General features: G+C 43.4%; 1 protein-coding gene and 1 long non-coding RNA gene across 3 annotated transcripts; one reads left to right on the top strand and one right to left on the bottom strand.

Moving 5' to 3' along the window:
• Window positions 1-23,989: 23,989 nt before the first annotated feature.
• On the bottom strand, window positions 23,990-27,311 carry Gm17315 (predicted gene, 17315). Its single transcript, NR_165822.1, has 2 exons — window positions 27,006-27,311; window positions 23,990-26,185 (listed from the first exon to the last, which is right to left on the bottom strand). It is a non-coding gene; the product is annotated as a predicted gene, 17315 (long non-coding RNA).
• Window positions 26,919-48,287, top strand: Cdc42ep3 (CDC42 effector protein (Rho GTPase binding) 3). 2 transcript variants are annotated; one of them, XM_006524295.4, is made up of 3 exons: window positions 26,951-27,193; window positions 36,252-36,370; window positions 46,294-48,060. In XM_006524295.4, the coding sequence occupies exon 3, from the start codon at window positions 46,521-46,523 to the stop codon at window positions 47,283-47,285; it is 765 nt and encodes a 254-aa protein (XP_006524358.1). In that variant the 5' UTR covers window positions 26,951-27,193; window positions 36,252-36,370; window positions 46,294-46,520; the 3' UTR covers window positions 47,286-48,060. The 2 variants fall into 2 exon arrangements, with proteins under 2 accessions (NP_080790.1, XP_006524358.1); NM_026514.3 differs by lacking the exon at window positions 36,252-36,370 and having other exon boundaries at window positions 26,919-27,193; window positions 46,294-48,287.
• Window positions 48,288-72,089: the final 23,802 nt, after the last annotated feature.

Here is a 72,089-nt window from a genome sequence, read left to right as displayed (position 1 = left end):
AATGGATACAGAAAATGTGGTACATTTACACAATGGTGTACTACTCAGCTATTAAAAACAATGAATTTATGAAATTCTTGGACAAATGGAGGTACCTGGAGGATATCATCCTTAGTGAGGTAGCCCAATCACAGAAGAAGTCATTAGATATGCACTCACTGATAAGTGGATATTAGCCCAGAAACATAGAACACCCAAGATACAATTTGCAAAACACATGAAAATCAAAGTTGAGCCTGTTAACCTTCTGCCTGTTGTGGTTCAGGGACTGTCTCCAACCTGGCCGGGCTTCCTGTCAGAAAAAACCAACCCTCCATAGTCTATCTCCACCTACTTCTCCATTCTTAACCTCCCACACACTGCTGCCTCTCACTTTAACAATACCAAACAACAGACAGGCCCTTCGTGGTATTTCTCTTACTAGCCTACTCCTCCTGTGCCTTTGGCTCAGTCGCTCTGGCCCTTCCCAGTGCTATCCATTCTTCCCTTGCTAGCCTCCTAAATGATAAGCTTTTTGCTGGTGTTAATCTTCCAGGAATCTTTTCCTGCACTCTCACACCAAGCGCAGTGTCCCTCCTTGGCATCCCAATGTCCTCTTTTGTTATTTGCTTGCATTGACTCCGTGAGTAGAGTGTGTACTTTCCCCTTTGTCTGTTTCCTCTGAGGTCATCAGCTGAATACTTTGCCTTTCCTGCCATAGATCGAGCACAGCAACGTGAGCGTATTAGGTGCTTAATAAATATTTAATATCCTGAAATAACTTGCACTGGAAATGGATCAGGTGAGCCCTACTGGTCCGCATGTATACAGGCACTTGTTTACTCTCTCCTACTCAGCGGTAGAATATCTACTAAATATTTATATCCTACTTATCTAGCATTCTTGACCTCTCTGATATTTAGATATGCTTTAACTTCTTGAGAAGCCTCGATTTCATGTTCACTCAAATCACCTGCTCAAATGAACTATAGAATTTGGTCCATGAAAAAATAACTGATACAGGCAAAGTGAGACAGAACCAACCCAGGTGATGTGAGAAGATCCACAACAGAGAGAACCAAGGCCCTAATGGAATTCACAAGCCAGTCACTATCTGAATTGACTATACACATACATCATATACATATACAATCATATACAGAGATTGGCAAAACATGGTTTTTCTTAAACCTTTCAGCAAATGTAAATTACTAAAAGATGAAGTGATTTCGCAAGTATCTGAAGAACTTGGAATAAATGGTTAGAACTGGGTGAATTTAATCTGGACCAGCTGCAGAAGGTGAAAGTTATTTTTAATATGAAGGCTCGGTAGTTGAAAAAGAAATAAAATAGAATTTCAGTTTTAAAATGTCACTGGGGGTGGAGGGAAAGAAAATTAAAAACTCTGCTGGGAAAACGGAAGACTACTGGGCTGGACCTGTAGCATTTGTGCTAACAAAGATGTGGGTAGCCTGCACAGAGCTTGTCTATCAAATAGAAATTAGCCTTTAGGACCTGATGTGGCTGGCAATCTCCAAATCAAGTATTTCTTCCCTCTTTTCATGGAGGGATTGTTTGTTTGTTTGTTTGAAATCTCCTGAGACATAATTGTAGTTTGTTTTCTATTGCCGTAATAAAATATTCTGACCACAGACAATTGGAAAGGAAAGAGTGATTTTTCATCTTACAGCTGATGGAACCTCTGAGGAAAGCAGAGGAACCTGAAGGCCAGACTGGAGCAGAGGTCATGGAGGAGTGCGACTTATTGGCTTGCTTTTTATGGCTTGTTCATCTTGCATTTACAACCCAGGATCACCCATCCAGGGTGGCACTGCCCATAGTGGGCTGAGCCCTAAAGTGTTAGTCATTAATAAGTAAAATTCTAAAAGACATAGGCTAATTTGATGAAGAAATTTTTCTCAGTGGAGGTTTCTTTTTCCCAGAAAAATTCTAGCTTGTGTTAAATTGAGAAAACCAAACCAAAGTGAAACAAACAAAACAGCCCTAACCAACACAACTGATTCCTTATCAATAAAACACACAAACACACCACCAACCGTATCCTTCCATTGTTTATCCTTATTTATCCCCAAGTCTCATGTTAACATCATAATATAGAACACAGACCAGCTTTTAAATGTCTTCTAAATTTTCAACACATTAATATTCAGTGTTTCTTTTTAAAAAATCCAAGGTCTCTTAACTGTGAGCTACAACGGGACCCAAAATAAGACTTTCTAATTCCAAGAGTGAAGAATCAGGGCACATTTAAAATCACAACAAAACCAAACTTCAACAGTGTAAAAAGTTCCGTATCTGATGTCTGGTAGTGAACTCATGGTCTTCTGGGTCTATAAAGCTTGGGAGTCTTGCTCACCTCTCCTGTTCTGATATTTATAGTACAAGCAGCTCAGCTCGTGGGCTCTGGATGCACTCCACACCTCCCAGCTAGGTCTCTGAAACTGAGGCCTAATGACCTCACTAGTGACCTCTGGCTTCCCTGGAGGGACTCCATCCCAGCTTTATGGTTCTCTCCATGACACCTTTAGTCCTGGGGATTTTATGCCACCAAAACCGTACTACATAAAAGACTCTTACACATTACCAAGTTCGGCTGCTAGCTTGAGATGCAGCCTCGGCTTCCTTTGTACCACAGCTTCCGAGAGGACTTCCTCTCACTGATGCTAATCTCTTATTAATCATGCATGTGTTTTTGCTTTTGCTTTTGTTTTTAACTCCAGCTAACCAGCATCAATATCTCAAGTTCAAGTTTTACTCCACTGGCGCTGGTCTCTTGTTAATCACAGCTGATTCTTCAGCCACACTTCACTGGTGCTGGGGCGGCAGACACAGGGTCCCTGGGACTTTCTGGCCATGCAGCCTAATCAACTCAGCGACCCCTGGGTTCTGTTCGAAACCGTAAAAAAGTAAAGTATAATAATATAGTCAAGGGACAGCAAAATGGTTAGGCAGGTAAAGGTACTTGCCACGCTAGCCCAGAGTTTAATCCCCAGGATCCACATAAAGGTAGAACTTGAGACTCCACAGAGTTGTTCTCTATATCCACATATATATACTGTGGCATATAATAATAATAATAATAATAATAATAATAATAATAATAAACTGTTAATTATTATTACTATTATTATAATGTAAAAATGGAGCATAATTTTAAAAAATACTCCTGTTGATCTCTGTCCTTCAAATGTGAAAATACACACACATGCACACACACAAAATGGGATTAAAAAACTATAGGGTATAATGAAAAATAAAGAACAGCAAATACACAATACTGTTAAAATCAAATCCCCAGTCTTCTCTTCACAATAACTATATGATATGACTGATTTTGTGTCAAAAACATTGTTTCTGACCCTGCTTCTATTTTCTTTATTTCCTAATTTTTAAATGTGTGTGTGTGTGTGTGTGTGTGTGTGTGTGTGTGTGTGTGTGTGTGTGTGTGTGGTGTAAGTATGCCCCATGTGTGCCTGGCACCCAAGGAGGTCAGAAAAGGCTATCAGATCCCCTGGAACTGGAGTTATGTGTGATTGTGAGACACCACGTGGGTGCTGGAACAGGACTGGATTCTCTGCAAGAGCAGTAAGTGCTCTTAGCTTACTGAGCCATCTCTCCAACCTCCCCATTGACTGCTAACTCTCACTTTGTCAGCAACACTATCAAAAATGAAGGCTTTGAGGCCATCTCCATTGCTAAAATGTTCCTCATGTCAGTGTAACAGAAAACCCTCCTGTGCATTCTCTACATCATTAATTTCCCAGCGTGTTATTGCTTTAGATGGAGTATTCTCTCAGTGGCCTCAACTTTTCTAGCAATATCAGAAACTTTGAAAAGAAAGAAAGAGAAGAAAAGAAAAGACCAACTATGTTTCTTCTCCTGCCAATACTCTCATCACAAGACTATTTCAATAGAAGCTTAGTTAATAGGAAGTAGTTCAATAAACAGTACCAGCGAAGAAGCACAGAAACGATGATTCTAAGTCTCCCAAAACTCTGACAACTCCCTATGAGTACTTCCCCCACCTCACCTAGCAATCTTTGAGGCGGCCTGCCTGGCGTGGCTTCCCACTAACTTCTGTGAGGGATACTTTCTTGGCTCTTTCCTTCTCTGGGTACCTCCTCCTTCCTCCAATCCATCTTCAGCAGCTATTTACCATCTCTGAGAAAGCCCAGGCAACACTCAGATCAGATTATGTGGAACTGAGAAACCTTCCTTTCAAAGATCTTTGTAGAATGTCAGATAGAAAAGAACCCTCAATTCTTTGATATATTTTTTTGTTTGTTTGCAACCCCAGTGGAGCCTTCATCCATGGAAGTTTATTCCAATTGTTATCTGGTTAAGTTATCCAGTACCAGTTGGCCTCTATCAGCTCTACCTTAGGTTTCTGGCCCCTCACTTAGGATTCTTCTCTTAGAGATACCATCTCCTTCTTGGTCAGATACCACTGACCATCTCTCCTCTTCTGTTTCCAGATGTGCTGGCTGGTTTTGTGTCAACTTGACACAAACTAGAGTCATCCGAAAGGAAAGCAATTCAGTTGAGAAAATGCCTCCATGAGATCTAGTTGTAAGTGATCAATAGGGGAGGGCCCAGGCCACTGTAGATGGTGCCACCCCTGGGCTGGTGGTCCTAAGTTCTCTAAGAAAGCAGACAGAGCAAGTCAGAGGGAGCAGGCCAATAAGCAGCATTTCATGGCCTCTACCTCAGCTTCTAGCTCTAGGTTCCTGCCTTCTTGAGCTCCTGTCCTGATGTTTCTTGGTGATGAACAGCAATGTGTAAGTGTAAGCCAAATAAACCCTTTCCTCCACAGCTTGCTTTTATGGTTGTGCTATTTCATTGCAGCAGTAGAAACCCTAACTAAGACATCAACCATTGTCCAGATTTTCTCCCTTGTGTGGTGGTTTGAATGAGAATGGCTCTCATAGGATTGTTATGGTCATTTGAATATGCTTGGACTGGGGAGTGGCACTATTAGAAGGTGTGGCCTTGCTAGAGGAAGTGTGTCTCTGTGGGGGTGGGCTTTGAGACTCTCCTCCTAGCTGTTTGAAGACAGTCTGCTCTTAGCTTCCTTGGGGATGTAGAACTCTCAAATTCTCCAGCACTGTGCCTGCCCGGATGCTGCTATGCTTCCTGCTATGATGAAAATAGCCTGAACCTCTGAACCTGTAAGGCAGTCCCAATTATATGTCGTCCTTGTAAGAGTTGTCTTGGTCATGTGTCTGTTCCCAGCAGTAAAACCAAAACTAAGACACTCATATATTTTAAATCTTGGTCGCCAGTTTGGCGGATTGTTTAGGAAGGATTAGTCATTGTGGTATTGTTGGAGGAGGTATGGCCTTGCTGAAGGAGGTATGCCACTATGGAGTGGGAGGTTTCAGAATCCATGCTGTTATTCCTGCTTAGTTGTGAATCAGGATGTAAGCTCTCAGCTACAGCTTCAGTGCTATGCCTACCTGCTGCGGTGCTCCCTGCTGTGATAGTCACAGACTTTAATCCTCTGGAACTATAGGAAGCGCCCAGTAAATTCTTTCTTTCTAGGCTGTCTTGGTCATGGTGTCCTATCACAGCAATGGAAGGTAACTGAAACACCATGCAAGTCAACCAGTTAAGAAAGGAGTCACTTACATTGTGACATCCTTTAATTGCTACTCTATTTTTCCTTTACTTTAGACCCAATTCTATTCTAATCAAAATGTCCTCTATCATAGACCAGGTAGAAGGACAAAGACTAAAGCAAAGATGCTTGGAAGAAATCTGTTTCTTCTCTTCGGGTTCACTTTTCCTGCTCTGCATTATGTGTGAACATTGCTCAGTTACCCAAGCTACTTGCTCACCTATCTCTACTATATATAATAGATATATAATATACAGTAAATTCATAATATATAGTAAATATATGATATGTGATTGGTATCATATATGATGTATGATGTGATAATATATGAGACATATGATATATGAAGATATGATGATGTACAAAGTATGACTAATGACATATGTCATATGGCACATTGTACATTATACATTTTATATATTATATATTTTATATTATGTATTTTATATTATGTATTATGTATTATATTGCATATTACATATTACATACTATGTTATATATTATACATTATACATTAATATAGAGTATAGAGTATAGATTGTGCATTGTACATTGTGTATTGTATATTAGATATTAGATATATAAATATATGATTTGATTTATGGATTGTATTTTGTCCCCTCATGGTGAGGTAGCTAATTTGTCATCTCACTGACCACACCTTGTTAGAGTTAAGCTGCATAAACTTTTCTCTCTAAACTAGAACTTACTCTGGCCAAAGTGACTAAAGGCCAAATTCCCCAAGAATCATCTTGTTTTCCACAGTGCTGATCTCCTCTCTTCTAAGGCCACACTGCCTACAATCCTTTCTTAGCTCCCAATTAGCTCCTTGTCCTCACTCTAATCTGAGTACTCTGACACCAGAGAGCCTTTCCCTGATGTTTCTCTACCCCACATCTGCACATAGTTTCCTTTCATAGCATCTGACCTCTCTCTCTCTCTCTCTCTCTCTCTCTCTCTCTCTCTCTCTCTCTCTCCCCCAAGTCACCTCCTGCAGTTTGCTTAAAACCAGTTATTTCGTTACCAAAATTTAGGAAAAAATTTCAATGACTCCTCTCTACTTTGCATCATTAGCAACCAAGTCATTATGGTTAGCAGGAGACAATTCTACTAAGAACAACACTTAAACACTCCTTAATAGATTTGAACCCTCATTATTGCATTGCAAGAACATGACACAGGCATTACTTCAGCTACTCAATGAATTATAATATGTGCCCCAGAAGCATTTAGTCAGTTGGTATGGGATGTCCCAAGAGCCTAACCACAAATATAATAGTATAGGTTTGGAAAACAGAAGCCTCCATTCCACACAACTCCAAAGGGACTTTGGGACCTTACTTGTTCCTACATGCCATCCCATAGGTATTGTCACCTTTTTCCCACCCACATGGCAGCTTTGTCTGAGTCTGGAGGTGCTAGATATTCTGTTCCAACAATTTGGAAAGATCCAGAAGAAATAAATTATTAACCAGAAGAAGCCTATCAAGTGACAAAAATCATAATACAGCACTGATTTCCTAAATCGTGATATGCTTTTTTTTTTCTGGCCCTATCTAGTTTTCAAAACCTTAATGGTTGATATTCAGAACAAATAGTATGGATTTAGACAAACCACAAACTATTTAGAGAAAGGAATCTTTCATTGAGGCCTGCCTCTGATATTTGTTAAATATGCATTTAATAAAGTCACTAAATTCCTCTGAGCCTAAAACTATTCTTTCTTATCTAGTTGTTAGATGCTTTAGTAAAGGATGGCCTCCAGGCAAAATAGGGGTAGCTGTACTTCTGGGCCAGGTAAGGACAGAAGTGACAAGAGAACCTAGGATAAGCAAATAAGGCATATGGAAACCAAGGCAATAGAAGAGCATCTAGATAGAGCCACATGTGTTCCCTTAGAAGACAGAAGCAAAATGGCCTCACCCATCCTTACGGCCTTAACAAAATTAAGTGAGAATCTAATAGTTCATAGAAATCTATTTCAAGACCAGAATATTATCTCAGGGAAAGAAAAAGCAATAAAATTGCAGGGTTATTCAGGAGTTTCGGGGAAGCCATGTTTTAGGAAATGAAAGATACAGAAAACACTTGGAAACACGGGCATCAAACTATAAGGATGCTACAGATTGGCTGAACTGAATTTCAAGACAAGGAATTCTAGTGATCTGGGCTGCTGGGATCCCATGTCTTATCACCAACAAATCTCAGAACACTGACGCTCACACATGGTCAAGGTGAGACAGATCCTAGAGTCTATACGGAGTCAACAGAAGCTGGGGTGAGTGTATAGGGGTGAGAGAGAGATCCCAGCTTCTCACTCACATGGGTGGGTCTCACTGGGGATCATACACAGGTTGGTGGTATCAACTTTAACTTTTGAAAGAAGATTGAAGTTCTGTAAGTTAAATCAATTGACCGGGCTCTGTGTTTGGTTGGGTGCTCATTCCCAGAGCAGATGAGAGTCTCTTGATTTCTCCTGCTCGCAGGTTCTTCTTACTTCTTGCTGGTTGCTCTGTAACGCTAACACCAGAGTACCCGAGACATAGGATAAATAGCAACCTATCAAGGGCTCACTGAGACTGGAGGAATGCAAGAAGAAATGGCTATACAAATGTTTTTCTGTGTACAAAGAAAAGGACAGTGGCTTGATTCTTGTACATTAACTTAGCAGACATCCTTAGTCTTCCACTCTCTGCATGTTGGAAGGCAGAGCGATATCTTCCAGGTGCCACATAAGTACCACGATGAAAAGATAAACAAGCATAAATGAACAGATGAGCAGCTGTCAGCCAAAAAAAAATTCAGAGTCTTTATCGACAGGAGTCTAAACAGTAAACAATAAAAGTATTAGACAAGGAGAGTTCACAGTACTAATACGTTAATAGTTGATTGACTTATCAGTCCTGATATCTGCCGCATTGTGCACTGAAGAAAGTATTATAGGACGGAAGTCAAGGTATTCCATTCCCAGCTGCATCTCTTTCTCACCCTCTTACTGATTATGTGAGGAATGTGACTAGGCAGGCCCCATCTACCCTTGAACTTTGCCAGACTCCAACCTGTATGTGACTCTCAGTGAGACCCACCCACATCAGGGAGAAGCTGGGATCCCTCTCTTCCCTTTAATGCTCCTTCCCAGAAACGGGTGCTTTCACATTTCCTAATTAGGTTATACTCTGTGTCTACGGGATTGGTGATGAAGGAGATGCTGAAGTGTAATCACAACTGATATTATTCATGTCTGTGGAATGTGCAGCCGAAGCTGCCTGCTAGCTCTGGCAGAAAACAATGGTATTGCTGACAAGCTGCCCTTTTATACTGCAGGTTTGGATCCCAACTGTTTCCTTGTGCTTCGTCATAGATGCAAAAGAGGTATCGTGAGAGATGAAACACACATGCTTTAAATTCCCATCTCTTGGATGTGTGTGGTTCATTATGTCTGATACAGACTGGTGTGAACTGTTAGAATGTCCAGAAATGGGGCCAAGTGAGACACCCTCTACACCTCCCTTGGGATGTTTGGTTGCCTAGAGGCCCAACTAACCACACAAATAATGATCTTAATCGTAGGTGTTCCGCCTGGTATTGTGCTGAGATATGATGAAGAAGATAGATACGGGTGCCTTCTGAAATGGCTTGCACATAGGTGAAATGAAAGGAGGGGGAAGATGGCTGCAGGTGCATCAGATGTTCACAATCATCCCTGACTACACAGCAAGCTTGACACACTGTCAACAGCAAAATTTTCATAGACCACAGTAACGAATAACAAAAAGCCAAAACAGCTGGGGCTTTAATGGTGGAATAAACAAAGTTTAATGACTCATCAGAGGAAGAAATGATTACCTCTAAAGGGAGGAGGGCTACCAAAGGATGGTGTAAGGGTGAGTAAGGACTTATGAAGATGGGTGTACATTCCAGAAGCTAATAGATGGGACAGGGCCACGAGTTGCACAGAACTGTAGTAGCACAGGGGAGGGGTAATAGCCCAGTGGGTGGGCCCTAAGATAGATGATTCTCCTGCTGCGATGCAAAGAACACTGCTATGTCAGATGGAGCACAGGAGGAAAGGCAGGGAAGGGGTCCTGAGGAGAGTGAAGAGAGTGAAAGAACACAGCAGTGTGGAATACCTTCCACCACTCCCTATGTGGAATGCCTCTGGTACTCACTATTTGGAACGTGGCAGGTGGGCAGATGAGGCTTGTAGAAGTAGGTAGGTCCAGGCCCAGGCAGAAGATAATTTGTAGCCTGCTAAATGCTACATATTTTATCCCAGTGGCTGGGAGAAGCCAGCTAAGCTACTCCCATCTATTCTACCTGATGACTAACCAAACCTTGGAAGACTATAAATGAAGGACGCAGATAGAACATTGTGAGAACTTTAGCCAAAGATGTAATTAGGTGTGACTGAGTGATAAATAGCTTCATATGCTCCCATAAGTTTTATTAAGTAGCAGAGGAAAGTTGAATAATTATATCTTCTCAGTATTATTAATCCCCAGTGATCACTCTCTCTTGTTTCATTGTTTATGTGAGACTATTTTCGCATCAGTGATCAGTTCCTTGAGGAAAGATCAGTGAGGCCCACGTTTAATTCATCTTTCTTTCTTTTTTTTGGAACTATTCTTCAAGATTTATTCGTATACAGAATAAATGTCCACTTGGTCCTAACAAATTGTATCAGCTTCTAATGTTAAAAAAAAAAACTTATGAACTCAAAAGACAAGTGTGATAAATACAGGTTGAAATGTTTTATAGTCTTTCTGTATGAAGCATTCAATTTTCACATGAGCCTCGCTAATGTTTCCTGAAATCAGTGTATCATAAGAAATACCTGTTGCATACAGTAGTCCCTATTCTTTGTATCCCTTTAAAACTTTTCAGAAGTCATTTCTTTATGTAATAAGCTAAGGGGATCTGAGGATACATGGGTAGAAATAGATCTTGGGCTGGCTAGGTTAAAGATTAAGTCATCTAAAGAGCTTTCTTCCATGTTAATTCATCTTTCTGTTGTTCACAGTTCCCAGCATAGCCCTTGGACATATCAACTATTCTGTAAGTATGAGGGAATAAATGGAAGACATTGAAGCCCTGTGTTTGGGTTGTAAATGCCAGCATTATACCAAGAGAAAGCCTTTTCCACCCCCGACCCTCCACCATGGTGCAGACGTTTACTTTGTCTATTTGTTGATGAGCTACGTGGAATCCACAAGAGACTTTCAGGGACACCCTGTTTCCTATCTCCTTGGAGAGAGTAAAGATATGACTCTATAACTTCCAGAAGATTCCCAAGTAAACTGCTAAACATTCAAAACAATCTGAACTCATGAGCCTGTCACCCAAAGAGCCATATGTTGGTCAATACTAGGCCAGGTGGAACAGGAGCCTCTTGTCAGAGAATCAAAATCTAGTCACCTAATACTGACAGGTAAGAGTCCAGGTTCACCAGCATTCGCTAAAGCAGAGGTTCTTGACCTTCCGAATGCTGCATTCCTTAATAAGGTTTCACATGTGGTGAGCCCCAACCATTAAATTATTCTCCTTCCTACTTCCTAACTGTAACTTTGCAACTGTTATTAATTGCAATGTAATTATTAGTGTTTTCTGAATGTCTTAAGTGACCCTTATGAAAGGGTCATTGAACCTTCAAAGGGGTCATGACGCACAGGTTGAGAACTGCTGCTCTAAAGTCTTGTTGTCCAGTAGTTTCTCATTCAGTAGTATTCTGTATACTGAAACAATTTGCCAATACAGAGTTTATTTTTGTCATAGAGACTTCATGTTTTCATCCTAATAATGCAACCACATGGGAAAAAGAATATTGAGTCTTGGGATAGAGAAATGGCTCAGCAGTTAAAAGTGCTTCCTGCTCTTACAGAGTACTTGAATTTGGTGCCCAGTACCCCTAGCACATGGCGCATAACCTCCTTAAACTCCAGCTTCAAGACAATGATGCCTTCTTCTGGCCTCTGAAAGCACTAAATAAATAAGGCATACAATCACACAGATACATGAACATATATACATGAAAATAAGAAAAAAATCTGAAAAATTTGGAGCCTAATACTTTTATGTATATGCATACTTGGTGCTTTAAAATTTGGCTTACTTTGCTGGATTATTATTTCTATCATTTTATATTTTAAAGAAGTTAAAACCACAAGTCCTCAATTATAGAACAATGAGTAAAAGATGGAAATCATCTTTTTAAAATAATAGAGGACTTACTTACCCTCTTCTCAGCATTTCTCTCCTGCAGGTTAACTCTTTTCATTATATATCCATTGTGCATGGCATTGTGTTAGGTGAGGACATTTTTACTGTGTATATTCTACACTGAATATACATTCCCCACTCTGTCTTCCCCTTTCTCTCACCTCACCTCTGCCATTAGGCCCCCTTGCTCTCCCAGACAGCTGCATCTCTCCTTTGATGTCATGCCTATGTACACAAATTTTTTATTGTATCTACATAAAACCTAGTGCCATATAGAAGAGAAAGAAGGGCACTATTCGTCTTTCTGCAAATGGCTTAATTTATTCAACGTGATTAACATGTTTAGCCTGATTAGTTCTGTTGCAACCATTTTCCTGAAGGTCTAATTTCATTCTTCCTAGTGGCTGAAAGCAATCCCGTTGTGTATTTTTGCCACCTTTTCTTTATTCATCCTTCTGTAGTTGGACTCCTAGATTGGTCCCTTAACTTAGATATTGTGAGCTGATGTGCAAGTGTCTCTATGGCATGCTGATTCAGAGTGGTGTAGCTGGGTTTCTTGAGGAATCTCCATGGTTACTTCCATAGTGACTGCTTTATATCCCTCCTACCAGTGCATGACGGTTCGCTTATTGCCATCTCAACATTTATTTTTAAGAAAAAATTCTTAAATAGTTCTAAATTTGCACATAAACTATGAGATAACACACCATTCTCCCCTGTTAGCGACTAATGAGCAATATTAAAGTACAGTTTTAAAGAGTTTATTTTAAATTACATGCATGCATGGATGCGTGCGTGCATGTGTATGGTATGCCCTGGTGCCTTTGGAGGCCACTAAAACTATAGTTACAAGTGGTTGTGAGCAATTTGTCATGGTGGGAAGAACCAAATTCTTGATCCTGGGAACCAAACTCAGGTCCTTTGCAACAGCAGTCTGTGGTCTTAATGCCCAGCCACCTCTGCAACCCTGCAATGCTATTTTAATTAAGGTCCTAATTATTTGGGCTTCCTCTGTGTCCCCAGTATCTTTTCTGTGCCTGGATCCTGTACAACACACCTCATTACTTTTACTTACGATGTCTCCTTAGGCTTGTATTTGAAGTGCCACATTCTAAGAGTTGCTTGGGGGTTGATGATCTATATGGTGGGTTTAGAGACAGGGTAACCCATCTGACCTTGAATTCACAATCCTCCCAGCTCAGTCCCCAGTGTCCTGGGCTTGCAGGAACGTGCCTTGACATCTGGCATTCTTGAGAGTCTTCAGAGTCCTGGGGCATTGTAAAATGTCCTGCAATTAGACAGAATCTTTTTTTTTTTTTTTGATTGAATGGAGGCCATGGACTTGAAAGGCAAGGATCACAGAGATAAAGTGGGTTTTGATCACACCACATGAAGGCCGCTATTAACAACAGGAATTGTGACTATTGATGTTGATCTTAGCCACCTGTCCAGGCTCCCGTTTATTAGATTTCTCTTCTGCCCCCTCCCCTTCACAATGTGCTCTTTGAATGAAGTCATATAGTTTCATCCTGCCATGAAAGAGCAAGGATCTCTAACTTACTTCTTCAGTGACTGTCTATATAAACCATTTGACACTATTCTAATGGGATCCGACCCCTATTTCTTCGAATCAGTCATGCATATACACGGTCTTGTGGAAGTTGATTATATGCTCTGGAGTATAATTCAATTTTGCTTTGTGATACTGCTCAAATTGTTGTAGAGTTGGTCACTGGGAGTTTCCTGTCAACCTCTGTGTTCCTGTCACATAGTCATCACGGTGTTTTGCTGTAGTTGTTTTTTATTTCTAGAACTTCAAGATGCTCAAGACTCGTCCTACATATTTTGTCAGCCTCCCCAAGAGCCAGCCATTTCTTTAATGAGCCCTGGCCCTTTTATTGGAGAATGGTGTTAAGTACCAAGATCTGGGTGTGCTCCTTGCAGCTGTGATGATGCTATGGTCTCTAGGCTCACCCTCATGTTTGTATGTTCATGTGGAAATGTGTCTATGTCAACCTACATGCATAGTCATAGGTCATGAAAACTTCTATTTGTTTTATATATATATATATATATATATATATATATATATATATATATATATATATTGCTGACATTCTAAGTCCAACCCACCATAGATAAATCTTATAAGCCTATACCCTATACCTCTTACAATGAAGACTCTCGAGCTCCTACTTCCAGCTATTTATTTTCTTAACAAATCAACTCCAGTGTACTTTATAGAACTCTGTCATTATTAACCCATGCACTCATAGAAATTTGATAGACTGGAATGCCTTTAATCTTATGGACCTATTCATTTCCAGATGTACTCAGGTGGACACTTTCCCACACTTCATCTGTACATAGGTGGATTGCTTTGTCATACTTTATACTCCATTCTGAGATAATCCCTTAAACACTCTTCCAGTCTCCTAAATGATTTTTAAATTTTGCATAAAAGATCATCTTTTTCTGTAAAGTTCTATGCCAGTGGCTCTTAAACTTTCTAATGCTGCAACCCTTTAATATAGTTCCTTGCCCTTCCAATCTGCACCTCCACTGGGGTAGATCAGTGTGTCTGCCCCTCTTAACACTGCACAGTCTGCAGGTCCCCCAGGAGATCTGCTGCAACTTAGAGACACAGGAGGCAGGCTCCAGACACAGACCAGACACCCAGATCAGTTAACATCAGAGATAATCAGATGGTGAGAGACAAGCACAAGATCATAAGCAACAGAAGGAACATCAGAACCAAGTTCTCCCACCATAGCAAGCCAGTTTAACAGCACACCTGATAGCCCTAAAACAAAAAGAAGCAAACACACTTAAGAGGAGTAGACAGCAGGAAATAATCAAATTCAGGTCAGAAATCAACCAGTTAGAAACAAAGAGAACCATACAAAGAATAAACAAAACCAAAAGCTGGTTCTTTGAGAAGATCAACAAGATAGATAAACGCTTAGCTAAACTGACTAAAGGACACAGAGACAGTATCCAAATTAACAAAATCAGAAATGAAAAGAGAGACATAACAACAGAAACTGAGTAAATTTTAAAAAATCATCAGATCTTACTACAAAGCCTTTACTCAACAAAACTGAAAAATTTAGAGGAAATGGATAATTTTTTAGACAGATACCAGGTACCAAAATTAAATCAGGACCAGATAAACTATCTAAACAGTCCCACAACCCCTAAGGAAATAGAAGCAGTCATTAAAAAACCTCCCAACCAAAAAAAAAAAAAAAAAAAGCCCAGGGCCAGATGGCCTTAGTGCAGAATTCTACTAGATCTTCAAAGAAGAACTGATACCAACACTCCTCAATCTATTCCATACAGTAGAAACAAAGGAACACTACCTAGTTCACTCTATGAAGCCACAGTTACTCTGATACCTAAACCACACAAAGACCCAACTAAAAAAGAGAACTTCAGACCAATTTTGCTTATGAATATCAATGCAAAAACACTCGATAAAATTCTAGGAAACCGAATCCAAGAACACATCAAGACCATCATTCACCACGATCAAGTAGGCTTCATCCCAGGGATGCAGAGATGGTTCAATATACGAAAATCCATTAACATAATCCACTATATAAACAAACTCAAAGAGAAAAACCACATGATCATCTCATTAGATGCTGAAAAAAACATTTGACAAAATACAACACCCCTTCATGTTAAAAGTATTGGAGAGATCAGGAATTCAAGGCCCATGCCTAAACATAATAAAAGCAATATACAGCAAACCATCAGCTAATGTCAGATTAAGTGAAGAGAAACTTGAAGCAATCCCACTAAATTCAGGGACAAGACAAGGCTGCCCACTCTCCGTATCTTTTCTATATAGTAAGCAAAGTTCTAGTTATAGAGCAGTAAGACAACAAAAAGAGATCAAGACAATACAAATTGGAAAAGAAGTCAAGGTGTCACTATTTGCAGATGATATGATAGTATACATAAGCCACCCCAAAAATTCTACCAGAGAACTTCTATAGCTGATTAACAACTTCAGCAAAGTGGCTGAATATAAAGTTAACTTAAACAAATCAGTAGCCTTTCTTTATACAAATGATAAACAAGCTGAGAGTTAAAATAGGGAAACAACACCCTTCACAATAGCCACAAATAATATAAAATATATTGGGGTAACTCAGACCAGACATGTAAAAGATCTGTATGACAAGAACTTCAAGTCCCTTAAAGGCATCAGAAGATGGAAAGATCCCCCATGCTCATGGATCGGTAGGATTAGCATAGTAAAAATGGCCACCCTACCAAAAGCAATCTACAGATTCAACACAAACCCCATCAAGATTCCAACACAGTTCTTCACAGATATGGAAAGAGCAAATTCTCAATTTCATATGGAAAAACAAAAAAAAACCCACTATGTCCCATTGTTATTTGAACACTGTCTAAAATACCAAAACCTTAAGTGTAAAACTGAAACCTAAATAAATAAGAGACTTGAGTCACTGGCACAAACAATTAGGGATAGTTTGAAGTGGCTGAGGCTAAAGGAGAAAGGGTGTTTCTATAGGTTCCTCTCAGAAGTGAGGTGTGTTACGTAGAGACCTTCATCTTGAACCTTCCATTTGAAGTGCCCATGTTCACCATTCTCAAATAAAAGGACAATGAGGTAATGCTGAAGAGAGAGAGACAGAGACAGATAGAGAGACAGAGACAAAAAGAGTCAGAGAGACAAGGACAGAAAGACAGAGGAAGGAAAGAGTTTTACTGTGGTTTTCACTGGAAGGGTGAGGGAAGGTGTGTTTTTTAATTTGTTCTATTTGTTTGCTTGTTTGGTATATGTGAATAAAGTCAGGTCTCTCTGTCCACCAAGAGAAGAGGCTTATCAAAATGAGTCAAGGGGCTTATCTAGCCCTGGCCTGGGGTGATTAGGCCAGGAGATCCGGAGTCTACAAAAGGAGAGCCTGATAAAATGGGTGACTGGGTGTGGATTTAGATTAGTTGGTTTGAATATGAAAGACATCCCTCCAAGGCAAGCGGTTCCCTGCCTCTAGGAATTTGCTGAACTCTTGAGAGCCTGCTCCCTTTCCAAATCAGCAAGGCTCCCTGGGGTTAGAGCACAAGAAAAAAGATATTCCAGCCACTCTCTCCAAGGATGTGATTGTCTACTTGCACTCAACTGAAGCAGCTTCCCTTCCTTGTTCCTTAAGTCTACACTGCAGAACCTCCCCAGATGCTTGGGACCTCCTTCTTCAGGGCCTGCTAAGGTGTAGTTGCTTCTGGTATGGGTGGGCAGTGCTGCACCTGTTCTGTCTGTCATGCTTTGCAAAGCAGGCCTATGCACCTGTTGTGTGACCCTTTGTGACCCTTCTGGAGATGGGAGAGTCGCCTAGTACTTTAACTGCCATTTAACAACTCTCAAGTCTTCCCGCTTGCCCGACAATCTAAATGTTTGCAGATGCCCTGTTAAGCATTGAGTGATCTTTATTCTGTTTCTCTTTTCTCTCCTAGGTTGTAGGTGCTATCCTTTCTCTCCTAGGCTAACCCGGATGCTTATCCACACATCTACTCTACAGAGTCCAGAAGGAGAGGTGTTCCCAGAGACACAGTGGGGCTGTTCCTGTATGGTGGGGAAAACAGGTAGGAAGGTTGTTAAAGAATAAGGCTATCACATTCACAAGGACTGATCACTTAATCTTCACATCACTCTCAAAATGTGCTGTTATAACCTCCCCCCAATACACACACACACACACACACACACACACACACACACACACACACACACCAAGGCCACCCTTACAAATAAAAAGCAAAGCTTAGAGCGCTGAGGTATAGTGACTGAGTCTAACTGCTGACTCCAGAGCACATGTTTTTCTGGAAGCCACAACCTTCCCATAGTCACAAAAGTCAGGACACGTTCTCATCCCACTCTTTATAAAAGCTCCATTTCAAATAAAAGCATTTTGGAAAAAAATAAAAAGAATCTAAAACTTCTATACTAAGATCTTTATTACTAACTGAATGATCTGGGGGGAGGGGGAGCCACAATGTTGGAGGGTTTTTCAGTCCCATAGTGAAATACTTAAAGTTAAATTTTAAAAATTCACTCATTGGTATCATTGTGTGTGTGTGCACACATGAGCACATGAGTTCTGTAACACACGCATGGATGTCAGAAGATAATTTTCAGGAATTAGTTCTGTCCTCCCATTTTGGGTTTGAGATGGAATTGAGGTCATCATGCTTGCGTGGCCATTGCATTGACACACCAAGCCATCTTGGCAGCCCCTGAGATAACTATGTTAAAGAGAAATAGTTTATTACCTAGCAGTGAAGGTCCTGGACCAGTTGCTTTTGGACTGTGGTTAATGCAATCAATAGCAATGGCTGAGATGGAAAAATGATGTGACAGCATCTTGCACTTCCCTTCAAAGGCAATCTCTCAAAGAGAGGGCCAGGCTCTGATGGGCTACAGCATCTTCCAATACTGTAACCCTTCAGTACAAATCTTTCAACACATGGGCCTTTGGGGGACATTTAACATTCAAACAGCAAGCTGTACCTTTATTTGGGGCTTCGGGTTTCCCTGGCCTTGAAATGTGAGCCAAGAGTAGATGAACTCTAAGATCCCATGCAGCTTTGAGGATCATTAGATAATCAGATGCACGTGTGTTGCTTTCAGGATAAAAAACTTGGGAGGAACGCCAGGCAAGGCACTCATCTGGTGACCGTCACTGGTGTTTTTCTGGCAATATCTGTCTTGAGAGTTCTGTGAACTGGGAGTAAGCAGAAGACCAGCTTTTATTAACATGAATGCACATAGACTGGAAATGGCTACTATGACAAGCAACCAGCTATCAAGCTAGCTGGGCCCATAAGAGCAAGTCTAGGGGTCCACTCAGTACCCCAATGACTGTCTTACCTTGTTGGTTACCCATAAGCTGGGCCATACCTTGTAAATGTCCCTAGAGTGCCAACAAGCCCCAGGCCCACTTGTTTTTGAACACAGGTAATTTTTTACAGCCCTTGAATAGCCAGCCTGTCCTCACTAAGAGTGCTGTTAGTATATTTATAGGTCCACGATTTGCATCTCTGTTTTATTACGCCACCATTCCAAAATGCCACTGAATATTTTGTGTCAGACTAGAAGACTTAAAGTATGTAAAAGCAATTTATTTCCTCATAGTTCTAGAAACTTCAAGTCTAGGATTAGCAGGGTTGGTTTCTCCTTAGCCTTCACTTCCTAACTTGAAGATGGTCACTTTCTCTCTGGTGTCTACTTATATGTCCAAAGTTTTAATAAGGATGACAGTCAGACTGATTTGAGTTGACTTAGATGATCTCACTTAGCCTGAGTTATCCCTCTTATTATCTTTAAATACAGTTATTCTGGTATCTAAAGCTTGAAACTCTAACATATGAGGAAAGGGATTCAATTGAGCCTCTAACAATCTTGGCAACCTTTTCAACTCTCTTCAAATACATTTCCCTTTCAGTGATGCTGAACCTTAACTAGCTGGAGTCTCTCTTTCCTTATAACCAACCCCTTTACACCAATCAAACTTAACAAAGGCCCTAACAGAAGGTTGATTTTATTAAATAACTGAAAAACAGTCTTGTTTAATGAATATCACCCTTTATAATTCTCTCTGCATTAGTTCACATGATCTTTTTTGTCCTTTTGCTTAAAGACGAAGAACATAGGAACATCATTCAAATGGAGGATGCAGACACACACACACACACACACACACACACACACACACACACACACGGGCGCACATGAAAGAGAACGTTATGGAGACTGTGGACGATGCTGTGGGCAAAAGATAATCTCGGAAGCCACGACTCAGAGTGGTGGGAAGGAAAGCATAAGGAGACTTGTAGAGAGATGGAGAGGAGGGAGGAGAGGGAGGAAGAGGATGCAGGAGAACAGAGATGAACCTCATCTTCACTGTAATGCTAGGGATCCCAAATGTACTCCATAAAACTCACAAATGAAGTCCTTGGCTCTCATGGACGACCTCTGTGTCTGGCCATTTTACCTAAGTTGTAAAGATCCTTACCTCATGTGGTGCACTCAGACCTGTGCAACGGAAAGTTCTGGAACCATCCCATGTTAATCAAAGCACTGTTACCTATTACGCTATCTACAATTAAACTCTCCACTTGTAGATCATCTCAAAGTGGTTTCAGATGTGCTTTCTGGAGTCTCTCTTGGTCTGCATGGTTTGCTATACTAAGGGGATTAGCCTAGATAGTGGGTGGTGGACAGAGATCATTTATCTCAGTTATGAAGGCTGCTGGAAAGTAGAAAGTGAAAGCCAAGATCTACTCTGAATGAAGACCCATTTCCCAGTTATCAGGCAACTGACTCCAAGGTTCTCACATTGCAGAAGAGCTGAGAACTCGCTGGAATCTCTTTTCTAAGTACTAGCCCTGATGACAAGGGCTCCGTCCTGGTGTCCTTAAGCTCCTCCTCTTAGAGGCCCCACCCACCTCCTAATACCATCACTTTGGAGATTAAGGTGCTTCACGAATGAGTTTGGGAACACAAATACTGAGTTCATAACAGAGTCCAGAAGAGCCAGGAAGGAATTTCAGTACGCGCTGGTGAGAGGGTGGGGAGCTAAGGTGGAAGAACTCCCTATTAGAGCTCAGCAGGAGAAGCTGCACCTGGAATGTGAGTCCATTACATCTCCCATTTTTAACTCCATATCAACTAGGAAAAGTCCTGAAAACTACCAATGACAGCCATGTGTTAGTTTTACCACACCGGTACATTCTATATTATCCATGTCACGTGCTTCTCATTTCAGTGTACACTGTCCTATTGTCAGATAACATCAGAATATGTGTCCTTGCCAAGTACTGTCTCAGGAGGCAGAGGCAGGAGAATCTCTGTGAGTTAGAGGTCAACCTGGTCTACATAGTGAGACCTTAAACAAACAAAAAAGAAACCAAGGAATACGTGCTCCTATCAGGTGCTTGTAAACTTGCATTAGTTTACTTATGTGCTTGTTTTATCATCTCTTCAAGTTTAAATAGCTTCTGAGTAGGAAGTCTACTCATCTTTGTATTCCTTGGAGTACCTGCCACAGTGCCTTAAATTCTGGGTTTCAACAAACAGAAGCTGAATGACAAGGAAAATATTAGAACATGTTCACTAGCAAGCAGATCTGTGCCATAAATCCTGGGAGTCACAGCGTCATGGAATGAAGACAAACAACTCTTATCTTTGCTTTCTAGACAGACTGGCAATTAGAAACAACATATGAGATAAGCTTTTAAAAACAAGGAAGCCCTAGGCCCTTCTTAGGGACAAATATTTTTCTGTAGGTTCTCAGAGGACAACTCCCTCGGAACAGTTTAGCATTCAGTGCTGTGTAAGTTTCTAAGACACAAAGCAAAGGTTTTTTTCTGTGTGTCAGTCAACTCTTATATGGGTACCCAATTTGAATGTTTTTTTTTTTTTTTTTTTTGACTCTCGGGTAAGTGCTCTGAGACACAGCCAGAGGCATCTAGATGTCCCTGGAAAGTCTATTTGGAGGCTCTGAGGACATAACTTTCAGATGTAGTCAAGTACTGCGGAAGAGCAAAAGAAATACAGGCCAGCTCTAGGAGAGGACCAGTGTGCTAGCTCAATTTCTTGACACAAAGTGTGCACTTCATGAGTGTGAGTTGAAAGGGCTCCCTCCCATTGTTAGCCAACCTGTTAAGTCTGTGGCCCTAATAGCTCAAAGTGCTGTCAAGGCCACATACCTACTCATCTGTTGCTACCTAGAAAGTAAACAGAAAGAAAAATCTAACAAACATTCACTTTACCGAGTAGTAAAGATGTATTCAAGAGTGTAGAATATTAGTAAAGGGAGATTCTGGTCTCTGGAAGCAAGCCACCTTGGATCCCTGAGAAAAAAAGTGTGCAATACTATCAGTTGTGGTTCACAAATTATCTCTTCGTCATTGCTTTCCAATAGTAATCAGATTGTGCCCACATCTACAGTTGAAGATCACACCCACAAATATTTAGATATCATTTTCTGTGATATAAATGTCAGGACAGCCCTGTGTGTAATCTAAAGCTCATTTCCTGGTTGTTTTGAGGGTGAATCCAAGTTAAATGACCTGTCACACACCTTCAGAAGATGAGCTTACCTTTGTACACAGATATTACTGACTATGGGTAAGAAGAAAAGTGCCTGGTGGCAAAAAGACCTTTGAGACAACATGTGTCTGCAGGTACAAGGTTTTGTTCTCTCTCTCTGTGTGTAGGGGGCTTATGGGTATGTTACCTATGTGCCCATGGAGGAGAGGAAACATGAAGAATTTTCACTGCAGAGATTCCCCCCACCTCCTTTTACCCCCTCCCCTTCCTACAGAACTGAAATAATCATTCTTTCTGCTCACCTTACAGTCATTGTCACAGCTCTAGATGCACATTTTTGTCTGGCACCAAATAAATTCTGCTGAGAATACAATAGTCTAGATTTGTAGGCAGATACACAAATGAAGAAAGACTCAGAAAGAATTGGTGGGGACTGAGATCTCTATAAAGCAAGAGAGCACTATCTCTATAGCCTAGAGTGGATCGCAGATCTGTCCTGTCACTTGCTCATCAAAACATCGTTGCATTCAATAAATACCACGTGCCCGGTACCAAGTACTGGGATTTATTCGCTTTTTAAAAAACTGCTTAAATTCCCGATATGTGCCGAGCACTGATCGAGGGGTCAGGGCGTAGCAGTGAAACACACAATGTTTCTGTCCTTCTGCAGTTTATGTTCCGATGTCGGGCCACAGGGGACATGAAACAGACATATGATCAATGTGTCAGGTGTTAAGTCCTATGGAGAAGGATGAGAGGGTAAACGGATGAAAAGGAACCAGACTTCATCTCTGGGGAGCTAGCAGAAGCCTGGAGACAACTAGGAAGCAGACATAGGGATACCTGGAGAGAAAACCTACCCAGAGAGACCTGGTAGCAATGATTCAATCAACTATCCTCTCAAAGCTGGGGAAGGGAGTCTCCTGTAGAATGACTCAATGCCCAAAAAAGCCTTTTAAGTTGCCTCAAAGTGAAGAGTGGAAACTGAAAGGTTGGTTTTGCTTGTTTTTAAGTTGTCAGCTTGCAAATTACAGGCCTTAGCACCTTACTACCCAGTACAGACAACGCAACCTGAAATGAGGATGGCGTGAGCTACACGTAAAAGGATGATTAAGAGTAGCGAAGGCTATATAAATCTTAGGCAATGCTCTTCATCAGTCACCAATTTCCACTAACCATCAGATCGATTACACCTATGTCTATAGCTGAAGGTCTTATCCATGATTGAATTAGTGCTGGGCCATGGTTAGTAATCTCACACAAATTGTCTTCAAAGTTCCAGGCTGACCTTCTGCCCTGCTTAAACCCGTAAACCAGGCCTGCCGTTTGCATGCTACCATAGTTTCCAATATACCATTTCCTGCTCGGTCGGATTAGGTGAAGCTCAGGCTCTTAACCAAAAGGTGACTTGAGTTTCTTTATTTACAAGGAAATTGCTAGTTAGAAAATTTCTAAGCTATTTGGCAACTAGTGAAGGCAATTCATTCCCACTGGTGACTGTATAGAGTTCCTCTCAGGTGTAGCTAAAGTTTGTGAGCGAGGGGAACACCTAAGCTGCAGCTAGAGCCGCACTTGAAACATTGTAATCAAGCTGGGAGCGTAGCTCAGTGATAGGCTGTGTGCCTAGTATGTGCCCTGGGCTTCATCCCCAGCACCTTCAAACAAAAAGTCTCAACCTTGCAGTTTCTTACTGGCACCGCCCCCCTCAGATCTAACTTGGGGGGGGGGGATAATGGGGAACATATATGCTTCAGTTCAACCCGAATGTGGCATTTTAGGAGGAAAACCCCAGCTGAGCACACACGAGTACATTTCAGCTTTGCCAGAAGAAAAATAGTTATGCATTATACATGGACTACAAAGACGCTTTTTTGTAAGCTTTCCTTTCAAATGTTTGAGTTTTAGAACTTAAAACGTTCCATGTGTTTTGTGTTTCTCCTTCAGTTAGACTAAAGTAAAGGGACTGAAATTTTGGTTTCAGCAGTTGTGCGGTCTATCCCAGGAATGTTTAATATAATATTATCCTGTGCTATAGAGTTTGTAAATAAGGCTCTTAGACTCATGGCTGATTGCTATTAAGGACTTTTTATTCAACAGATATTATTGTTATTATTACGTGCCAGGCCCTGTTTTAGGTACAGAAGCTACAAAGTACTTCATGCCCATCCATCCATGCATCGCAGAAAACAGGCCATAACCAACACTATAAATACATATGATGTCATGTCAGGTCATGAAGAAACTATTCTTCCTGCTTTATTCAGGGAAAGGGAATTTGGGTGGGACTGCTATTTTAGGGGAGGGAAAGTCTCACCCTTGAAGTCTTATTTGAAAAAAAAAAGATCTTAATGAAGGGAGAAAGGAGGCTTTGAAGCTTTGGGGGAAGAAGTGTCCTGGACAGATAGAGGGCAGGGCTCAGCAGGCATAAACTGAAGGGCAGCTTGGAGTCTCATATGGTGGGATGAAGACAAGTGAGAGCAAGTATTGGCAAGGCAGCCATGAACAGAAGCCACGTGACAGTTCTCCCTACTCCATCCTAGGGGAAACCAACACTAGTCTAGCTTCAGTGGGAAGTCAAAGAGATGATAGGGACTCATCCGTAGGCCCTGCGTGCTATAGCTATTAGTCCTAGACTTCCAAGATTCCCACTGATTTTTTCCCAAGGCTAACCCTCTCTGAAATACAGTCTCAGAAGTCTCAGTCGTCACGAAGCGAAGTTTTCCTTTCTGCTTAGCAGGAGAGCCTCCTGAAGTTAACAAAATCTAAACCCACGGAACCAAAAGGCTGCCATGACTAAATCAGGAAATGAACTCATTTGGAAAGAAAATTCGCAACATGAGGGCTTTTTTCCTCACTGAAGGTGTTCAGCACAAATAAAATAACACAGCCTCAGGGAAGCCAGGATGGATCAAGTCAGCACTACCAGAAACCCTTGAAGAGGTAGGTTACACATGCACTGTCTAGGGCTCAATGGTAAAGACTTGTTTAAAACCTCATATAGAAAGAAACCACCTCTACGTGAAACAGAAACAGCTCATAAGAATGAAAACAGAGTTTTGGCATAAAAGTTTTAACTTATAGCCACCTGCCACCCTATGTTTGCACAAACTGTAAAAGAAATTATTTACTTAGACACGTGGAAATGGACTGCATTTAATGGCAGCTAACAATAGAACGAATTTTAAAAATCACACACATGACATATGTGTAAGGAATGCTTTTATGCGTAAAAAAGGAATTTTCATACAGCATTTCATAAATGTATATACATGCATATTTGTACTTTTAAAAATACCATATGTAATGAAAGCTGTGCATAAATATTTATAAAAATACCTTTATCTAACTAGGCCAGTAACATTTAATATTTTTCAATAAATTCATATATAAAATATATACATTAGTGCCAAATGGAACATATATTTTGAAATATGAACCCCAAGTAAAACTCTGAGGAATTCGGAGTGGAACCCAGGTATCTGCCAAAGGCAACTTCGGAGCAGTCGGTCATTCGGAGAAGGGAAACAGTGCCGGGTCCCTTATCTTCACCGACTGTTTTGCTTGTCAAAATTCTGGTATCACTTCTGCGGTTTTGTATTTGACTTCCGACCTCATGGCCGTTTAACCTGCCAACTATTATTTTCTTTGAGGCTTTTAACACTCCACCCAAGTATTTTGCTTTCCCCAACAGTTGTGTCCGCTTCCTTTTTAAATTCATCTTAACGTCGACCGTGGTTTAGGACCTGGGCTTAAAGTGCACCCGGTCTAAGGTTTCAGAGCGATTCAGATTGGGGGCACCCTTGTGATGACCCCGATAGCGCCCAGGGAAGCCAAGGTCTCCAGGAGGGGCTCTGCTTTGTGCCAGGATTTCCAGGCAACCTGAGAGTCCCAGGGTTGGGGCCAGACCTGGAGCGTGCGACTACTCGGGGTTCTAGCTCCTTTTCCAGGTCAACCAAGCCGGCGGGGGACATCAACGCCGGAAAACACCACCTTTTCCTGTCTCCAACCTGGCGGACTAAGGGAGAAGGAAGAGAGGGCGACCAATTAAGACAATTAACATTAATTCTCTGGGTTCCTACAGAGGTCCAGGGACAGAGGGGCGGGTCGTCCTGAGGCCCTGGCTGGGTGACCGACAGGTGCAGGTGTCGCCACGGGCGGAATTTTACGGTCCGGAGCAGCAGCAGCTGCGCCACTTGCGCCGCCTCGCAGAGCGTCCCGGAGAGCCGCCACCCGCTTCCGCAGCTTTAGGTCAATCTCTGACAGACCTGGAGGGGGAGGAGACGTCACCCTCCCGACAGGAAAAACCTGCTGCGTCTGCGTTTCTCTGCGTCCCGCAGGCTCTCAGCCTCCACCCCGCGTCTCCCGCGCGTCAGATCCGCGCTCCAGGTTTTGGCGACAGCTTGCAAGGGGAGCCGGCTGCACGTTGACAGCACGCGACCCTCCTTTTCCCTCCCGAGAGCTACAGCTGCCAGGGGGTCCCCAGGGAGCTGCGGCCGCGCTGCGGCGACCCGGTCAGGTGGCCCTTCTTCCCCGCGCAGGTCCCCTTCCTCCGCTGCGAAGCCCCGCACTGCTAGGTGGGTTAGGTAGGACAGGGAAAGGCGGGGACACGAGGGTGAGCACGAGGGTCCCGGGTGCGGGCGGAGTCCCATTGTTCTCCCGCACCGTACGGACAGCAACGCTCTGGGGTCCCCTCTTTAAAGGGAGCACCCCGCCACTTTTCTTTGTGCCTGAGGGAGCCCCAGCCGGCATTGCCTCTGAGAGAAGCCACCACTGGGAAGGGGTGGAACTGGGAGGTGACAGTGGGTAGCCTTTGTCCTCCAAGAGTCCGCAGCCTCGCCTCCAGTCCTGCGGGTCTGGGGGTGGTGGGGAGGTGGGGGACAGGTACAACGGAGGGACGGTCCAGGTCGGCCCGCACCCTTCTCCCCGCCCTGCCCTGGCCTCACAGCCCCGCCCCGCCCCGCGCCGGCCCCGCCCTGCGTCCTGCGCCCCGCCCTCGGCAGGTTGAGGCCCGGCGTCCGGCAGCCGCGCGCACAGTGTCGCGGGCGCTTCCAACTGCCGCTGGGAGCACAGCAGCGGGACGCTCACCGACAACCCAGTTCCGCAGCGGCTGCCTCCCGGGAGACGCCGCGCGCAGTCCCGGAGCAGATTCTGCGGTGAACCGTTGCCGCCCCTCTGGTTCTGCGCGCACCAGCGAGGACTGTTGCGCCCTCGGGAGGCGACCCGGGCCGACGCCCGGCCCTCCGGGCAGAAGCTAGGAGCCTTAGAGACTGCTGGTGAGTGTGTGACCCAGGCTGTCTCTCCACCTGTAAGACTGTCCGACCCTCAACCTAAGCCCCCTTCCAGCTAGTGCAGATGGTGGCCTTGGAAGACTTAGAGGGTGCGAGGATAATCTACCGCACCGCCTGGTTGAGCTGATGTTTAGAGGATCAAAGGGGACATCATGCTTGACGTCCGGGAGGGGGGATCAGGACGCGGAGCTCTGCCACCTACTTCTTTAGGGTGGGGCTGCAGTCAGCACGGCCCCCTCCAGGCCATTGACAGCCATTCTGGGCGCGTGTTGCGTTTTTCCAGCAGAACAAACCGCACTTGGCTACCGCGGCCCTCTAGTTGTGTGTTTGCACCGATGCGGCGCGGCGCGAGAGTGCACCGCGCAGCTTGGCAGTTTCCGAACTGACAGAGGCAGCACATTGTAGCTGAGGCTCCAACCTGCAGATCTGGCAGTTGGGGGAAAAAAATTTTTTTTTTCTTTCTCGACTGCGGTTTCTGAACAACTGAAGCGTTTACAAGATCTTTACTCCCTCTTCCTCCTCCTTCCCCTCTCCTTCTCCTCCTGCCTCTCCTCCTCCTCTTCCTCCTGCTATTGCTCTTCTTCCTCTTCTTTTCTCTTCCTTCTCACTAAGTATCTTGACACAGCCATGCGAGGACGAATGGATCCGGCCAGTCAGTTTTTTTCTTTATGAATTATTATACTCCACCCCGCTCTCGCCTTTGGGAGGGAAGGCATGTGTTTCATCTTATAAATAGAAAGTAGCATATTTTTTGGCAGGACCTGCTTTATACTGCACCGTCTAGGAGAGGTCAGTTTAAAAATAAATATGCACTTGAATGTTACATTACCGAGCCGGCTGTGGCTGGGACAAGCTGCGAGTACAGCGGCATCAAAGCTGGGCGCACATCTGTGTTGAAAGGAGTTAAAGCCCCAGAGTGCAGCCCCGGCTGACAGTCAAGTAATTACATTTTGTTTAAAAAAAAAAAAGTGAGTGAATTAAAAGGAGGGTGGGAAGAGGAATGTCAGGCAGGGACTGGAGCCTGAATCTTTGCAGCCTTGGTGCGTTTGCGGGGAGTGGGCTGCTGATTGTGTGCAGTGTGTAGTGGGGGCTCTGGGGAGGGAACTGATGGATGTGTTGGGGAGACAAAGATTCCTTCTGCTGCTTCCTCACCCTGGCAGCTTGTAGCCCTCCCAGTATCCTCGAGTTCTGGGAGGGGGTGGAGGAGGGGTGCCGCCTTGAAAATATTAGGAGGGTAGCAGATGTCCCTGCTTTAATAGTAGACCCAGACTTGGGAACTCCCCCTTAACATCACAGGGAGAAATAAGCCTCCCCAGGAAGCAGCCAGGATGCCCCAGGGGCACCCCTAAGTCCATTAAAAGACTCCTGTAATGGTCTGACTTATAAAAGATCTTTCAACTAACAACTGAGCTAGGGAGTACAACTTCTGGACAGTTGTAGATACCTCCACCACTGTGATTTGATGGACAGTTTAGATGTCAGTATACACAAACACCTTTTTCAGAATGAAGGACTCGGCCATAAGGCCGTTATGAAATGTCTAGCGATGTAACGTGTGAGATAAAGGATTAAGATCTATATTCAAGGAATGGTTGACAGTCCATCTGGAAGTGCCTAGGTTTTCCAGGAGGCCTCACCCATGGTTGGAAGACGGGGCTACCAGTCTCGGGGCTCACAGCCCCTGGGCTCTCAGATGATGTTTAGAGGAGAACTTTGGAAGCCTTCTGGGTCTGTGGCAGTTTCTGTTTTCCAGCCGTCTCATCTGCTAGAGATTTGCATTCTGAATTCCATGATTGGAACATGGTGCCGAGGCTGTGGCAGCCCCCTGAAGACATGAAGTAAGATGAGCTCCTTCCCACCCCCCTAATCTGCACCCTGAAAGTCTGCCTCCTATCTTCAGGGCACCTAGAAAGGTGTCGAGAGTAAAGTACCTGGTGTACATTTGCTTTCTTGGTTTTTATTGTGAATTTAAATGGGGTCCAAGATGCATAGAAAGCTGTGACCATGATTGCAGAACGGCTCCCTGGAGCCAGGCGGCCCTATCTGCGCTCCAGTCTTCCCTTTAATGTGGTGTTTTGTTTTATGTCTGACATGTTCACAAAAGCTGCCCTTTTCCACTTATAAACTTCCTGCTATTCAACAGCATTGGGGATAAAATCTCTTTAACCTATATCACCCTAAGGTTTTTAACCAAGCCATAAAACTTTCACAAGTCCTTTGCCCATTTAGACATAGCATTTATCCAATGGGTGGCAATACAGTTCCCAACCTAAAAGCCCTTAGAAAAATTGTGCCAATTTATTACTAGTACTACTACTACTTATTATTATTATTATTATTATTATTATTACCACCATTGTTTCAGTCTGATTTCATAAAGGCTGTCTTTCTAACTAGAATCCCACTGATTTTTTTCATTAAGAACCGAAAAATTGTATTTTTAAATACACTATGCTTCCCAGAGAACAAGTAGCAGATTCAACCAGGCCAATTAAAAAAAATCTCTTAAAAGTGCAGGTCAGAGAATTCTAACGAACATCAAAAGTAATTCTAGCACAAAGCCTGTCCTCAGTGCTAAGCTAAGTACTCTTCTCAGTGCCTTCATTAACCTCTCCATTTCTAAACAATCCTCGGTGCTAAGCTAAGTACTCTTCCAGTGCTTTCGTTAACCTCTCCATTTCTAAACAATCCTCGGTGCTAAGCTAAGTACTCTTCTCAGTGCTTTCGTTAACCTCTCCATTACTAAACAATCCTCAGTGCTAGGCTAAGTACTCTTCTCAGTGCCTTCGTTAACCTCTTCATTACTAAACAATCATTCTATGAAAGGTGTGCTAGTGCCTACATTTTACAGGTGTAATAACAGAAGACAGACCAGTGATGTAGGTTGCCCAAAGTTATACATTAAAGAACATACCTAACTGTGGGTGTGTCCTAGTGCCCAAATCTATATGGGAGTCTGTGCCTTTTTGGATTAAAGGATTGGGAAAGCCTGACATTATTAGCTTGGGGTAAGAGCACCCAGGTGCATTGCCTGGCTCTATCGTGTAGCACGTGTGTGATGCTAGACAAGTGATTTGACTTGTGTGATTGTCTCATTTAATATCCATAGCCAGTCTTTGAGATAGATGGTATGGTACTTCTTTTCCAGACAAGAACTTAGACTCTCGAGTTCTGTACCTTGGTCAGGTTTATACAGCTAAGTAAGTAGCAGGGCACAGTTTGAACTCAGGTATGTCTGACCTAGTTCTGGATACCACACCTCCATTGTCTGGGTGGAGGGTTACGGGAGCTATGAAATATGATTACTCTTATGGCTTTTGGCCTCTGGAAAGGAACCCATCCTGTATTATCTCACCATATCACCACCCAAAGGAAGGTGACAGTAATTGTCAGCCTTAGGGAAGACAGCTTGAATTACTTAATTGTTAAGGGCGGTTGGTTCAGTCTTGTGTATGGTGACCTTGTTCTTCTATAGCAGAGCTAGCGTGAAGCTGCTAGAGTTGGCCTGAGCACTTTATAGCATAAACAAAGAGATTCACTGGGTGCAGATGTGGAACTCTGAAAAGAGAAAGCCATGGCCCGGCTGGCGACAAGGCACTCAGGTATCCTGGAATGAACACAGCCCCTGTGTAGGCGTGTCCTTGGATCAGTCAGGGGTAATAGGGATGAATAACCACGTTTGGTATGTCATCGCATGCCCTCCTGGCTGCCCCTGACACCCAGTGGATACTCAGTGCCTGTGGGGTAGTGATACTGCCCTGATAATTCCAGGGAAGTTAGGAGCTGCAGGAGGTTGGGCAGAAAGGCCCTGAACTCGGTCCTTGACAGAAGGGGGCCTGCGACAGCGGTGAACATGCCCTGGACAGCGCTAGATAAATGTCTGGCGTGAAAGATAGCACGAAGAAAGAAGCCCTACAGGCTAGAGTGCCCTTGCCCAGGACGACCCGCCTGGCCTCTGCTTCTCATCAGCTGTGAAGTCCTAGCTTCATCCCAGGTCAGGCTCTGGAGATGACTCAGCTTTGCTTCAGAACTAAGGGGACAGCTGTTGGAGTTGGGGCTGTCCAACCTGATTTGGAATTTTCTCTTTTCCTGTCCGCTTCCTTTAAAGACGACAAAACAAAACAACATCCTACAAAGTATATTAAGTAACCAGCTACATCTATAGCAATTAGCAATCGGTCAGGGAATCTTTTTCCCTTTTAGCCTTGATGTACTTCGATTGACAACTTTTACAGAGTGGGGTACCAGACTCAGTGTGCCAGGTGGAAAAGCAGCTTTTAAATCTAACCATATAGCTTTATAGTAGGAAACAGACATTAAAACAGTGGCTATTTTGTTGTGGTTTTTGTTTCTGACCCTGAACTCCTGATCCTCCTGTCTCAGCATCCTGGGGGCTGGAGCTATGTACAAATGCCACCATGCCCAACAGTGCCATCTCTGCCACCCCACTTCTAAGTAGCCAAACTATGGAAGCTGATTAGCCTCAGTAGTCTATGAGGTCATCAGTGCCTGCCTCAGTGAGTCGTTCACAATAGACCTCAAGAGTAGGACATTTCTAAAAGCTAAAGGTTTTTAGTGTTTTGCAAGCTGCATGTTTCAGAAAGTTAGAACCGGCCTTCTAGCCTTTGGTTCTTAAGCAGTATTAAGTGGTCATATCCTGTAGTGACCCCATGGGATTGACACATAAAGCATTCCTGAAGACTCAGAAAGACCAGGAAAGCGAACTACAGGAAGCCAGTTTGTGACGTGCTGACCCTCTTCCTGCACAGCTTTGCAGAGTACCCACTATACCAGTGGCAGTGACTCCCTGTGGGCAAGGCTTCTACTGTGTCTCAGAGCGGTTCGCCCTCACAATGGCTGCAGGACTTCTCCGGTAGAAAACTCACTCTCGGGAGTACCAAGCCACAGTTGCACAGATGACAACTGTGTGTGTTGTGCGTGTGCCTTGTAGGCTGCTGAGCAGGAAGAGCAAACCAGGAAGATGCTGGCAATCAGAAGTGGTGGTTCTGCTTGGAAGCAGGCAGAGGGAGCACAGACTGGATCTGAAAACAGAGGTTGGCAGCTTGGTGAGCATCCATACGGTGTGATTCCGGCCTCTGGAAGCCTGTTTGTCATCTCTAACAGGATCTGGTGTTTCATGAGTGCAGATCATCTCTAGCTCTAGATTTCAATAAGCCAGTATCCATGTGACTTATCAGCATTAGCCTATCCTGCTAATAAAGAGGGGCCTTGGGCTGGAAAACAGCCATGTAGTTCTCTAAGGAGCCAGCGCAGGCTGGAAGGCAGAAACTTCAAAGACAGGCTTCTGTTTGGACAGCTTACACATTTGGGAATCTGTCTTGTTCTGGTGACATCCTGAAGGTCATATTTAGAGACACATGGCTCCCTTTGGGCAGGCTAAACTGCATGTGGTATTCTCACGTTTAGTCTTCAGAATGAAATGTCTTCTAGTCATGCTGAGTCGGGGTGTAATGGTAAGATGAGTTTCATACTCGAGCTGGTGGCTTTTATCCCAGGATCCTTCATGAAGGACTCCTTAATCCAGTGGCTCACCTGCGGAGAGGTGATCGCTGCCACCAGCCTGCTGGGGAACACACAGCACATTCAGTTGGGTCTCAGTTGTTGTGTAAGGAGTCCAAACAGGGATTGCTTCGTGCTCAGTTTTGTCTTAGGCAGGAAGTTTGACTCTTGGAGCCGCATCATTTGGAAGACTTTACACGTTAGTTAAAACAATCAATTAGGTATCCAGATCCTAAAGTCTAAAAGAAATAAAGTTGGAAGAAACTTCTGTGACGGCTATTTTTGGTGGTCATCCTGACTGTATCTGGAATTAACCTAAAACTCAAGCTGCTGGGTACACCTGCAACAAATTTGCATCATTAGAACTGGGAAGACCAATTTCTAATGCAGATCTCGAGAGGTGAGAAGGTACACCTTTAATCTGGGGCTCCCCTTCTGGTGGCAATCTGTAAAAAGGACTTGGAAGGAGGAGGACTGCTCTCTTTGTCCTCTTGCCATCACTGGCATGGGAGCCTACTTCTTCAGGAGTCTGGCTTCTACTGAAGACCAGCTGAGACATCAGCCCTGTGCACTGAACAACTACTACTGGACTGATTCTCGGACCTTCCATTGGTAGACAGTGTTGTTGGACTAGCTAGATCACAGCTTGTAAACAATTCCAATAAATCCCTATGTTAGTCCTTCTATATGTGCTGTTCCTCTAGAGAACTAATGCAGCTTCCGAGTGTGAGTTTCTAAAGCCTGCCTGATGCATCACTGCTCTTTCCAAGTCACTATTACTAACCTCTGCCTCTCCCTGGGGTTGGGGCTCATGGCCTACCAGCCATTCGCCAGGCACTTCATGCCTCAAAAAGATGCCCATAATTCTATTTAGAGTTTGCAGAGCAGGAAACTCAAGTCTCAAGAGGAAGTCACTGGCACCGATTAGCACTGTCACACCAGGAAGGGGAACAGAAATGCTAAGGCTGGGAGAAAGTATTTAGATGAACACCGGCTTCTAGAGCACCTTATAACATGGGGTCTCCAGACAAGTTCCAACCCAGCAGGAGATGGAAAGGGGTCTGGCTGGGGTCCGTGCAGGGAGCCGTCAGGGGCTTTAGCTTTCTCTGTCACCACTTCAGCTCACAAGTAAGCTTGTGGTAAGCTAAGATGCCCAGGTCTGTTTTTATAAGAGCTGCCAGCCACATCCTGCCTTCTTCTGCACTTATGTGATTATGTAACGAGCTTTAACCCAATTGCAGGACTTCCTACTTATTCATCTGATTCTTGTTGACTTCATCCTGCTGCTATTCAAGTCCTACAAGGCAGTTCTATACTCTGGCCTGTCACTGGCACATGGAGGGGTCCCTGTGGGTCCCCTGCTATCTAGAGAGAAGTACAGCTGCTATAGCCTTCAAGTCATTGTGCTATCATCAGGGCCAGAGACATACCTCATCTTCCCACCTAGCAGCTCTCTCCAAAGAAGCAAAGGAGTCAAGGTGCTGAGGAGACAGACTAGGACCTGCTTGGCCACATTTCTTGAATGCAAAGATCTCAATATTACTAAAAATAGATGCAACAGTCAGTAAGGAGTATTATCCTCATTTTGAAAATAATTTAGACTGTGTGTGTGTTTAAACTATTCTATAGTTTTTCAAAGGCTCTGCACAGTGACCAGAAGGAGACAAGTATTTGCTGGGCCTTAGGACATTCCATCCTCTGTAAGCCTTGAGAAGGCTGTTCTCAAATGAAGTGGAGTCCTCTCTTGTGGCTGTTACAGGCCCCACCCGGGGCTTCCCTTTGCTATAGGATGCCCTTTGTGGTTTCCTGATATTTCCTCATATGCTTTTAGGTCACATGAGCCAAATTCTCCTGAACTTACTTCCACTTGAAAGGAGTGGTCAGCAGAGCGGGCTCATTGCTTCTCTAGAATCTCACTCTAAGTTGAACTTGAACTTGAATGTAATCAGGAGATTACATTGAATGGCCCAAGGCGGTCGTAACCCTCTGATATGATACTGGTTAGCACTTTGCAGGCACGGGTAGAAGCTGTTTCCCCTTTAAATAACATTCACAAATATATGCTCTCTTTAGTTCCTTCTATGAGTAAAATAATTAATTCTCATAGATGACGGCCTAATCGGGGTGGGGGTGACATGCAAGGAAGCAGTAACTACAATTCGGTGTGATGGTTAGTGGATGTCAGATGCACACATGATGCTAAGGAATTCCAGAGGCCTTGGCAACAGGGAAGAGCTACAGCTGTAGGGCTGGGCAGCCCCTCGGTTTGCCTGTGTGGTCCTGTGCAGTCCTATCCCCAGGCTGTAAGGGTGGGCCTGCCTCTTAAGGGTTTTAAGATTATGGGTGGATTCTAGGTAAGAAGAGAAAGAGGAGAGGCAAATGCACGCACAACACGGCAATTGTGGGGGCGAATGAGGAGAGATTCAGTGATAGGGTTTTAGACTTGACAGGAGAATGAAGCCAGGGAGAGGTTAAAATGATAGCTGGGTTTGGCCATTTACAAAGAAAGAGAAGAAAGCACAGAAGGCCCTCACCATGGCTAGTCAGAGGGAGGAAAGATGGAGTTTCCCAGGAAAGCAAAGTCGGGAACCCCAGAATGCAGGAAAGAAACACAGTGCTTCACACTCTCTGAGAAGAGCCACTGCTTTGCCTTTGACTTCAATTTTCAATCTGTGGCAGAATTGATGGAACTTACTGTGCACAGTGAAATCTATGACCCGGACCCCACACAGCAAGATCAACAGTGCAAAAACCCCAGATTTATCATCAACCACTTCAGTGAGAAAAGAAAACACCAACCATATGCTTGGTTGCTATGGCAATGTCAAAAAAGTTTCTAAGACCTTACTTTCAATTTCTTTACCTATGGACTGGTCTGGTCCATGGACCACTTTGAGGGGTTCTAGTCTAGACTTAAGTAGGTCTGTGTGAGCTGAAGTTGTCATTAGAAATGGTAGTTGAAGCCTTGTGCAGGGCGTGATGGGGGTGGACAACAAAGCTTTGTAGAGATGCAAGCATCTAAAGCAAGGGTTCAAACCTTTTCAGGAAGGGGTTTGATGCTTTGGGGCCACATGCAGTCTCTGCTCAGGTATCAATTCTGGCAGTCGTGATTCTGCTGTGGTCTCTCAACTTCAGCCTATTGAGGCTCAAGGCCTGATAGTTTTCTTTGAGGGACCACTAGCCACTCCTTTCCACCTGAGGTCACAGGATTTAAACATTTGTTTTGTTACTTGCTAAGAGAGTGCAAAGTTACCCTCCGAGGAGAACTGCTGTCCTATGGAGAGTACAGAAACAACTCTACAGTCACTGGGTGTTCGTTCCAATAAAACTTTATTTACCAAAACAGGTAAGGGTTTAGACCTGACTCACCTATGTAGGCCCTTGATGTCTGAGATGGGCAGAAAGAGAAGAAGAGCTTATATAGTGAAATCTGAGCGACTTGTATTAGTGGTCAGCATGTAAAAAGACCCAACAGTAGCTCTCATTTATAGTACCATGGCTTACCTTACTCTTTTTGAGATAGGCATAAAAATCACAAAGGCAGAAAACAGGAAAATAACAAATGACGTGAGTTCTACACGAGACCTAAGAAAGCCCAGAAGCCACGCAGCATCGAGGCAGGATTACGCAGGATTCCGTGAGGTGAGTCAGAAAACTTCCTCCCGGAAGGAAATGGCTTTCAAGCAGGTCTCGGAGGATGTTATGAATTGTGTTTGGTGGGAAGAAAGTAAGGAAGACATTCCACCTTGGGACACGGAGTTCTTGGTTTCAGAAAGTTAGAAGGGAAGTTAAGTGTGAATAGCCATGGACCAAGGGAGCAATGTCCCCAGGGCAGTCGGGCCCTGAGGTTACGCACGCACGCACGCACGCACGCACGCATGCACGCATGGTCACGTGAGTGCTTCCTCTGGGAAGAGAAGTAACAACATGGGATATTTTCTAAGAACAGGATGTTTGGTTTCTTTCCTGAGGCTCGGAGGTTTTCTTGTTGCTTTAAAATTTTAATCTTTTGACCTTAACCAACCACAAAGTCAAATTCCTTTTGAGATTATGTTTCATAATAGTAAAACCAGCAAGGAGCTGTGAGTTAGAGCTGGGCGGGCGAGTCTTCACCCATTGTGGGCATCTGACCAAGTCAGGCAGGGGCTGCTGCGATCGCTCTTGCAGTCTCTGTGTCATCCTTCTCTCTGGGGCTGCTGGGTTTCGGGAGCAATCATTTTGTTTGGTATGGATCGTGTTATCCAATTGATGGTACAATGTGCCAGAAATTCTGGCTCCTGATGATTGACAGGAAACGAGCTTCCTAGGTGGTGTGTCCTAAGTATTTCATGAGTGCCTGCCTGGTCTACCGCAAGCACTCATCTATCAGCTATTACATGTATAAATTCTTTAAAGAGCCCGGCATTTCAGATTTGCCTTGTCTACAGAGACAACTTACACTGTGGGCTGCTTTCTGGGAGCCAATCAACCTGTCTGCTGGAACAGAAAAACCAAATTGGATACGGATTGGACATTTGAAAATGTGAAGTTCTCTCTGCTTTGCGATTGATGTAGGAGGCAGGCCCACTTTGGGCTCATAGAAGAATTTCAGCCTAGTTAGAGAGCTCACGCATTCATTCAGATATATGTGCATAATATAGAAAAATGTGTAATTAACATAGAGGAGTGAAATGGCCACATAGCCAGTGAACATGTGATGCAGAGAAACCTGTGATTTTAACCCATTCAGGGAGCGTGGGTGATATAGTCAGCCCTAACAAGATTCAAGGATAGCTCGGAAACCCCCAATCTGTCCCTTTTGTGACCACAACGAAGAAACAGAGTATTCAGAATGCCCAGTCTGAGAATGTATCATAACAGCAAAGGAGTTGAGACATCCTCGCATCAGGCCTCTGAAGAGTCCACAGTCTGGATTTCTAGGTTCCTACCTACTGTCAGAGCTGGTGTTGCACACAGGCAACTGCTGACAGAAATGTTGGCAGGCTTTGTTTCGCTCTATTATTTGAACAACTAAGCAGTCTTGGGAGATCCTGGCTTTTGGCAAAAATTGGAATGACTGAACAGCGCTGTAAAGAAGAGGGTCAAAATCTTTTTTTGGTATTGTCTTTGTATGGTCACAGACTAAGTTGGATCCATTAGTTATGGAGTATGTGAGAAGTTCACGGTAAAGTCCTTGATGGATTCCTACCAACAAGGACAGTCCTCGAGGGCCTGCTGGGTGCTTCTGGCCAGCACTGAGGCTAAGTCTCTGTAAAACCAGTCATGCAGAATGAAACAGGCATGAGAGAACTTGCCCTCGGCCTACCTTGTTATAACTGTTAGGACTCAATGTCCATATAGTCTGCCCTTGTAACTCACTTTTATAAGAAAAAAAGAAACAAAAAACGAAATAAACACCCTAATGGGCTCTCTTCATAAGTGTTGGAACCTTGGGAGGTGGGCGTCCTGTCATTTAGCTATGCTTTTAAAAAATCTTTTAAATAGAGCAATTAAGTTCTGTAAATGTAAGGAGTGTACATAAATTAGTAGTGAGTCTCCCACATGGCATCTGTGGCTCCCTATATAACTGGGGTTGTAAAAGAAAGTAAATACAAGCTGTTGTTTAATCATAAGTGAGAAGTCCATTTATAAATAATTGAAGGTGGGTGTATCAGACTTTCTGAGTGGGTCTATAAACTAGAGCCTGCTCAGCCTGGCAGGGTTTGCAGGGCAGAGCTCCGCGGCTGGAACCTGGGCTCTGAGAAGCTCAGTTTTGCAACAGGCAACAACTGCCCTCAGTTTAAGAACCCTGGGCAGAAGATAAGACTCTAAAGATGGAAAAGACATCTTATCTTCTGATGGGTGGAGTAGAACAGGCTAGAAATATGAAAAGCATGCCCTGGTCTTGTTTCCTCTCACTCCATGCTCTTTAAGTTCCGTGTTAAATGTTTAATACCAAAATTCTTCTCTTTGTGAATTAAACTTTTTTTCCCCTAGAAAGGTACCCCTGCCCCTGCCAGAGTTGTAAAAGGACTGGCCTGGCCTTGGAGTGCTTTGTAATGATGCTTAGGTTTCCTGATAGCAAAGGTTGGCTAGTCATTAGCAAGTGAAAGCAGGGCTGTGTTTGAACAGAAAGCCTTTTCAGGGACAAGTCTGTGGACCTGTTTATAGGGGAGTGTGAAATGGAGCCTTGGGGAAATTAATGAGTGTATTCCCTGTAGAAGGCTTCCATGCACCTTGGGGGGAGGCTCCGGAGTCCAGCTCCTCCACTGTGAGGCCCTCCTTCTGTGGGGTATACATTGCCCCTCTCTAGCTCCCTTGGCTTCCCATTCCATCTTTCAAGAAATCTGGTTCTCTAGTTCCTCCCTAGAGGGAAGTTAAGCTCTGTGTCCTTGTATTTTCCTGCTTATCTGCCCTAGCCCTGCCCTGAACAATTTAATCTCTTTTTCATTACAATGAAATGAATCCTTCAGATCACTACAGATTAGTGTCCCATTAGTTTCCTTTTAGAGCTTTCTTTCACCTTTCTTGGTTGACCTCCAGTCGCCCTCCCCAGAACATGGAGAAACTTGTTCCAGGTAGCCTTTATCCCTTTTGGAGGAGTACAATCCAGGGGCCAGTACAGTTTAGGAGCCTGAATGAAGTGGAGGGGCCGAGAAGTTACTACTTTCTCCTCCTGGTTGGTCACAGAAACACACAGGAGACACTGCGCTAGGAGCCAGGTGAGAGGGTAGTTTTCCCATCATGCTTCCTTAAGACTGTTGGTTTATACAGGGAAGAGTAATATATAATTATTAATATATAATAATATATAATTTTGCTTGTTAATGTGCAAATGGTGGTGCTGTTGCCGGGTGCTAGGGGAGGGCTCCGGGCTCCATGGTGACTGTGCTGGGGCAAAAGGGAGGAGATAGGATCGGATCTGGAGCTGGGGGTGGGGCTTGGTGGTTGAGCGCCTGGCCATTTGCCTAGGCTCTGGGTCCCATTCCCAGGACAGACTTGAGGGGCAGGGGTGTGGGGGAGAAGATTGAGTTGGGGTACCCTTGAATCACGTGAGCAAGGCTCTTTCTGACTTCTAAGCCAGAAATGGGAAGTTGAATTCCAACTCACTTCCTACAAGGAAAGGAGAGGAAACCAAGCAGGGGTCCCTCAGGAAGGGACCATCCTCCACTCACACCACCTGCCCTCACTTCCTCATGTGTGTTTTGAATTAACATTGCAACCTGTTTTGCAGGATGCAGGACATTTTTTTGTATCCTTCTCCCAACCAAGAATTAATCTAAAAATAATTAGTAGACAAACCAAGCGTTCCTTTCTTAAAATAAACGAATTTCCCCTCAAAATTTCAACCTCTTTGTTCTTTCACAACCTAGTAAGTTGCCAGTAGACTCAATTCTGAGCAATCCAGGAACTGATTTTTCAGTCAGTAATTTGTTTTTTTATAACTCTTCCCCCTCCCCCCCCCACTGCCATGCCCTTGCTGTCTGCTTACTTATTTTGGTTTTTGTATTAGTCAGAATTCTCTAGAGTCACAGAACTCATAGAATGAGTATCTTCCCTCCCCCCTCTCTCTATATATATTTACATATCTATCTATCTATATATCTGATAGAAATATATGTGATTTATTAGAATGACTTACAGGCTGCAGTCCAGACAATCCGACAATAGGTAGCTGTAAACAGAAAGTCTAAGAATCTGCTGGTGACTCAAGTCTCACAGGCTGGATGTCTCAGCTGATCTTTTGTATCTGCTGGAATCCCAAAGAGGTAAGCTCCAATGCCAGAGAAGGGATGGACGTGCTAGCCAGACTAGAGCAAGCAGGCAAAAAGGATAGCTTCCTTCTTCTATGTCCTTATATAGACTTCCTGCAGAAGGTATGGTCCAGATTAAAGGTCTGGATTAAAGGTGTGTGTCTTCCTGCCTCCAAGGTCTGAACTGGAAGTAGATTGATTCACCCCTGTCTTAACCACGCAGGGCTCTCTCACAGGGGCGCCCTCCATTCTGGATTGTAGTTCATCCTAGGTACAGTTACTCTGACAACCAAGAATAGCCATGACAGTATGCTTAGAATTATTTTGTTTGCCAAAAGAATGACGGAAGAAATAGATGGTAAGACCATCTATTAAGTGGGGAAGCAAGCTGGATATGGGGACTCCTGCTCGTAATCTCAATGCTTGGGAGGCCAAGGCAGGAGGATGCCCTTAAGTCTGAGGCCTGCCTGGGCTGCAGAGTGAGCTCTAGGATAGCTTAGGTTATACAGTGTGACTCTATTTCCATAAAACAAAAAGAAAAGTAGATAAAATCAAAGAAAACACAACAGGGTGTAGTGATATATACCCGTGACCCCAGCAGGATGGAAGTCAAAACCTTAGTTAAGAAATCCTCTCATCCCTACGCCACCAGAAATCACTAGCGAAGAAATGGCTCAGTTTTCCCCATAATTAAGATGTTATTGCTTTGTGTTTTTGTTTTTAATCATCTGCTTATATGCTTAAGGTAATCACCAGTAAATAGAATTTCTAGATTGATACAGTAGTGACAACCCAGCCATCTGCCCTCCCCATCAGAGGTGTGGCTTTAGCACCCCCTAAGGTCTTACTCTGAGTTTTGACATCTTGGGTTTCTCACAGGTACCTGTAAGTAAGAGCATGGGTAGCCTGTCTCCTTGGAAGAGGATGCCTAATGGCTGCCTGGGAGCTCAGTCCTTCTGTTGGCAGAGCCTCCCTCACCAGTGCTCATAACTTGAGTGCTTGCTGTCTGAGGAATATAACTTCCCAGATGAGTATGAACGGCTCTCCTCTTCATCTCTATCATGGGAAGGAAACCACAGTCTGCACTCATGAAGACTTCAGATTTCAGGATCAAGGGATGTGTTTCTGAGAAAGGTCTGTGCATAGAAACCTTCCTTTCTGTCTTTAAAAGATCGAGGATAGTAGTGAACATGCACAGGTGCTAAAGTGCGTAAGACACACTGGAGCTTGAACAGAGAGCTCATTATCCCAGGAAATGGGTGAAGATGTGGAAGGGTAGCCTGGTGTCAGTGACCAGCACCCTGTGTGCCTGGATGTCCCTGAGTCTATGCTGGCGGTGGAGTCCTGACTGAAGCACAGGAATAAACGCAATAAACGCTCGTCATGTGACACCTGGATTTTGCCAGACCTAAGTACCTTGTGCAAAACTGGCTCTCTAATACAGTGTGTAAGCGATGCACATTTACTTGTTATATTTTTATTATTCAGCTAGCCAGTTGATTCAGTAGTTCAGAGCGCTGACCTCTCAAAGGATGAGCACGGCTGTCTCCTTTTCACCTTTGTCCCTTCCCATTCATGTTGGCTGTCTGATGACAGTCACCATTGTTAGTTTCTTCTGTATCTATTGATACATTGTATAGATATACATACAAGCCTACACAGTTAGACTTACACACTTCACTTCTGCACCTACCTTTTCTTCCTTTGAACATGTGCATTGCCGGGCTCTTTCCCTGTGGCTGTATTAAACGATTCATTCTTCCTTACATGTAAATACTACTAATTAGGGTGGCTGTACCATCTGTACAAGTCTCCTGAAGGTAGGCTGTCTCCAACTCTTGGCTATTACAAATGTTTGGTTGGATACCTGTAGACAGTGTCTCCCATATCTTTAAGTGGGCTATGACCCTATATGGAGACTCTGGGGCCAGGGGCACATGACTCCCTAGTAGGAAAAGATACCACCCAGCTGCCCTACGCGGAAGCTGCTGTTCACACTCCTCCTGCCATGTATGCAGAAGCTGCTGTTCACACTCCTCCTGCCATGTATGTAGAAGCTGCTGTTCACACTCCTCCTGTCATGTATGTAGAAGCCTCTTTTCCTTCCTCTGTGTGCATTTGTATCTCTAACAGGCTCTGGAATGCATCCCCTTGGTAACTTGGGAGCTAACTACATTCCCAGAGACTGTGCTCTCTAAATGGCTTACCACCTCAGACGGGGAAGCTAGCCTACTGGTTGAATGTGTCATTCTTGGGTCTAATATGTGGTCTTTTCAGGCTGACTCAATGTCTGTGCCACAGTAGTGTCTGTTTGTAAATGGGGACATTTAGCATTCTAACAGGAGCCTCTTGGTTTCTTGTGAGTGAGAGAGCATTGTGGGAATGAGTGCAGAAAAGCTCTCACAGAATACTGTCATATTAGATTCCAGCTGCTAGGGACACACCTTTTCCAGGACCCGCCACTTCTTACTAGGGAAGGAAGACTTTAGCTGTCTATAATCGATCCAAAGAGCCAAGAACCTGAGAAGGAACAATAGACCTGCTAGCAGATAAGCAAGGCTTGGAATTTTCACAGATCCTGGGAGAGGACAGGAGAGAAGACTGGGTCGGAATTACTGGGTGCTGACCAGCACTGTATATGCCAACTTCTTTAAATGGGAAAGCTGATGTTTTTGCCCAGTAATCTCCCCTCTTAAAAATCAAACCAGCCTCCCATTGCCTTTGGCAGCTGTTAGTCCTGGCACATTGTGTTGGTCATCTTACTCTCTGCTGCTTCTGTAGATTTCTCATAGTCCCCTCTGTAGCATATAGTTTTACTCTACCACCTTATCTCTGGGACTGTCGGGCTACCAGCCCCCACCCAGCATCCCTTTTGATTTACCAGCCTTTAGCTCTGGGAGGTTTCCACACTACCCTTGTCTTTTTCCCTCTTATCTCTGGTCTCTGTCTTAGTGCCACCAATATAAACCCCAGCCTTTACTAAACCAAGGGAACCTCCGCCTAAAAGCCCACAGTTCTGTAGCCAGGCAGGGGCTGCTCTAAGAGGCCCAGCCAGGAAGCCTTGGGACTGAACATTCCTCCCTCAGATAGGAGTAAGTGTGTCTTCTCTTTCCTCATCCCATAACCCCCCCTCCCATTCTCATTCACGTACACAACAGATGTGAGTGGCCCTGCCTGAGACGGAGAACTACACTCCGGCATTGGAATGCCCTGCCCTGGGTACGTCTTGGCCTTACATATCCCAGCAGGCTTCAGGCAGGTCTCATTGGCAAGCCTTGAATCTTTTCCAAGGCAGCTGCCATCCTAGCCCTGCTGATAATCTGCCCCAGGGAATGGTTCTTCCCAGGGCTTGCCTATCATCTCCTGGGGCAGGAAAGTGTCACTGGGGTCCTAGGTTGGGGCTATGTGTTGTGTACCTGTATGGCAAAGAAACTGGTGTTTTCTTAGGTCTACCAAGGTTTCAACTTGTTGTGATTGTTTTTTGTGAGAATGGCCTTGAACTAGCAGAGGGTGCTCTTGTAATAAGAATCCTCCTGTCTCCAACTCTTCTATGCTGATTTTGCAGGCATTCACTACCACTCCCTCTATGTAATAAAGTCTTACCTTTTGTTAATGAGACAAGACCCAAATCAAAGCTAAAGAAGAACATTAGGACCTGAGGTCCTATTGGAGCAAACCTGTTGTCTCAGGCCTCCTCCTCACACACAAAGCCAAGCGGGGCTGCCTGTCTCCCATTTCCAGGCCTTCTCTGCCTTCTCGGGCCTGGCTGGCTGGACAGCATGCCTCCCCCACATTGGGCTTTGCCAGTGGGTGGAACATACAGCACAACCCTTGTCACCTGTCACTGATGAGCGAGTTTAAAACACCTGCTGAAAGGAAAGAAATATGGAACAGATGGAGAGGGCCTCCAGCTGCTGCCAAGCAATTGGGACTGTCTTCAAGCCACTGTCTGACCCAGTCCTAGGAGTATTGTCAGTCCTGGGGCCAGAGGACTGGGAGGGGGAGGGGAAGCAGGGTGAGAGATTTCAGGAGAGTCATGGGAATTTTGCTTCTCTGTGTCAGCGCTTGGGTTGGTGGGATGATGGGGGATTTTCAGAAGGTTAAGGTTTTCATCGGCAAGGGAGGCACTGACACTCACCCCTCCTGGAGCACCTTCCTCAGAGCTCCTCACTTATGCCCGCGACAGACACTATCCACAGGGAAGGTGCTTTTGTTTTAACATGGGACCTGCATCGATAGCCACTTCCTAAGTCACGGTTTCTGTGGGTATCTGGCCACGGCTTAGAGCCTGGGCCTCACTGGGATCTGACCAAGGTTTGGACCGGAACTGTGTGTGTCATCAGAGACTAGGTGGGGTAAATCAATTTCTACTTCAACGCCAGCAAGGAAGCTTGGTCAGGTACATAAGCATGCGGGAGCACCTCTACACGGAGCCTTTTTTAGCCCCCTCTCCATCTCCCCGCCCTTCCTTTACTCTCCCTTTCTTACCCTCCTTCTCTTCAGCTCAGATGGGGGCTTCTGTAACCTAACCAGGGAGTGACTGCTGCCTTATTTCCTTGGGTAGAAGCAAGTCACAGTTGGATCTGCAAAGGCATGAACACCAGGGAGGCAGGAAGGCTTACTTTAGAACCCCCTCAGCTCCCACAGAGACAGGGCATGCGCCTATCAGTGATGTTCCAAAAGATCCTCAGGGGCAGCCCAACTTGTTATATAGATGCTCTCGGTATGTCTTGAAGTGGAGCAGTTCTTCTTTCTTCCCAGAATCCCAGTATCCTCTGGAGTCCTGGGTGGAAGGAAGGCTCAGTATTTTCCGCACCACAGCTTGCTTCCAGCTGTAGCTCTTCTCTGTTCTTCCAGAGTGTTGGTACCCCATCCTTAGTCTTATCTCCCCATCAGTAAGAATGCTTTCTAATGAGGCGTATCACTTATTAAATGATAATGTCCAGCCTTCTTCTTTAGGGATAGTCATTTAATTTTGTTTGTATGCAGATCTCAATAAATCACTGTCAGTGTTGTTAATGTGCATTCAAAGCAAAGAATATAATTTTAAAACAGACCCAGTTGGTCCTATGCTGCTTGCAAGTTTTTTAAGTTGTATGTGTATGTGTGAGTGCCTGCACATATGTATGTGTATTACACACATGGCTACTACCCATGGAGGTCAGAGAGCCATCGGATCCCCTGAAGGTGCAAGTGGTTGTAAGCCCCCATATGGGTGCTGGGAACTTAACCCAGGTTCCCTATAAGAACAGCGAAGTCTTCTAACCACTGAGTATGTCTCTAGTCCCTTGACATCAGTTTTGAGAAGAGAGGGAAATGAAGATCTCAGATGTGTTCAGAAAACCATGTCCGTAGCTATGTTTTTAAAAGATTATTTATTTACTTATTTATTTTTATGTATGTGAGCACACTGTCTCTGTCTTCAGACATGCCAGAAGAGGGCATCAGATCCCATTACAGATGGTTGTGAGCCACCTTGTGCTTGCTGGGAATTGAACTCAGGACCCCTGGAAGAGCAGCCAGTGCTCCTAACCACTGAGCCATCTCTCCAGCCCCTGTAGCTATGTTTAAAAAGTAGGGATGATTTAGCTTAGGGGCTAAGTACCCCTTTTTCTGTTTTCCCCTGAACTAAGAACTAAGGATTTATTAGTGAATCCCTGCAGAGATTAGAGTTCTTAACACAGTTAGTAGAAGGAAGTAAGTTGGGCTTTCCGTGGGAGCTGGCCTTGCCTTTATCTCCAGGCACGGGAGGGAGTAATATTCTGGGGAGTGGCAGGCCTGAGTGGGCCCTGGAGGCTGGGAGATGACAACCTGCTCTGGTGTCTTTTCCAGGTTTCTCTGAGCTGTGGAAGGGACTCGATAATGTAACTGGCTCTCCGGAAAGACCCGCGTGGCCCTGCGCTGAGCAAGATCTCCAAGACCCTGTCTCGTTTTTAGAGCCACTTGAGAAGAAATGATGTGACAATTCTTATGAAAAAGGACGTTTTGGAAGTGTAGGATACCCGTGCAGAAGGTCACTCTTTCCCTGGTCTGTGAAATAGACATTCTCAAATTCCAAAATGCCTGCCAAGACCCCAATTTACCTGAAAGCGGCTAACAACAAGAAGGGAAAGAAATTTAAACTGAGGGACATTCTGTCCCCTGATATGATCAGTCCTCCCCTGGGGGACTTTCGTCACACTATACACATCGGCAAAGAGGGCCAGCATGACGTCTTTGGGGATATTTCCTTTCTTCAAGGGAATTATGAGCTCTTGCCGGGAAACCAAGAGAAGGCACACTCTGGCCAGTTCCCGGGGCATAACGACTTCTTCCGGGCCAACAGCACCTCGGACTCAATGTTCACAGAAACACCCTCCCCGGTGCTCAAAAATGCCATCTCCCTCCCCACCATTGGGGGATCCCAGGCTCTGATGCTGCCCTTATTGTCCCCAGTGACATTTCATTCCAAACAGGAGTCCTTTGGGCGTCCTAAGTTGCCAAGGCTCAGCTGTGAGCCTGTCATGGAAGAGAAAGTTCAGGAGCAAAGTAGTCTGTTAGAGAATGGGGCAGTCCACCAGGGAGACACCTCGTGGGGCTCCAGTGGTTCCGGGTCTCAGTCCAGCCAGGGCCGCGACAGCCACTCCTCCAGCCTGTCGGAACAGTCCTCCGACTGGCCCGCGGACGACATGTTTGAGCATCCTGCCTCCTGTGAGCTTGTGAAGTCAAAGACTAAATCAGAAGAGTCCTTCTCTGACCTGACCGGCTCCCTGCTCTCCCTGCAGTTGGATCTTGGGCCTTCACTTTTGGATGAAGTCCTGAATGTCATGGATAAAAATAAGTAGCCAGGAGTCAGCTCTTTTTCTTGGGAGTAAGAGGTACCAAAATAAGCAGAAAACAAAAAAATCAACTAACCACAGCTGATGGAAAGAGCTGCTCTGACTGTTTTTATTTGCAGCCATGTGATGCATTTTCTAAAATAACGCTCCTGTTCCTACAAAATATTTTTTTAACCATCATGCCCTGTTTGCAAAAATTTTGAAAACAATAATTTTTAAAAATTAAAAAAAACAAAACAAAACAAAAAAACCTGTTCTGGCAAAAAAGAAAAAAAAAGAAAAGAAAAAGGAGGAAGTGAGTCAGAGCTCATTTTCAACAGGCATTGCTGATGCTCATACATGCTCAGTTTTGTTTGTAGACATGCAGAAATCCAGGCTGTCTAAGAGGGCTGGGTCCATGGGTCTCTCCAAGGCAATTCATTGCATGTTATGAGAAGGAAACTTACTTATTTGGCACCTACGCCTTTTTTTCCTAGCCTTTTTTGTATATTGTATCTTTTGGGTTCACCACAGCGAAGTCTCCAGCGTTATGATTTTACTCTTTGCATATTCGAGCAACCTTACAGGATTTGGGATTTTTTTTCCTTGTGGTTTTTATATATCCCTGTATATTATTTCCATGTTGCAAAAGTTTGACTGTCAGCTACATGTTGGTTAAAAACAAGCAAGGTATTACTGTAACTAAGTTATTTTTAAAGTTGAAATATATTTTTATGTGCCTTTGGCTTTTTATTGCAAAGTCTACATTTTATACATAATACATCAAGTGTTATTTGTCGTGTTTCCATTCGGGCTTCCTTGCAAGCTACGCGTGTGTATTTGAAAACAAAACCAGCCCAACCCTATGCGTTATCAGCCTGACCCTGTTGCTCGGGTGTTACCTCCTCCCAGTAGGAGGCACAGGGTGATGCTTCTGTGGAGACTGGAGGTGAGGTAGGTATTTAAGGACAGCTCATGTTCACATTACTTGGGTACATCATACCACGCAATAAAGAGTAAATGCTAAAATGAACGTGTTCATTTATAGTCATAAACAAGAACCGAAAAGATTTTAAGACCATCTAGTAAAAGTCCTAAAATGTACCCACACCTTTAACATAAGCCAAGAGATGACTGCAGTCTTGACTTTTTTACAAGTTTGGTTCTAGAAATAGGAACACTTAAGAGAAATGAACATGGGCAATCATTGTGTTATTGTTGTTGTTGGCTTATACAAACCTGCATGCTGAGAGAGAGAAGAGAGGAAGAGAGTGAGGGGAGGAGATAGAGAGGGAGGGGAGAAGTGGAAAGGGGGGGAGAGATTGAGATTGAGGTGAGAGGATAGAAAGAGAGGTGAGAGGATAGAAAGAGGAGCGAGAGGAGAGAGAAGAAAGAGAAAGAAAAGAGAGAAGAGAAGACAGAGATGGGGGAGGGGAGCTAAGACTATAAGCCTTTGCCACAGGGCCACCAAAGCCCTGTGCATGCCTGTCTTCAAGGTTGGCTACAGCATTTTATCCTGTAAGACAAAGGCTCCCTTGCTGTGTAGGTCCTACAGACACAGAAGCTTCAGAGGACCACTCAAGGGCCCTTCCCCTTTGCAAGATGCCCTGAGGAGATTGGTTAAGGAACCCAGAACAGGAAATTGCACACAGATTCCTGTCTATCTTTAGGCGCCCCTCCTGACTCTGAGCTTTGTTGCCAACAGGGAGTGCCAGCTCCCTCAGCTTGATGTATCCCTAGGGCACCTTCACCAAGGCAGCAGCAGGGACTCTGGCCTGGGGTTTAGAGTTCTTGGACTTCAATCATATAATGCATGGGATAACCTTTGAACGTAGGAAGTGAGATCCACTTTGGGTGGCTAACCAAACAGAGTAAATCGTTTCCCCTAGAGCGTTGAGTCTATTAAGCAACCCCAAGTCCTGCATCTCCACTCTGCTTCTTCCCAGTGTTCCTTTCTGTGGGATCACACTCAGTCATGGGTCAGAAACTTCTTAGACTTTCTAAGGCCAAGTTGCACGAGCTCATTTTTTTGTAGCTGGTGTCAGCCAAACTCTCTTAACACTTTCCCATCTTAATTACTGATCATATTCAGTCTCACTGTACCCTTTGTCTGCTGTATGACTTCCGGGAAAGAGGGAGGGATTTGTCTCCATCTTTTTTGCTGCCTTTCCAGCCATGGTGGAGAACGGCTCTGGTAAAGTCTCATCTTCTGCATCCCTCACATGTCTACCCACTTGACTTTTCCAAACTAAACTCCATATTCTCCAAAATCCATACTCTGTCCGGACCAAACAACTAAAACACAGACACCTTCAAGTACACTTGTAGGTATACTTGACATAGCAAAAAATTCGCTCCTATTATAAGAAAATGGCCTGGTCCAGTCTCTTGAACAGGTGCCCAAGTGGCAGTTAACTTTCTGTCCTACAAAGAGGCACTTTAGACTCTTACCTGCTGAGAGCTGATTTGATGTTCTCAAGCTGTGTCTCCATCCTACTTACATCCTAATTTATCTTCACTTAATTTAAGGAATTTAAGGAAACCCAAATGGACTTCATTTGTAAACTAAAAATGAGTGACAAGCCACCTGTGTGTGACCCACATACCAAAAATATGTCATCATTTGCATAAGTAGTGACCCTTTTAAAGTAGGCAAAGTTTTGTTTTTTGTTTTGTGTGTAGGTAGATGTCTGTTTTCATGGACAGTAAGACCTAACAAACTATATTTTCCATCCAAAAATTACATGCTAAAAATAATATCAGAGTCCTTTGCTCCTCATAATATACAGTCATTAATCTCAGTGGGCCAGCATCACTGTCAACAAGCACATAGAGGACAATTGGTTGAGCAGGAAGGAGAACCAGAAACCCAGGATACAGCCTCAAGCTAGGTCTTTTCACTGAAGGCCACTGCAAATACTGTACATCATGGAATGGTGCTGACCTGGGAGTCTGTGAATTAACTTGATAACTATTTTAGAAAATAAAAAAACCAAAAAAAAAGAGCATATGTTATATTTCTAGTCTTCCCATTAATGCCAAGCTGGGATGACTGAGCCATTTTGCTTTGAGCTTCAGCAACAATAAAGCAGCTCAGGATGCTGCCCTCTTTGCAGTGAGTCTCACTTTGGGAATTTATACTGGCAACCTAGCCCCAGACAAAACCCTCCGGTTTAGGATTGGCCTCCTAGACTATGAATGGTAAGCAACTAAGGTATATAAATAGACCACTGTGTCCCATGCCCTTGGTGTAAATATAATACAACTGTCCTGTGTCCCCACCCGTACTCTCAGACTAGATCCAGCACAACAAGAGAACATTCTCAATGTCACACCACATGGTGAGCCACCCGAAGACCTCTTTAAGCTGTATGAGACTCAAGAAAGCTGTGTTGCTGAAAAGTAGCCATACATATTAATTCGTGGTGCTGAATAAACAAGATGCTTGCTTTGTAAGCGAGTAAATGGTCACTGCTCAACATACTAACACAGTTGATGGATCCAACGCTGCCCAAAGGGTCACTCATTTTATTCTGAAAGCACACTGTTTTATCCAAGGAACTTTTCACCTGAGAATGGTTGCCATGTTATGCTTCAAGCGAGGAAGTCCAAATGCTCCTAGCTTGACTCATTGGGTCATCCTTCTCTAGTGAATTACTGCAAGGAACATCACGTGAAGGAATGAAAACTCTTATGGAGTGATCTGTAACAATGGAATCTGTTCTATAGTCACTGTGTTGCAAACTAACACAGGTGATAGAAAACGTCTGCCTGAATGGAAGCCGTCACACAGCGTAGACTGCATACTTCTGACACTCACAGTGGAGGTAGGGGTACTAGCATCCATGAGAAAACTAGCAAGTGGAATAAATGAATTAGGGTGTTGTGCTCACCATAATAAAATCACTATTGGGGTAGGCCATAGGGCGTGCACTGAAGTTTGTTGCCAAAAGGATTGCTGTGGAAAAAAGCTCTAAGGTTTCTGCAAGAAAATACTGGGGTGGCTTCATTGGAAGAGAAGTACCCATAGCGGTTCCATGGGAGACTGGTAAGCTTTTCTTAGGGAAGAGGGCCAGACTGGGGAAGAAAAAAAGTCAAAAGCAAACAAAGGGACACAGCCCAGCCCTGAGTAGGGTTTCTGTTCAGGACATTCCAGGCACAAGGACTAGGTTTTAAGTGCCCACTTGGAGGCCTTGGAATCAATTTTGCTGAAGATCTGGTTCCCAGAATTGTTATTAAAAGTTGGCCACCAAGGTGCTGGGGAGATCGCTCAATGGTTAAGAGCACTTGACTGCTCTCCCAGAGGTCCTGAGTTCAATTCCCAGCAACCACATGGTGGCTCACAACCATCTGTAATGGGATTTGATGCCCTCTTCTGGTATGTCTGAAGACAGCTACAGTGTACTCACAAAAGTCAGCCATCTTGGTTTTTAAAATTCATACCCAATCTATAGAGCTTGAACTGAAGGCCTTGACACTCCCCGCCCCCAAAACAAACAAGACAAACCAAACAAAAACAAAAAACTTGTTTATTTATACTTTTATGGAAAATTCCATTTTTACTAGATATTGCCAAAAAAAGAATGTCCATTAGAACTCTGCAGGGTGTTGTGCTCATACTCATGGTTAGCCTTGTTTGTAATAAAAACAGGTAAATCCCAAGTGACTCTGGACAGACAGTTCTACTCCCAAATAATTCTTCCACTGTGCAGCTTCTCCACTGTTGGAGATGGGGCCCTTTAGGTGAGGGATCACGTTACATGGAGTCCCCTGTAATGATTAAGAATAACATCTGAAGGTCATCCACAATGGGATGTGAACTTGCATGATAGATGCCGACTGTAGGAGCATAGGTCCCTAGCAACTGGAGCAGATCTAACGGGAGCAAAAGAGTTAGAAGAGAAGAACCAATGAGTTCATTTAATGTATCATTTTGCCTGGGACCAAACAGGAAGGTGAGAGTAGAGCCGTAAAAGGGTTGTCTGTCACTGGATGTGGCTCTCACCAAAGGAAGTAATGGAAGTTATTGTTGTCTGGTCCCCTCCCTGGTACTGAAGAAATACACACAGCTTGTGTTTATCTAACTACAAATCAACCAAATTAGGAACTACAGAAACTTATTAGCATAAGCTCTCCATGAGTGATAGCATTGCTCCCTTACTACAGTCTCAAGCCTTCACGGCAGTAAGTCTCTGATGTCAACTGTTAATGCTTCTAAATCAGTAAGGGGGGGGGGGGCTCTGCCCTGTCTATCTTAGCAACAGAAACCAACCAATCAAGGGTATTTTTTTGGTTTGGTTTGGTTTTTGCTGGTTTTGCCTGAGACGAGCCATTAGGAATGCCCACCTCACAGACACACAGATTTGGGGATAATCTAAAGCTACACTTGAAATGTTAGCATTTTTCACAGCAGTAATGACCAGATGAACTTTTTTTTTTTAAAGAAAGTGGGGGTACTGTTAAAACCAGAAGAAGTCCACGATTATCTTCTAACCTTTACCTGTGCTGCAGGAGAATAAAATTAGGGTGAGATTAGACACAAGGCAGCATTTATGGTGCTCTTGCACCAGCCTTTTCACCGTACATGGCTAGAAGAAAGAACAGATGAACGAGATGTTAGATATTAGATTAGCATCCAATAAAATTCTCACAGTTTGACCATAGCCCCTGTGACCAAATAAAGCAGTGTTGTGAAGCGGAACCCTACAGCAACCCCACTGTGTTTTAAAGGGAACAAGTAAAGAATGAGTTTGCTGTTATTAAAAATACAGCTGGCTCTCCAGACTTCCTAAGGACATTGGCTACCCATCAGCTGCCTTGGATAAATGAGAGGAACCCCCAACAAATGTTTTGATAGTAGAACACAGACAAGCCCCCTGGAGGTGAAAATTTGAGGAAAGCAAGACCTTCCCACAGGGCCCTCTACCCCTAGGGAATTTCTACCCATAGGTCAACAAACTGTCCACAGAAAAATGGCTGCCAAGGGAAGGAGATCCACCTTTCTAACCAGCCAAGAAATAGATACACATAGGAGGTGTCCTGTCTCCTACCCTTGAGCATCATCTACTTTGCCTCTCAAGGGACAGTCATCATCAGCTCCCTGGACTCAGTCTGGTGCTTAAAACCCCAGTGGTGATTGTACAGTGAGATCGAAGGATGTGATCTATCTTTCCAATAAGAGCTCCTTGCAGGTTGACTCCACTATTAAAACAAACAAAACCTAACAAATAATATAACTATGGTAGTCATTAGAGTGCTAAAAATATGATGTTCTCATTCCTAGAACCTGGGGCTAACTTTAATGGGGAGTTGAGGGAGAGGTTTGACAGTTGTGATTGAAAATCTTCAGATAGAGTTAGTTACCTTGGTTGCCCAAGTAGGCCCTAATGGCAATCGCAATGGTTGTGTATAGCAGAGAGATAAAAGAAAAATAGGCCCTTAGAAGAAGAAAGTTAACCACAGAGGCAGAGACCAGAGAGACACATCCATGGGTCAAGGGATGTTAGCAGCCATCAAGAGATGAAAACATGCTTCCATAAACCTCCAGAGAGCATGCTGCCTAGCTGAGAACTCCAATGCAGAACTACAAGTACACAGAGACAGAGAATGTTGAGATGTATCCTCTAAATGTCCAGGTGGCTATTTGGAGTGAGGGCTTAAGAGTTTTTATTAAGGTTCAATATGCTTACAAAGATGGAACCCTAATTGGGCAGGACTTATGCCCTAATGCAGAGAGGAAGAGACACCAAGGGCGGGGGGGGGGGGGGGGGAAGGAAGGGAGAGATGAAAGGCTATGTGGAGAAACACAACAAGCAGGCAGGCATCTGCAAGCTAAAGAAAGAAGCCTCAGGAGATATCCCCTTTACTGGTACCTTGATCTTGGATTTCCAGCATCCAGGGCTCTGCAAAAATACTTTTATGTTTAAACCACCCAGTCTATAGCATTTTGGACTGGGAGCCCTAGCTCACTAATATGGAATGTTAACAAAGGACACTGTTAAAGTGTTTCGCTCTTTAAGGACACAAGGCCAGGAGGACTCTCTGGTTGCCTCCATTTTTGTCTGTACTACAAGAAAAGTTTCTGCATTCACCTTGGCTGCAATAAAGACAGGCAGGTCACGTGAGGGAGACGCAAAGCCTTCTGCCTTGAGAGTTGAGAAAGCCTCTCCTGCTACAAGTGCAGAGAAAGCGGCTTCCCAAGAAGGATGCTCAAGGCCACAGGCAAAGCTCAGCCTCCTTTGGGAGGGTCATTGTCACTTGTGGCAAAGCTGCAGCAAAAAATAGTGTATGAGTGGAGGGAGGACTCAGAGGGCAGGGAGGGGAAGAAATGATTCAAAGCATTTTAATGTTTCCAGCCCCAGACAGCACTTGATATGGGCAGAAACCAGATTCTAACCCTGTTATCCAGCTAAGAAAGACTACATACAGCGTGGTGTGTGGTTGCTAGGGAGACTGTCTTCTCATAGCTCTTTTCCTAAGTGTTCCTTCCCACACAGATGCCAGGCAAATTAAAGGGGCTTTTCCAGGATGCAGAAGGCAAATCAAAGAAGGACCCAGAGGGCTCTCCAAAGGTCCATTTAGACACCACTCAGGACACCAGCTGACAAAGAAAGCCAGTGTGTTGCAGTGGGCGAGGATTCCCACATCAGTCTTCCACAGAAAAATTGATGGCATTTTAAAAGCTCTATAAGCAAATGAATGGGCTGTCATGGTAACCAGACCTTAGCTACCTACATTCTGTATCGAAGGCTCCATTTCTTGGCACCCTTGTAACACACCAGACTCCCAACACTGGCACTATGGGAAGATCCACTCTGGATTGCCTCATCTCCTGGCTATCACTGGGGGATGAGCTGAGGCTCCGTACAGCCTCCCACCTGGCCCATGGTGCTTCCATTGCCACCCTCACTGGTGCGTGAACCAGAATTGGCATCTACAGAAGGTGTCTGGGATAAAGCCACGGTGCTGGCAACTCGTCCCTTTCCAGGAGTGTTGCTTACAACATTTAAACTGTAAGATTCTGACAAGTGTTAGCTTACCAGGGACCCCCTAGTGAACAACACAAAGCAGGGATCAATGCAAAATCAAGAGAAATTTATTGTTCCAGCATGCTAGGGTCATCATCTTGCACCCAGAGAAGAGGTGGTGACCCTAGGCAGCCCATTCAGTAAGTTTTTATACAGTTTCCAGGGGCAGAACAGCAACTAGGCACAATATGATTGATGAAACAGCACATCCTTTAAACTGATTGTTCTTTAGGGAATGAGGTAGTAGGGCTTAATTAGCCTCTTCCTTCCGGCCTACCTGCTCTCTGACCTGTCTCTTCCAGGAGGGGAGGGGTGCCTGGTGGAATTTTCCAACGGCTCTGAGCTGACCTTTTCAAAACCATCTCTCTCCCCTATGCATAGCTGTCTCTCAAAGAACTCCAAACGAAACCCAATTCCTAGTCAGTGGTTCTGCCAGATTTTTTTTTCTGGAGAGAGTAGAGAAAGGGAAGAAGAGCAGTGTATATTTATACATTAATCTTTTTGTATGATACATAGTAGGTTTGTATATAAGCTTCTGGGAAAAAATCTCTAGTTTTAAATCCCATGTTCATACTATTATAAGAACCTTTGGATCCAACACCATCCACTTAAAGCCCCCATCCCAGCTGTAATCTTCACCAGGTCCCCATGAGAAAAGAGGAGTTCAGGCTCTTCAAAACAGACCTCAGGGCCTTTGCTTGCCCCAGCCATCCCACCGCCCCATTTCCTCCCCTTCTGTCCCATTCACTGCTGCTGCCTACTCCTTGTTCCAGCCTTCCCAGCTTCCACATCTCTGTACAAGTCTTCCTCTTTCCCTAACACAATGATGTCTCCATCACAAGTGTCACCTCCTGGGTCTGAGCCCCCAGAAAGCTGATTTCTTTTACTTTGTAGCCCTATCACTCATTGCCTCCATCCAATGGGTTTCCCACTGTATCAGAGTCCATCCTCAGGAGGAAGTGTCCTCCAGGCCAGCACGGACCTATTGTTCAATACATGACATGAAGGGAGAAGGAATAAACAGATTAGAAGTGGCAACTGAAATTAATGGTTGTCAAATACACTTTTAAAAATTACTCCACATGAATGTCTTCTCCCACATTAACTGAATAGGAGAAATGGTATCCTTTTGGAGTAGAATTTTTGAGGAAGAGAAAAAGGAGCTATTAGGTTCTGTGCTGTGGTGGTTTGAATAAGAATATCCCCCATAAATTTGAATACTTGGTCGCCAGCGAGTGGCACTATTTGAAAGGATTAGGAGGTGCAGCCTTAGTGGAGTAGGTATGATCTTGCTGGAAGAAGGATGCCACTGGGGGTGAGCTTTGAGGTTTCAAAGCTCTTGTCAAGCCCAGAGTCTGTCTCTCTGTCTATCTCTGTCTGTCTGTCTCTCTGTTCTCTCTCTCTCTCTCTCAATCTCTCTCTCTCTCTCTCTCTCTCTCTCTCTCTCTCTCTCTCTCTCTCTCTCTCTCTCTCTCTCTCTCTCTCTCTCTGTTGCCTCTGGATCCTGATATAGAACTCTCAGCTCCTTCTCCAGCACCATGTCTGTCTGGATGCTGTCATGCTTCCTGCCATAATGATAGTGGACTGAACCTCTGAAACTGTAAGCCAGTCCCAATTAAACATTTTCTCTTATAAGAGTTGCCGTGGTCATGGTGTCTCTTCACAGCAATAGATCACTGACTAAGACATCCTCTTTATTAAAACAAAAAGACAGACTAAAACTTTTTCAAAAAAAATGCATACTTACAAATGTTTGCATGGATTTGGGTTGTTTTTCTATATTTAAAAGTTTTAGTTAATTACCTAATAAAAGAAAAGTAGTTCTATAGAAAACATTATTATTTATACAATGAGATAAAGCTGTTTGAGCAGGCTTTTAAAATGGTTGAAGGACAAGAATGGGATTTGGATCTTGTAAGAGTCTTTTTTTTTTTTTAATTTTTTTTCTGAGACAGGGTTTCTCTGTGTAGCTCTGGCTGTCCTGGAACTCAACTCTAAACAAACATTTTTAATCAACATTAGTGCTTTAAGAAGTTTTTAATCTTCCACTTAAGACACACTAATGTACAAATTGGCACAAAAGAAAACAAAACCCTGTCACCTTCCCCAAACATTATCTAAATGCACTGAAGTTGCTGTGTCTCAGATGCCCTGCCCTGCTCTGTGTGAGCACATAATAGCACAGGAAGTCAGGAGAAATGATTTTATAACCTAATTGGTATGTGTGGTAGTTTGAATGAGTAGTGCCCCCTGAAACATTCTGTGAATCAAGAGTCTAGATGTAAGATCTGAGAATAAAGGCAAGCAATTCTATCTTCTCTTTCCTGGGTCAGGTGTGTGGACTTATATTCACTAACGTCATAGTTGTTAAATCAAGGAACAGACTCTACATAGATATGGCTATATGTTAAAGTGTGCGTCAGCTCTCATATGTATAGTATGTGAGTGTGTGTGTGTGTGTGTGTGTGTGTGTGTGAGAGAGAGAGAGAGAGAGAGAGAGAGAGAGAGAGACAGAGAGAGAAGAGCTAAGCCAGACAGATGACAGAAAAGAGAAACAAATGGTAACAATGTTTCATGCTTTGAAAGAAGTTGAGCAGTACACAATACTACAAAAAATTAATAGTTAAAAATTAAACCACAAAGAAAAAGCAACCTAAATGACAGAAAAAAAGAAATAATGAAAAAAGAAAGCAAGGCAAGAGTGTCACCAAGAAAGATCCTTGACACAAAGCGGGATATGTGATTCTGGCAACTGTATTTCAAGGACTCTGTCTATATAAGCAATTTTATTGTGTTATTTACACACCTATCTGTGTAAATAAGTTTGCATACCTAGGTGAAGCATAATGATTTTCCAACAACGTTTCAGAATAATGAGTAAAAAGCTTTTCTATTTTTTTTTTTGTTAGCCGGTCAGTACATGCCATCATTAGGTGACATCTGTCCATCCTCCCTTCCAGTGTGTGCCAGAACCAGCTGTTTGTGTTCTTTATTGTCTGAGATTCTAATTTCATATTTTTTTGTTCAGGAAAAAGAACAGAGACACTGTAATAGCTTCCATTACCATGGCTCTACAGAATATGTTCTGTAAGCCCAGTTGCTGAGGTGGGTGACAGCATATATTAGTGGCTACTTGGGATGCACATAGCAATTTCTATTTCACTCATGCCATTTATTTAATGCTGGCTCTATTATCACTCATGAATCTCAGCTTCCTTGCCTCACAAGTTGCTACTATGCTCTGAGGACAACAAAAGGCCAATCTTACCCAGTACATTAAGGAAATATGTGAACTGAATGTCAATTCGAATTTTTTTTAACCCCACTGTATTCATTAACTTGTACTTTATAGTAAAACTATAGCAGATTTCCCAACCATTTTTTCATTTGAAGTTCTTAAAGACATTGCTGCAATCCTGTAATTTGATTTCTTTCAACACTGACAGACCTCCCCGAGTCTTTCACACACCACCTCTAATGGGAAAGGTGAGAAACATGGGAAAAGATGAAGAACAGAAAAAGAAAGGTGGTCCCATTTGAGCAAAGCATGTCTACATGTTTACCAATGCGGTGTTCACATGTAGAGTTCATGCCAACACACTGGTTGGAGGCAGAGAAGGCACCATCAGGGAGTCTGCTGGCATTGGAGGACAATAGTCTCCAACAATCCGTAAGGACAAGGGCATGGCTACCTCTGTCTGGCATCACAGGGGTGGCTGTAAATTATCCTGGTATGTGAATGAGACATTGACAAGAGCAAGGGTGGAGGATGCCACCTTTGTTTCCCTAAGGCACCATGGACTGGAGGCTGCTGGATATCAGAATGTGAAGGGGTCAAAGACTGATAAACCCCACGTGCAGCTCAAGTGTAAGAGTTGACAGAAGACCTCAAGTCTCGAACTCATAGACACTGAGTAATTTGAGAGCCATCAACACCAGCACATATGCACTCAGGGCTCAACCACAGAGTCCCAGAGAGTGAATTTGTCTGAGGAGCAGCTTGCCAAGCAGCTTTAGAATTGAGGTCAGACCTGGGGCCCTAGAATGACCTCATCACATTAAGATCTGGACTTCTGGACATCACATGAAAATGGAGAATAGAATTTAAAGATCACCACAAAGAAGAGAAATGGGGAGCCAGGATCTCATCTCCAAGGATCCTACTGAGATGGCACTGCTGCCCCAGATCTTTCTAGAGCTTTGGAAACAGAAGATGCTACTCCAAAGCATGGAATTCCCACGGATGAGCTGTAGGGACTTTACCAGACAGACAGGGTCTAAAGCCGTGCTTAAGCCAAGGATGACCAACCACAGCTTTCACTAACAATATTAGTTAGGATTTTCATCACTGTCACCAAGAACCTGACAGAACAACTTAAACAAGGAAAGAGTTTATTTTGCCTCATGATTTCAGGAGGCTCAGTCTAGAGTTCTTTGGCACATGTCCCTAAGTAGAGTAAAATGGAGATGCTAACATGGGGTCAATGATAACCTTTTCCATCAAAATGCAGACAGGAAGGAGTGAGAAATGGGATCTTCAGAGACCCAGTCCCCAGTAACTCACTTCCCTACTAGGCCATACCTCTTATTTTTTCCCAACCTCCAATAATGTCGTCGTATTTATTATCTATCAACCAATTAGATCTGAGTCCTCATGATGGAATCGTTTCTGTTTCTGGAAGTCACTCCCAAACACACCAGAGTATGCTCCACTAGTCTCTTAGGTGTTTCTTAGTCAAATCAAACTGACATGATTAGCCATCATGTCAATCATAAGGGTCATGGAAGGATCCAAAACATAGACTAACTAAGGTGATATCTTCCACACAGCTACAGTGATAGTCTAATCTCAACTTAAATATCCTGACTGTAGCAGCCAAGGTCTCTTGTGTGAAGTTATCTGGATACAGAATATACAGATAGACCACGATTGGAATCACTATTGCGATAAACACCAGTCTATGACTTTGCATAACAGTACTACCATATAATTTGTAGAGATTAAACTAAATTTGCTGTAAAACACCAGTAATAAATGCTTTTGGTTCATATAGTTTGTGTCACAGCCACTCATTTCTGTAGTATACAAGCAGAGAGAGGTGACAGACAGACATTGGTAAATGAGCATCACTCTGCTCCAGTAAAATCATCCACAGAAACAACTGGGGCAGCGGAGATAGCTCAGTCAATAGTGTTTACCTTGTGAGATGAGGACCTGGTGCCCAGCAACCAAATTGAATAAGTAAATAAATCTGGGTATCTCATGGCATCGAGTGCTTAGGATTTTAGTCTGGAGAGGTGGAGATCAATGTATACTAGGGGCCTCACTGGTTACAGGCCAATTAAAGTCTCTGTCGATAGATAGATAGATAGATAGATAGATAGATAGATAGATAGATAGATAGATAGATAGATAGATGGATGGATGGATGGATGGATGGATGGATGGATGGATGGATGGATGGATGGATAGATAGATAGATAGATAGATAGATAGATAGATAGATAGATAGATAGATAGATAGATAGATGAGGAAGTGTTTTTAAAATGATACCTGATATTACACACACACACACACACACACACACACACACACACACACACACACACTGCTGAGTTTGGTCCACAGGGCTTTAGTTTATCAATAGTTGGCTGGAGAGTCAGTTCAGATAACAACAGTAAAGAACTTTTGTTAGTTACCTGTACTTTCAAACATTCAATAAACATTAGCTATTGCTACAGCACCAAAATAATTACATTTTAAACTTGTTAATTTCAGGTTCTGGGGTGTCTCCCTCACCCACCCCCTTTTTAAGTCCCCTTATTCTAGAGCAGCTGGAGGGAATGGTGAGCGAGTGCACAGTTTCATTACTTTAATTCTTCCTTTCTGCTGTCATTTTTTTCAACACTTATTAGAGTTACTTTCCACTGAAACCTGTCATTGTGTGAAATATAAATCAAAAGTAATAAACGATGATAAAATTGAAATGGCAATCATGTCCCAGGAATGGGTACCTAAAAGGAGCTGCTGTCTCTTTGCAATGTGTTTTAAATGCAGGGCATCCTTCATATTCCTATTTCAGTGACATAAAGTAGTGAGAACTTCGGATGTTGCAAGTCAATGTTTTGAACCCTGTGTTTCAAACCTACATTAACCTACACAATGCAAAATCAGCTTTTACAGCCTTTTATTTGTGAACCCATAACCCCCTTTTATAGTAGTGTATCAGAAACCCACACACCTTTGGTGAGCAACATTCCTTAGCTTGGGGAAGTGATCTCTAGTTCCAGTGTATTTCTGTGATTTAAAGCAGCTATGGTCCATACCAACTGGTTATGGGTTGGGGACAGGGAGGTTGGGATAGTATTTTTGCTAATTTTATGTCCAGCGGTCTAGCACATGTTTGTCAGAAAGTTTGGAACCAGTAAGCACAGGACAGCAGGAACCAAGGAATGGGGGAAAGACTTCTGGTCAACCAGGCCTCCTCCTAACCATCTTGAAGGTCCAGCCTCTACCCTCTTTCCCTGAGGTTTGCTCTGAGGGGCATGAATCCATCCTTTGCCTAAGTAAGTTCCAGCCGATCTTGGGCAATGATAATATCGAGTGATGTGAATTACTGCACTCAACTTCTACTTTCTTTGTACAACACTCCAGAGTGCTGTTGCCTTAAGTAGAAAAAAATTGCTCATTCAAGGGCAAGAGAGCTCAGCGGAATATGGCTGGCTTCTTCTTATCCAAAAGACCAGGGAAAGCCAATTGAGTCAAGAAAAGAACGACTATAAATGATCATACATGGTTACTACATTTATCTTTTATGTTGAATACAAGTGGGAGCATTGTACCTAGTCAGGAAAAGGGGGGTCTTCCCAGATAAATCTCAAGGTTAAGGGATTATATATCACGGATATCTGTAGAGAGAATCTCTTGTTCACTGTGTAAAGGCATTCACCTGTCAATAAAAAAAGCTATGGCCAATGAGCTTGAGGCAGGAAACAGGAGGTAGGAGTTTTGACAGACAGAGAGAGGGGATTCTGGGAAAGAGTCAAGACAAACTGAGGAGACAGATACATGATACTGAGAGGAAGCTATCCAGCCATGTGGCACTCTTAGAATAGAATAAGCCAGGGGAGATTTGCCCAGGAGCTGGAGGAGACAGACACATAAACCCGAGGAGAGATAACTAGCTAGTGGAAGAACATAGACTAGAATCAATTGAATTATTGAGATATGAGCTAGACAGGGAGCAGAGCTGAAGATTATGGCCTGAGCATTTATTCGTGAAATATTAAGTTTCAGAGTTATTATTCTGTGGGACGTGGGCACAGCTACATCTAAAATCAAACAGCTGTAGGTATCATAGGGCAAATGGCCAGGCCTGAGGCTTAAGCAGCAAAATATAAATTTAAATAAATTTCATAAAAATCAGAAGCCACTCATTGCTTTTCAATTGTATTTCTTGAATTTTAGGGATTCATAACACAGTCAGTTGGGAAGTAGAGAGCAGGTATGGCTTACATTTGGCATAATGGTCGAGGTATAGACTAGAGGAGGAAGAGAAAGAGGAGGAAGAAGAGGAGGAAGAGGAAGAGGAGGAGGAGGAGGAAGAGGAAGAAGAAGAAGAAGAAGAAGAAGAAGAAGAAGAAGAAGAAGAAGAAGAAGAAGAAGAAGAAGAAGAAGAAGAAGAAGAAGAAGAAGAAGAAGAAGAGAAAGTAGAACTGAAAGAGGAACAGGAAGAGGGGGGAAGGAAGAGGGGAAGGAGGAGAAGAAAAAGAGAAGGAGGAAGAGGAAGGTGAGCAGTTTAGGGGCTGGTGGCAATCTTGTCAACTTGACAGGACTTAGAATCATCATAGAAACAACAAGCCTCTATGCATGTTTGTGAAGCACTATCTAGGTTAGGTTATTAAGGTGGGGAGACTTCCCTTAAATGGGAGTGATACATGCCGTGGGCTGGAGTCAGGGACTGAATAAACAGGAGAAAGAGAACTAAGCACCTCACTCACTGTCGCTGATTGTTAGCTGTAGACGAAATGCCATGAGCTGCCTCGAGCTCTGCCGCCATGTCTCCCCAGCATACTGGACTGGACTGTCAATTTTAAGCCAGAACAAACTCTCCCTTCCTCAGGGTGCCTTCATCAAGAACTTTGTCCACAGCCAGGCGTGGTGGTGCACGCCTTTAATCCCAGCACTCGGGAGGCAGAGGCAGGAGAATTTCTGAGTTCGAGGCCAGCCTGGTCTACAAAGTGAGTTCTAGGACAGCCAGGGCTATACAGAGAAACCCTGTCTCAAAAAAAAAAACTTTGTCCAAATAACAAGTAAGAAGTAACACAACTTGTGCCTAGTGGAACAGGCTATGATGCAGCTGTTTTAAAGGTTGTAGAAGGAAGCTTGAGAACAACCTGGCCTACTGAATGACATTGGGGCAACTCAATAAGGCCGAGGCAACTCAATAAGACCCTGTTGTAAAAGGTTAAAAAAATAAAAAATAAAAATGCCTGGGCAGAAAATAGGGCTAAGAGATAGTGTGCTTGCCTAGCTCGTATCCATGAGTGTCTGGGTTCAGCCCCCCAGTCCCACACAGATAAAAAGGTGTAAAACAAAGGAATCTGTCAATCAAGGGTGTGTGTGTGTGTGTGTGTGTGTGTGTGTGTGTGTGTGAGAGAGAGAGAGAGAGAGAGAGAGAGAGAGCTGTAATAAAAAGGTTAAAAAAGGGAGAGAGGGAGAAAAAAGGTCAGAGGTCATCAAAGAACAGTTTCATAGTTTTCTAAAAATCAACTGTGAAACCAAAATTCCTGGCTAGCCACAAAGTCTATTAACCTCCATGCTTTCCCCTTGACCCAAAGGCGGGTAAGCATCCTTGTCAAACTACTACGTTACAGTCACTGTGTCTGCAGCGGGAGGTGAGCAGAGAGCACAGGATCCTATCTGTCTAAGGCTCATCACTCCACAGCTGCATCTGACCCCGAAATCGCGCCAGCTGCAGTCCACCAAGCGGGGTTTCCTGAGTCAGGTCGTCCTTGTATCTGCTCACCGGGAAGCGTCTTTGAAAGACAAAGAGCAGAGAGCAGACAAGCAACTTCATAAAAACTAACAAGTGTCTGGTCCCTGCAGCAGCTTGCTTGTACAGCTGTAGCGGTGTCTCTCTCTCTAGCATCTTCTCAGGCATGCTCGTGCCAACCCCAACACGGGAGGGAATGCTCTCCTAAAGGGATTGTGGGAACCAAACCCCACCAGGGATTCTTTCCAAAAGTGATTGCAAATGTCTTTCCCCACAAGACTCCTTAGTCCCTACCACATCTATCTTTCTAATATTCTTCTGTCAGAGTGTGGATTTGAAACTTCAAAACTATGTTTTCCAGAATCTTCCATGTTGTAACTGCCTATTAATTACCTCTGCTTTGTCAGCTGGCCTCACACGCAGAGCCTAACTGTTTAGTCTGCAGTTTGTTTAATCAGTCTCTTGCTCCATAATTACTCTCCAGAATTACTGCACTCTGAAAGCTCCACCACAAAGTCTGAGCCTTTTCCTTCGCTTACAATGGTGCATTATCAGGTCCGCATTCATAATGCCTCACTTGGGGGAGTAGGAGTGAACTCTTCATACAATGCCGAGCATTTGAACAAGTCCCCCCCACGTTACATCTACGTTCTCAGGCTCCTGGTGGGGAGCCAGGTGAGTGGGCCAGGTGAGCTCAGGAGCAGAGGTGGATAAGAAGAGCCCTCTGTTCTCACTGTGTGCTTGGAAGGAATTCCCACACATCGTGGGGCAAGAGGAAACCACCTTCCTATTTAGATCACTCGTGCACTTTGCGGAGTTCCTCATCAGGCCTTACACACTCACCCGACACGCCCAGCCTTCATGTTAGAGTTACTTAGTAAAGTCAGGAAAGATGAGCCTACTGAATAGGACTGGACTTCTGCCTTAAAAAGAAAATCCAAGAGGGCAAGAGACCCACGATAGTTTTCTAGGAGACCAGGAAGATGGTGGTGATGTGGCTAAAGGGTGATTGCCTCCAAGGCTGGTGATGTGAGCTTTGTACCTAGGACCTGTAGAGTGGAAGGACAGAACTGGCTCCAAAGAGTTGTCTTCTGACCAGCTCACGCATGTCATGGTATGTGCACAAGCACAACACACACACACACACACACACACACACACACACACACACATGCACATCCACTGCCTTTGGGAAACTGGGGGATTCAGAGATGATCCTTTTGATAGAGCAAGTTTTCCATAGTGTACTGAGAAGGCCCTGCTCCCCAAAGCAAGGACTCCAGCAATTTCTCGTACCACCTCCAGTTGTCCATCACCCCAAACTTTCTTTCAGTCGGATTGGTTTACTTACCTTGGTCTTGCACACAGAGACCATCCATCATCCCTATCATTTGCCTCGTGCCCTCTGCAGCCTGGAACCCTGTTTCACACTCACATCTACCTCCTTTGCAGACATCTTCTCTTTTGGCCAGTCCTACCTCACCTCTGCTACCTTTCAGACAGCTCCAGACATTCCACTTATAAATTAACCATTAGGTCAATGGCCTTTTTTGTGTTGGTTCTATTGCCATCTTCAGAAATCTTTCAGTTCTTTGTTGATTTTCCTTTCCCAGGGCTAAGGATTAAACCCTGCTCCTTTCATTACAAATATAAGTTCCTCAAAGGCAGAGCCGTGTCTAAATTTCTTCGTATCCCACACATCAGTGATAGTCAGTAAGTGCCTTCCTTTGGCTCAGTCCCTTTGCTGTCTGGTACCCACCAAAGCAAGAGAAAGAAGTAGCCATGGTAATGAGTCACTAGCATTCAGCTCATTTACTAATTAGTGCCAGACAGCGTCAGGCATTCATTCACTTTCTTATTCCTTCTAACTGTATGTCTACTTCCAGAAAGTGTATTCTAAAGACCTTTTTCCTAGTCTGAGCTAATTTGCTCTCTGCTCCTTGAAACAGGGAATTAGTCATGGTTACTGAAGAATGGAGCATATATCCAGAGGAAATATTGGGGCTTGAGATTGCTTTTCACTCAAAGTCTGCACACCCACTGAATTTTGTAAATATTTACTGTAACTTACGCTGAAAGATATTGGCTTCCTAAGCTATACTGCTGCCAAATATCTCCTTACCACATGCCTGCACAGAGTACTGGCCTGTGGCTGGCAAAGTACATCCTGTCTTAAGCCAACCTCATGGCAAAGATAAAGCTGCAAATGGAGAGAGAGAGAGAGAGAGAGAGAGAGAGAGAGAGAGAGAGAGAGAGAGAAGAAGAAGAAGAAGAAGAAGAAGAAGAAGAAGAAGAAGAAGAAGAAGAAGAAGAAGAAGAAGAAGAAGAAGAAGAAGAAGAGGAAGAAGAAGAAGAAGAAGAAGAAGAAGAAGAAGAAGAAGAAGAAGAAGAAGAAGAAGAAGAAGAAGAAGAAGAAGAAGAAGAAGAAGAGAAGGGGAGGGGAGGGGAGGGGAGGGGAGAGGAGAGGAGGGAGAGGGGGAAGAAGTAAAGGGAGAGGAGAATCTATTCCAAAAATAAAAAGGCAACATAGCAATAAAAATACAACTTGACAGTGCCTCATGTAGCCCTGGCTGGCCTAGAAATTACTGTGTAGCCAAAGATGGCCTTCAACAACCTGATTTTCCAGCTTCTACCACCTAAGTTCAGTGACTCAATCTAGGCACTTACTGAAACAGTTGGATTATATGGTACTGGGGCTTTGTGCAAGCTAGAAAAGCACTCTGCCAAATGAGCTACACTACCAGCTCTCCAAAGTATGCATTACTCTAATGGCGTCTGAAGCCGACTTTCTGAGTTACAGAAAACAGAAATTTAGAAGGGCAAGTGTTTCATAACAGCCTGAGCAAGGATGACTTGTCTACAGGGCTAACAGTTTGCCCAGATTACACAGACACTACTTTGTTTAATAGAAACAGTCACTACCCCCATCAGAACTGGAGGCCACATAAAGTCTTTAACACACAGTCTCAGGACCTGCAGAATCACTGAGCAAACACAGCATTCTCACCAAGGTCACATGACTCAAAGGCCAGTTGTTGGCACTGCACCTTGATCCCATGTCCCACTAAGCACTCCTCCATATAATGGTAAAGTAGTTAAACCACTTTGGCTCCCAGTGGGTCCTGTGCATGCTGCATCCACCCAAGAGTTCTCTGGATTTGCAAATGAAAGACACACACACACACACACACACACACACACACACCCCAGCTAATTTTGATATGTTTTGACTAGTTCAATGGCTGGACACTTCTAAACTTTCCCATGGCTAGCAACATTTCCCTCCAGTACTCCTGGCTCAACACCTTCTAAATCTCTATTTTATCTTTGCTGCTCAGTTACCTTCTGGGAAGTTCCCAATAAGGCCACTTCCCTTTTCCACCTACATTGCTGGATGGTTTCTCTCCTGCAGCAATTAAGTCTGATCCCTCTGTCTCTGAGTCATAGCGATCCTCTCTTCTTTCTTCTTCTTCTTCTTCTTCTTCTTCTTCTTCTTCTTCTTCTTCTTCTTCTTCTTCTTCTTCTTCTTCTTCTTCTTCTTCTTCTTCTTTTTCTTCTTCTTCTTCTTCTTCTCCTCCTCCTCCTCCTCCTCCTCTTCCTCTTCCTCCTCCTCCTCCTCCTCCTCCTTCCCCGTGCTCTCCATCCTTTGCCTACACAATCTAAAAGTCGCACCCCATCTCCCTGTCCAACCAATGGCTGTACAGTAATTCTTTCTCATCAATCAAAGCCAACTGGGGTTAGGGACCTTCAGGTCTGGAAACACAGGTTTTAGGAGCCAAAATAAAACAAAGCATTAGAACCAATTCCCAACATCTCACCCGTTCTGTCCAAATTTAAAAAATAAAAAGGCTCTTCTCTCAGATACAAGTTGAGCATAACCATAACAATTATGTAAATTACAAAGTATTATGTATAATTAATATGCAGTCTATCATACTTGTCAATTAGATAAACTACTATTTATCCTGACATAGAGTTTACAATTTTGTATCTGAATTATGTTCTGACTTTAATTTGTATTATCATCTGAAAACCATCCTTTCTATATTATCTTCCTCAATGTTAAACAACTTGAATTTGATTATGACATTATAATTAGTCTTCTACCCCATCAGAAATCTGAGAATGAGTTGAATATTACCTGAAGATACAGGAAGCACAAAACATAGCTTCCAAACTTAACCAATTTGTAGAGACAGCTGACTACATGGACAGTTCCTCATTTTTCAAAATGTTGAAGCTTCAGTCTGGCCCAGAACATTTGACTGACCTTGAAATGAAGCAGAAACTATGAAGGACTTGTTTACTCTTGCTTGGCAGAGATAAGCTGTCAACTATCCTGCATTGTGTGTCCTTTTTTGGACAGTATTTTTGTCTGTAGATGAATAGGTAATTTTTGTTCTATGGCTATTTTGCTCAAAGAGGGGTATTATCAGGAGCAGACAAGTTTCTAGACAAATGACTTTTAAATGAATTAATATTAAATGTCATATTCTATGGATTTCTGCTATTTCAAAGACTATGTAAAGTATATCTGAATTGTTAAAGTTGACTACTCTTAGCTATTTTTATTTGAATATTGTAGAAAGCACATAAATATAATTATATCAGAATCTAATAAAACCATGAGTTTATGACCTGGCCCTTAACTTGTGCTACTTAGTCATCCTAAACAACTTTGTAACTGTAGCTATTAGAAAGGCTGAATTCTTAATTTTATTAGAAGCCTTGTATTCTTGAGTGAGTTGTATAGGCACAATGTCTATCTAAGAGTAACAATATTAATTTCGAACTTTGTATCAGTATAAGAATTTTATACCAATGAAAACCTTAAATATTCGTCAATCTACAAATTTTGTACCAATGTAAAATTATAACTTCAATTTGAATTTATTATAAAGATTTCTACCAATATAAGATTGTGGCTATATAAATTCATCATGCCATCCAATCTATTTCCTTCCTGTTCAAAATTATGACCATTTCCAAATTATCCCTTAATGACAACCTACCTATAATCTATAAAATAACCATAACCATACACCCAACCCCAGGGTATCAGGATGATGGCTCTCTACAACTTCTTCCCACTGAATAGGGGCGATGAGAAATTCTTTAAAGGGATGGGGGGAGGGGTAGGAATATTAGAAAATTTGGTTAGACTTAAGAAAGCCAACTTTAGCATCTATTATCCAGTCTCTGTGTGCTTAGAAGGCTCAGGACTTGGCTGAAGTTTTTATTGGATCTGTCTGAAAGGCTGCATGAATCAAGTCCATCGGGAATCAGCACCAACTCCTGAAGCTGTTCTGGAAGCAAGTCTCGGGACAGAATCAGGAAGCAGGGGGTTGGGACAACAGGTCCTTTCAGCATCCCAAGAATGAATCTCGCTAAAGCTGTACATTCTGTAATATATAAATCTCACAACCAAAATTTTAGTACCATTAAGATATTTGTATGGATTGTGCAAGGTGCACAGATCAGTTAAGGATGAATTTTTGCTCCTTATGTGAGCAGGAGAAAGCAACTGTCTGTGAGTTAATTTAACCAATAACCAATTGTAATAAATCTTCATTCATGCCATATGAAGGAGGGTATGAAGAATCTTAAGGATTCCATAACCAACAGGATTTATTGTCTACATTTAGCTGACATTTTAGTTAGAGACATTTTTATTTCTAGGCCAGTTATAGGGCTGTTCCCATGTCGAGGGAATAGCAGATCGAGTTACCTGTCCTGTTTGGTCTTCTTGTTTTTTTTCTTTTCTGTCTATAGCTAAGATCTTCAGGGAATCTTCCCCTATCATGGCTGATCCATAGTACTTTGGAAGGGGTCCAAAGACTTTTCTCCTTCCCTGTTAATACAAATACAGACCTCTCTCTCAAAATAGCATGACCTTGGTCCAGTAACTGGAAAATCATTAAAGGTATAGAATGAATCAAAATAATAGCTCAACCTCTCTCCAAGGGGTTTTTGATATCATAAATACTATCAAGATTATAATCATCTTCATTTTGATAATTAAGACAACTCAAAGCAATTAAAGCAGTCTAAACAAATGTTATCTGTTGAGATAATGCTCCTCCATTATCTGTTTTGTTCTTACATAATTAATGTTTAATATCGAGATCAAGGTCTAAGTTTCTACTATCTGAGATAGGTTTAGGCTATCTATCCCCTGCTTATGACCTATAATTTAAGATCAAATGCCTCAAAGTATTTATTAATTTAATTTTAAATAAATTCCCTTCTACTTACTGTATAAGCCTATTTCTGGGCTCTAATTTTTGTCACACCAGGCTGAACAATCCCAGTAAACCCATTTGACCATCTCCGAAGATACTGAGAGCTGACCTGGCATAGACCTTTTTGAATTTTCTGTAATGCATTTTTCTTATTCATTCCCCCTAAACTTCCCCTTCTGTGGAGCTTAAAATCTCTATGGGTAGATATTCCCTTTCTCTTTATATAACTTGAATTAACAAGCTTCTATTATCTGTCTGAGACGAGTTTATTCTACTACCTCCTGCTTCTGACCTATACAATTTAAGTTCAAAAGCCCAGATTTTTTTATTCCATGTACACTTAAGAACATTTAAACAATTATCATTATACTCCATGCTATCCTTTAAAAAAAATAAATCAAATTTTGTCTCTATCCTTTGATTATTTGCATCTAAGAAGCAGGCAACATCTATCTAACTCTCTGCCTCTGAGCAGCCAGCCTGTCTCTCCCAATGCCTCCGAGGTTAAGCTCTCTGAGATAGCTAGAAACCTTTAGAAAGGACTGAGGTAAATCCCCACTACTATTGGTGTCCCTTTGTTCTAGTTTCATGGTTTGTGCAGGGACCATGCTCTGCTTACTGAGAAACCAAGTCTCCTCTTCTCCTAAACTTATATCATGGTGTGTGTGTATTCCATTCAGGAATCTCCAGTTAATTTTTAAAACTGAGTTCTTGCCCCGTATTGGGTGCCATCTGTAATGGTGAATTAGTTAAACCATTTTGGCTCCTAGTGGGTTGCTCACACTACATCTGCCCAAGAGCTCTCTGGATTTTGATGTGTCAGCTAATTTTGATATATATTGACTAGCTCAATGGTTGGGCACTTTTAAACCTTTCCATAGCTAGCACACATTTTCCTCCAGTATTCCTGGCTCAATACCTTTTAAATCTCTATTTTATCTTTGCTGCCCAGTTGCATTCTGGGAAGTTCCCCCATAAGACTTTCCATCTACATTGCTGGATGGTTTCTCTCCTGCATCTCTTAAGTCTGATCTCTCTGTCTCTGAGTCATGGTGATTCTCCATGAAGAAATATATTCATTAAAACCCAAAGCAAACATCACTCTTTTAACTGAAGGTTCTGCAGAAGCGGGATGAAAGCCAGTTCCGTTACATTGAGTGTCCCACTTCAATGATGTTGCCTCAGAGAACACTTTCTCATGATCCTCTTTGCCACCTGACCATTCTCAATTATTTTCTGGTTGTCTGTTTAGGACTACTAAACCTTAACACCAAGTTCCAAGGAATGACCATAGAATATTGGTTCTCAACTTGTGGGTCTCATCCCCTTCGGGGATTGTATATCAGGTAACCTGCATGTCAGATATTTATATTATGCTTCATAACAGTAGCAACATTCATTACAGTTATGAAATAGCAACTAAAGAATGTTATGCTTGGGGATCAACATAGCATAAGGAACTGTATTAAAGGGTCACAGCATTAGGGTAGATGAGAACCACTGTCATAGAACACCCAGCCCTCCTTAGCATGAGGCCCTGAGTGACTAGGCAGATACCATACCTA

The sequence above is a fragment of the Mus musculus genome, chromosome 17, assembly GCF_000001635.26.
Source record: "Mus musculus strain C57BL/6J chromosome 17, GRCm38.p6 C57BL/6J".
Lineage (NCBI taxonomy): Eukaryota > Metazoa > Chordata > Mammalia > Rodentia > Muridae > Mus > Mus musculus.
Note: the sequence above shows the minus strand (reverse complement) of the source record. Positions and strands in the feature narration are given on the sequence as shown.

Bases quoted from the DNA above. Each gene is read 5' to 3' on its own strand.
- Cdc42ep3 (NM_026514.3), top strand. From the start codon at position 46,521: ATGCCTGCCAAGACCCCAATTTACCTGAAAGCGGCTAACAACAAGAAG.